Raw genomic sequence first — 72,089 nt, forward strand, 5'->3', positions numbered from 1 at the left:
TGTTTTTGATCATCAAGATTAATTTGAATTTTGATTTCAATCCTAAAAATGGATCTAGGATGTCAAAATCAGCTAGGGGTGCAAGTTTTGCACAAATCCAAGGAGTTCAAAAATTAGGTCAAAAGGGTATAAGGGTCCCAAAAGTGTAGATAGATGTGATCACAAGATCAACCCCTTGTGATGACAAGTATAGAAGAAGTGAGAAAGTGGACATGATCAACAAGGAATGAAAGACATAATTGAGAGAAAGAGTGTAGTTAGCTGACGTGTCCATGAAAGATGAAGAGAGAGATCTCTCCATATGCAAAATGCAAGACTAAGCTATAATGAGCCTATGATGCAAACTATTATGTAAAATGGTTTACTTGCAAGGGATGCAAAACATTTAGACTCTAATTTCATCATTTAGTTTTATTAGGGACATCGAAAGATCATACAATTCTCACTAGTATAACTATGAGGATATGAATATGATATATATTGGATAGGTATGTGGGAATCCAACCTAAGAATCAAAGACATGTAGGTCAAGATGACTAATGAAATTAGATACCTTAAGTTTAATATAGGAAGATTACACCTATATCAAGGCATAAGTTTCAGGATAACCCCCAAGTGTGGGCTTGTGAAAAAATACAAGGATGATACATTGTAGACCCAAAGTGTCAAAAAGGACAAGAAAAAAGGCTCTCAACACCTTAGACTAACAAAGTATACCCACAAGCACAAAATAAGTAAAACAAGCCCCATGCCCCCAATATTCTAGTCCATGACATCATCAAAAGACTATTAGGGAGGGAACACTCAGCAAAGAAATCATCACAGATAACACACAAAGAAGACAAAGTTCATCATGTCTCAACAAGTTTGATTTTTAAGTGTGTGTGTGTGTGTGTGTGTGTGTGTGTGTGTGTGTGTGTGTGTGTGTGTGTGTGTGTGTGTGTGTGTGTGTGTGTGTGTGTCACATGGCCATTTCTTCAAAACTCATACTTGATAGTGAGAAATATCATAGCATGCTAGGTTGTAGGTAAGATATCCAAGAAGTGTTGAGAAACACTCGATGTCAAGGGGGAACTATTGAGAAACACTATTTTAGATGAATTGCCAAAGCAACCCTAACGCACAAGAAGACCATGATAAGCTAAGTAGTCGTGCCCCCAAGATGAGGATGAGAGTTGATTCCAAGCTAGGAAAAGGATCATGAAAATGAATGACCGTGAAGTGGGACTGATAGATATAGGTGTGAGGGTTTTAAATAATGCCTATTTCTGGGTTTTCACCACTCGGCAGATTTTTCAGGACTTTTTTACAAAAAATTTGTATTTTTTAATTTAATTTTTTTTTTTGGTAATACAAAAAAGTGCCTATTGCTAGATTTTCACTAAGATGATCATTTTTTCAGGACATTTTCTATTTTTTAAATTTGTTCTTAAAGGATTTTTTTAGGATCATAAGATATATTCAAATAGCTAAGTCATGAGAGCCTTAAGCATAGAATTTCTTCAGATGTAGAATATTGATAGGCTCGGCGAGTTGTTCCCCTTCAGGAGTAGGAAGTTGATAAGCACCAGATCCAAACGTTATTGTGATGATGTAAGGACCCAACCAGTTATGCTCAAATTTCCCCTTATGTTCCTTGTGTTGTTGGTTCTTAGGGTTCTCTTGAAGGACGAGTTCATCCACTTGGAACTGACGAGGATGGACCTTATTCTTGTAACTATTACATATTATTTTTTGATAGGCCCGCATGTGGTCAAAAGCAGCCTTGTGACACTCACTGAGAGTTTCTAGCTTGTGTATCCCCATAGCTATTAGTGATTAATCTATGTAGAGAGACTCATAAGGTGGGAACCTCAACTTCTAAAGGTAGGTCAACTTCAAAACCATAGACTAATAAAAAAGGTGTATATAGGAGTGGTTATAGTTTTGTTGTAAGCCCATAGTGTTGGATTGATTTACAAGTGCCAATATCTACTTGATTTGTGGAGTGACTTATGAAGGATCTTTAGCATTATTTTGTTAGAGGCCTCAACCTGATCATTTCCTTAAGGATAGTATATAGAGGACCAGTGTTGTTTTATCTTTAATTTCTTGCAAAGTTGCTTGAGGTCTTTATTTGTTAACTACCCTCCATTATCAATGACAATGCAGGATGGGATACCATAGCAACAAATGATATGGTTGAGAATGAACAAGGCAACATGCTTGCATGTAGAAATAGATAAGGGCATAGCTTCATGTGTCCAGTGGATGAGCTTGGATAAATTTTCCCACCAAATCAAAGGCCTATCGCTGAAAATTTCAATACATGATAGAAGGGATAAGCTCACACCTAGGAACATGAATTAGGTTACCATGTAACTAGCATTTCTTGCAAGATTTAGCATATCTGATAGCATTGGCTTGCATAGTTGGCCAATAGTAACCCACCCTAAGAATTTTTTGAGCAAGTGCAAGGTCATTAGAGTGTGCCCCATAGATTTCATCGTGGACTTTGGCCAATGCCTTTGCGGACTCTTCTAACTCTAGATACCTAAGAAGTGTTCCATCTAGACCCTTCCTATACAAATCACCAGAGACAAGGGTATAGTGGGAGGCATTGCGAAGGAGTTGGCATTTTTGGTTACACATGAGGTTTTGAGGAATTATTTGATTGTATAGCTAGTAGAAGATGGTCGAATAGTGAGAGGAGTCATGATCGATAATAGTGTAGATTACATGATTTTTAGGAGAGTTGTATATGAGGTGTCGTAATTCTTCCACCAGGAACTTGAAGTGAGATTCATGTTCTTGCAATTGTAGAATAGATGCTAAAGTAGCCATATCATTTTTAGCTTTATTTTATGCCCTAGGAATTTTCTTGAATGTAACAAATGTGAAATATTTTCTTAGAGCATCAACCAGTTTCTTGTAAGGTATGAACTTGTCATCTTTAGTTTGATAGTGATTATTAACTTGATTAATGACAAGCTAAGAGTCCCCGTGGATGTGTAGTTCTATGATCCTCCATTCTAGAGCCATTTTAATCCCATTGGTTAAAGCCTCATACTCTGTTATATTTTTGGTACATGGAAACAAGAGTTTGTAAGACTTCAAGATTGTATAACCATGAGGTGTGACAAAAACCATTCATGCACCAGCTCCATTCTAGGTGTGTGATCCATCGAAGAACATCTTCAATGTCCTTTCCGTGACATACATGATAGAGGCACTAGGAAAATCAATCTACATTGGAGCATTGTCTTATAATAGAAACTCAACAAATTGGTTAGCTATAGCCTATCCATTAATGGCTTTATGTTCCACATTTCGAGAGAATCATCATCCATTTAGCAAGTTGTTCACTAAGCATAGCTTTACCTAGTAGATATTTAAGAGGATCAATTTTTGCAATAAGATACACTGTGTGGGCAAGCATGTAGTGTCTAAGTTTTTGGGTGGCAAATTACCACTTCAAGAAAAGCCTTTTCAATGTTGTTGTATTTTAATACATAAGCCACAAAGTGTCACTAATGTAGTATATAGCATGTTTCTTTCCATTCTCATCACTTTGTGTTGGTAATGCTCCTAAGGAAGAATATGTAGTTGATATGTATAAAATCAAAGGTTTCCCTTGTATAGGTGGCATCAATATTGGAGGTTTAGCCAAGTATCCTTTTATTTGATCTAAGCTCCTCTGACATTCCTCATTCCAAATACATGTGGACCCTTTGTGCAAGTTTTTGTTGAATGATTGTGCGTTATCAACTACCTATGATATAAATCTCCTAATAGATTGAAGATGTCCTTGAAGACTTCTTAGTTGACTAATTTTCTTAGGAGTAGGCATTTCCATAATGTTTTGCACCTATTTTGGATCAACTTCTATGCCTTTTGCAGTTATGATGTAGCCTAGCAACTTTCTTGATGTGATGTCAAAAAAACACTTCTTAGGATTTAACCTAAGTTGAAACTATTCCATGTCATCCAATATCAAACTCAAGTCATCAAGGTGTATTTCTCTTTTTTGGGATTTAGGTAATCTGCCATCAACATAATCTTCCATATTCTTATTCATCATGTCATGGAAGATAGTAGTCATAGTTCTTTGGTAAGTATCTCCTACATTCTTTAACCTGAATGGCATGATATTCCAACAGAAGGTACCCCATGCACATGTAAAAGTTGTTTTCTCTTGATCTTTAGGGGAAACTTTAATTTTATTGTATCTAGAAAAGCCATCCATTAAAGAGTATATTTCATAACCCGTTGTCATGTCCATTATCATGTCTATGTTAGGAAGTGGAAAATCATCCTCAGGGCATGCTTTCTTCAAATATTTGAAATTTGTGCATACAAGAATGGACTCATCATGTTTTGTGATAGATACAATATTTGAGATCCACTCGACATAGTCAATAGCTTAGATGAGATTTGCACATAACAGTTTTCTAAGCTCAACTTTTACTAGCAATGTCATACGAAGTTGCATCTTTCTCAATTTTTTTATTGACGGGTTTGACATCAAGAGAAATGGATAGGTGATGCATGATAAGATCTTTGTCTAAGCCTGATATATTTGAATATGTCCATGCAAGTTTTATCTTGTTTTCTTTAAAGAACTTTGTGAATTTATCTTTTTCCTCAACTGATAATGATTGAGCAACATGGATGATCTTAGGGGACTCTTTTGTACCAAGATTGATAAGATGTATAGGTTCAATGAGAACTAAAGATCTATCTTGAAAATATCTCGGTTGACTACAAAGAACCTCATCCTAGGGGGCCTCAAGGAGGTTTTCACCCTTGGATATGTCTTTATTTTTACTTTTTTTGAGGTTCAAACACTGCCACGAAGTGGTTTTTGCCATCTAGGCACTTGTTTTTCATTTTTTTTCTTTATTTTGTGACTGAGTTACTTGATGTATATCATCGTCATGTTAATCATTGGTTTACTAGTGGAAGACACCACACATTCAATGGCATTTAGGTATAAAGTGATCTCATAGTTGTTCTGAAAAGATGGTAGCTCTGGTCTTTGATGTTGAACAAACCAATCTATGAGATCAGGGTGTATTAGGGAGAGGGAAGTAGAAGCTTCAAGATTTTTGATGTAGAAGGAATTATCTCTAGTGACACGAGAAGTTGAGCCTATAGGAAAATCTCCAAAGGAATCCAAATTAAGAATAGACCTAGAGGGATCAACGTGATCCACTTCCAAACTCATCTGACCCTAGACTATACTCATCAAATACATTTGGTTGGGTGGCATAGGCATTTATAACATCCATTCCTAACTCACAAGATGTGTCTAAGAGAGATTCCCATTCATATTCATCAAAATTAGTGCTCTAATTTCAAGCTAGTAGTCGAGCAATGTTTTCTCGTATTCTTCCTCAATTAGGATCTTCATTATCATATTTATCAGATTCATGATATCTAGAGGTGGGAGCTTCAGCATCATTATGGGTGACCATAAGATCTTCTCCCCAAAAGAGGGAAGTAGGAGGCATGAAATCCTCTTTTTGTGTAGCGGAGATAGCAATGGGTGGATCATCCTCCTCTGATTTTCTAATCACAGGGGCTCTTATGTCAAACTTCACTAATTTAGACTCTAACTAACAGCCTAGTCTAGCAATATCCTTTTTTTTTGTGTCCCTCAGTATGACTTAAGGGTTCTATAAGATATTTTTGATCACCATTTAGGGAACCTTGGCCATGATAACCCATATTTTTCAAGAATGTGTAGCCTTTTCCAGAGTGCTTGGGAGAAATGGGAGTAGTAATTGTAACCTCCTCAACTTCTTCTTCCCTATAAACCCAATCTGTTATGGCTTGGTCTTCCTTTTCTACTTCTAGAGGAATGGAGGACTGAATAAAGGTCTCGTAGATGGTCATAGCAGAAGCCAAGGCCTTCAATTTCTCAAAAGGTTTCCCATAAGATCTCGGAGAAACTAAAAAAGTAGCAATAGAATCTAGAATGTATTCTCCCATACCAATGCTCATCATTTTCAATTTCTTTTCACATGCCTTGATGGATGGTTTGAGCTCATAAGAAGAGTTATTATGGGGGACTAGTGTTTCAACAGTGGTGAGAATGTTGATGGACATTAAATTGTCCCCTGGAATAATGATCTTGGTACCATTGAATGAGAATTTTATACATTGATGGCACAACTTGCATGTCATGGATCCATGGTTTTTTGAGCATTAGATTATATGCTAGAGGGATTTCTAAGACTTGAAAGACCACATCTTTTTCCACAGGACCCACACAAATAGGCTCCACAATTAGGCCTTTAGAGGGTCATTCAACCTCATCATATGCTTTGATGGTGATTTTTCATCTAGGATCAATAGAAAATTTAGACATGCCTAACTACTAGATGATGTTGAAGGAGATAACATTTAACCCAACACCATTGTCTATCAGGACTTGGCGGATGCGAGTACAAAATATTTGGACTTTGATCTAGAGATCTAGGTTGTGGGGATGACTAAGTGACTTGGTATCTTCTTTAGAGAATGTGAGATAGTGAAGGGAGGAAATATTATTGACCATAGCTTGGAATCGCACATCGTTAGTATTTGTGGGAACATTGGTTGTGCGTAAATCTTTTGCAAGAATCTCCTTGTGCAAAGGAGACAATTCTAACAACTCAAAGATAGAAATTTTGCATAGGGGTTCATTGCAACTGACTAACAAGATCATAACTAGATATAGTTGGAGTAGTTGCTTGTTTGGATGATGAGCCATTCTTAGGGTCATTTGTGACTTTGAGGAAAATCTTGGATTGCCCCCTAGTGACAACATTGAGTGTCTTACCATGTGAAGAGGAAGGTTCTACCACCCCAAGAATTACCTTAGGCCTAGTGTCTCTATAGGTTTGTTGAGCATTGCATGTTTTCAAGACTACCTTAGGATTCTCATCATGTGTATCATAGTTTGGCTCCTTTAAAATTTTGGACCCATCATGCAAATATATTCAACAGGCTCTAACATGTTAATGACACTATCTGCATCAGTGTAAGTGTAGTTGATTTTGGCATCATGGTTTTTCTTGTTAGCATGGGATGATTCCCCTTTTTTGTATTCACAAAATGGTTGTTTAAAGGCTTTATGATCATAATTTTTAACTAGGTCATCTGTAACAACCTTGCCCTCCATTGATGAGGCCTTGAATAACATCCTTAGGCTTGAAACAACTTTTGGTGTTATGTCCCTTACTCCTATGGTAGTTTCAAAATTGATCATCCCTCGACCAAGTAGGCTTGATGGGTGGGTCATAGGGTCGAGAGTTGTCTGGAAGCATAACAAGCTTATTTGCGAGAAAAGTTTGTAGGATCACCTCGTAGGATTCCACCATTGGTGTATATACATGCTTTGGTTTAGAGTACTTCTTGGTTTTGTCAAAGGTTCGAGACTTTGAAGTCTCATTTTGTTTGGCAGCATAGATGGAATTAGAGAGGTTGAAGGTTGATTCCTTGGTCTTAGGAACATCCACTACTCCATTATTCACAACATATTTGTTTTTGTTCCAAGGTTATTTTTGTCTTTGACATTCCCATTGCCATTTTTGTCTTTGTTTAGCACAATGTCAACTTTTTTTAACAACAACATCCTCAATACAGTAAGCACTTTTGATTGTGTCATTGAAGGATGTGAACAATTGTTTCCTAAGGTAATATTATAGTTTAGGTACAAGTGTGTTGAAAAAAATGTTAATTTTCTTGGTCTTAGGCATCTGTTGAGGGTACCTAGAGTGTAAAGATCTCCAACATTGGAGGTACGTAGCAAAAGGCTCACCTTGTTTTTGCTTCATATTGCACAAGTCTAGCATAGTGATAGGATGTTGAATGTTATATGAATATTGTTGAATGAACCATTGTGCAAGTTCATCTAATGACTTGAGGTGAGGTGAGCACTTTGTGAACCATTCCATAGCTTGGCCCCCTCAAGGTCCTAGGAAACAACCTCATAAGATAGGTATCTTTATGCATAAAATTAATGCTAAGAGCATAGAAGTTCCTTACATGATCATGAGGATCATCATTTCCATCATATTTATCATATTTAGGAACCCCTATATCTCTAGGAAATGGGACCATGTAAAGACTTCTATTGAATGGAAAAGCACATATAGATTCTAAAAAAAGAAATCTTAGGTTGTTCTTTAGAAACTCATAGTTGAGCGAGTTGATTTTTAAGTTCTCACATTTCTTCCCTTGAGATTTCAGCTTCGGTAGGTTCTCATTTGTCAATGGTTCTTTGCACATCAAAGTCATGGGGGAGTTTCCATCCCCTAGCTGTCATGTATTTGAAATATTGGTCACCATTAAGGATTTTAGCATTAGCCTTTGAGCAACCTCATCTTGCTGAAATCACATAAGATATTTTCTAGTGACCTCATCATTGACCTCACTTTCATGATGTTATTGTAAGTGTCTACGTGGTGATTGACACACCTCCATGCATATTCTAGGAGTTTTAGGAGATCTGTTGTTTCTACCACTGCCACCAATAGTGTCTCTATCGAAAGGATTATTATAGTAACCATGTATTTTTTCAGTGTTATGTGCATGAGCATTAGTTTCAGCTTGATGATAAGATCTTTCTCTAGTGGTCATGTGTATGGCCTCTTGTAGTCTTTCTTTTTCTAGGTGTGCTTGTTCTTCTAGGAAATATTTTCTCTCTTCAAGATGCATGGTGAGTGATACATTGTCTTCAGCCCTAAGAGTATCATAGTATGTATCAAAAGGGTTCTCAAGACTATAGAGTAGATTATGCCAAGTTTTATCCTCTTCCATCTTATCAGAGGTAGGTTCCTCCTTGTAAGGTTTTCCACGAGGACGCCTAGTTGGAGTTACCAACTGTTCAAAGGTGAATGAAGGATGACTTCCTTGACCAACTTGGAACCTAGTTGCAATGGACATGTAAAGATTTGTCTTTGTCTAATGTGATGTGGTAAAGATTTTTAGATTTGGAGCTTGTATGGTCAAGAATGATCACTTGTCAAAGATAAAATAAGTGAGTGGCTTGTCTAGAGTTCTCAAGAACTTACAACACTAATGACTTGATCCAAGAGGATGAGCAAGAATCTTGATAGCGAGTAGCTACAATAGTGAGGTAACTAGATTTTGACAAGTGACCATTAGTGATATTTTTAGCTTACATATGACAAACTAGACCCATCTTTTCAACTTAGAACAGTACCTAACATGAATATTTTAGACTAAGTTTGGGTGTGATGAAGTGACTACACCCCTAAATCAGCTATGATACAATTTTGACTCAGTTTTGGAAGCAATGGAGATTGAGCAATACTTCTTAAAAGACCAAATGATACAAGATCAGCAATTTTTATCCTATGATAGACTTTTCTATAGTTGGGCAATACTTTTCACTCATGCGATAGTTTTCCTTAAGCTATATGATAGACTTGACAAAGAGCATGTGATAGAGTTTACAAAAGGCATGCAATAATATAGCAGGTGTGAAATATTGCACAATATTTCTTAGAAGGTCATGTGATAAAGGGCCAGTGAACTATGAAAAGTGCAACTTGAAGCTTGAAAAACCTATGTTTTAGTTTGGTTTCTTGAATGTCTCAGACCAAAATGCGGTGCTGATAGTATAGGACTTCAGTTTGTAGTAGAAAACATCATGGTTTGAAAATAGTAAGGGAAATGCACATGCTTCAAATAGTTGGACAAGGGACAAAGCAACATTGCCAACACAAGAAATTGGGATATCAAAAAGAAAATATCCTACGAATGTTAACAAGATGTTTGATGTTAAAGAACGTTTACACATGTCTTTTCACATTCGAAGACACATGCCAAGCAATACTACCTAAATTCATGATTCATAATAACTTGGCCAACTCTTGATGCCCCTTCACCTCACATCAAGAAGTTTCCCACGAGAGATATTGGCTGTGTCATGGAGATGTCATTGGCACAACCAAGGGGACATAAATGGTGAGTGTAAAGTCTTGGGGTGATATGGGTTGTCCACTAGGATTGGTCCTTGCACCAAGATGTTGAGTGGAAAAATAAGGTAGCTTCTATCCTATGGTGTTTAGAAAGGGTTTTTGTTCATAGCAGCCCCCTTGCTCCCAATACAAGACACCTTACCTTGTGGCAAGTAATGGACCTCATGGCCACAAGGGTACCTTAAGCAATCTTGCCTAGAATTTTTCTCATGGTCCCAATCCCACAAGTACTCACACACTAAGCAAAGACAAGCACTATGTCTACTAAGGTTTTATGTCCTTGATAGCCTTGAGTTTATAGTGGATCAGAATAGTTGGGTTGGCTTGTCCCCACTTAGATCATTCCTCTTGATCGTTCAAGAGCAGGCTCACTAAAAGATTCTAAACTACACAAAATGGATCCACTTTTTGAGGTCAAGATTCTTGATTCACTGCAAGAGTGAAGAGCATACTCTCCTATTCCAATTGTTTCCCCCAAACAAACCAAGAAGTTCAATTATGCCACTTATTTTTGAAATCTAAGGGTGGGTCAAGATTTTTGATTCACCTCGAGGATGAAGAGCATACTTTCCTATGACCAAAAGACCCTACTTGCAAGTTTTATGTACCTACAAAAAAATTAACAACTAGTATATTGCTACACACAAAATGAAAGAAATACAAGCACACTTATTTGTTTGGTTTTGTGCTTTTAGGAATCCCTGCAAACAAGAATTGGTATCCTCTTAACATTGAGTCTTTTACATGCATTCTTTTATATAAATTATGCAAGCATTTTTTGAGGTATAACATATCATTGTAGGGTGACCTTGATTATCCAAAATAGATGAATACATAAGGTGTAGATTAGAATATAGGATTATCTTCAATGGAGATAGCATTAAGAAGCTTATTTTATATCATCCAACCCAACCACACAAGGAATCAAGTAAGTCTCTTTAGAAAAACCTAGGTGAAAAATAAAAATAAGAGTGTAATTCTTTGGAAAATATTTTGATGGTTGATATAAGTCCTTTATGCAACTCCAAGGTGATGATCAAGTGTTGTCTCAAGTCCTACAAGGTAAATATGAAATAGAAGAGATGATAATCAATTGTTTGTCATGTTCATCATGTCCACTGCATACACTTTTACCAAAATTTTCTACATCTACATATCCCACAACATCCTACTTATTGTATACATTGTTGGCTCATGAAATCAAGATTTCAAGTTTTAATGATACATCGATGAATGAATCAACAAAGGAGATGGATATCTTACGAAGAGAGAATTTTAACATCAATAGAAATCTTACCTTAAATCAACACCAATCCTTAATTGAGTTATTGTAGTTACATAAACATGCATTTTCTTGGACTATACTACTATGAAAGTTTTAGATATAAAAATATACACACATAGGATCTCCATCAAGGAAGAAAATAGACCACTTAGACAACCCCAAAGGAGAGTTAGCCCTATAATAAGGGAGATAGTCAAGGCACAATTGTGAAAAAAAAATTGATATAGGTTTCATCTATCCAATCTCTGATAGTGAGTGGGTATTGCCTTGTTTATTATTCCTAAAAGCGAATGAAATGGAGAGTTTGTGTAAACTACAAAGAATTGAATTATGAAACTAATAAGGAACATTTTCCATTATCCTTCAGACCAATTTTAGATTTTCTGGTTGAGAATGAATATTTTTCATTTATTAATGGTTTTATTGGGCATTATCAAATTAATGTTGTAGTAGAGGTTCAAGAGATGACCATACTCACATGTTCATGAGGAACCTATACATATATTATCTTTTAGTTTGGCCTATTTAATGCACCAACAACCTTTCAAAGTGTGGTGAATAGTATTTTTATGGACATCTCTCATGGTTGCATGAAAATATTCATTTATGACTTTACCACCTATTTGAACTCCTTTTCAAAAGCACTGGACAATATCAGAAAATTTATACAAACATAAAAGAGTCATAGAGACCATTGATCCCTTAGGACAATAGAAACTCATAAAAGAATCATAGAGACAATTGATCCCTCAAGTGTAACAATTAGAAATAGTATTGCATACTACTATTGTTCAAGGTGAAAACAAAGATGAGAAGAAGAAAGATGATATACATAAACAAACAAATCAGGAGCAAAAAGCTTCAATGCAATGCAAGCTTGCACTAAGTACCATCACAGTTAGTTCTAAAGGTAAGAAGTTGAAGAAGACGAAGACAACAATAATCAATTCCAATCCAGTTACTCTTGATGAGGAAATTGTTCTACCAAATTCGAACCCAAACACATTAGATCCTGATGCTCTAGTTGAATATGGTGAGTTATGCAGTAGAAAGGCAAAGGAAGATCAGTTAAGGAAAGAGTACAAGAAGAATCAAGTTTTATTTTATATTAAAGATATCTTGCTAGATGTTACAGATGTTACACTTGATGAGAAGACTCCTATCTTGGAGCAATTAATACAACTTTTTGATAAAGTAAATAAGCTTGATGTGGATGCACATGAAAAACTAATGGAAAGATCAAAAAAGAAATTTGAAAATAAAGCATTAGAAAAAGATGCACAAACCATTGCAATACAGAAAGTGGAACTTTCCACTTTGGTCATAGAATTGGACACCATTGTTCAAAATGTTCTTACATTATTCAAGAAACTTTGTGATATTCCCTAACTCACCCATGCCAGGACATCAAAGATAAACTGCACAAAGTAGGTGAGGATATGAAATCAAGTGCAAATGCACTGAATGTTGATCCAAGATCTTATATGGTTCATTATTCAAAGGAGAAATTCTTTACTAGAATTCAGGATGGATTACTACATGAAGAAGCCAAAACAAGAGCAGAAATATATAAGATCCAAGATCTATTTCTACTTTATCTTGAGGTCATGCAACATCACATTAAGAAGGACAAAGACTTAGTTGTTGCACCAAGATTATCAATTGTAGATTGTGCACTAAGAAAGTGCACTTCTCTAAAGCATGCTATCCAAGGTATTCCATGAGTTGGAAAGCTTGAATTTCAGTTTAGAGGTCGCTAGTCATGGAGTGGAAGGTATGTGTATTAGCATAGAAAGAGCTCTCAGTTGAGCCTTAGAGATGCAACCCTTGCTAGTAAACCGTAAAATGAGAGATTCTTTAGACAAGAGGAAGAATGTTAGTGTTAAAGAACTCTTGAGTATGCAATGCAAAGATGAATTATGCTATAATGGAATGCAAGAATTCAACTAAGCTAAGAATATAAAAGTGTTACAACCATTTTAATTAAGCTATGTGATCTATGCTATTACAAAGAAAAACTAAGCTACTTGCAAATGAATCTAAGCTAGTATGGGAATAAAAAGAATGAGACAAGAAGCAAGAATTCTCCATAAATGCTCAAGAAATTGTAATTAAACCTATAGCATAACATTAGCTCAAAAATGAGATCCTTAGAAAGGGAGAGAGCTCTCTCTTTTAAAGGTGTATGGACGGTTGAGATCAAGATCAAGAAATGAGGGATCAAGGGTAAGGGTTGACTTTTAGCATGATCCATGTAAGAGATCATGCCAACCACAGAGAGGGAATTGACTTTTCATGTGAGACAAAGCCTTTCTTTTAATTTGTAAATAGGGAAAAAGACTTTATGTGTGCACATTGAGTGGGTTAGAAGAATGGGATCTCGTATTTAATTAAAAGGGGACATGTTATTTTAATCAAATATGAACTTAGGATATTACAGTCAAACTATAGGTTAAAATCAAATAAATTAGTTTTTAGAAATTTGGCCTAGGTAAATAATTAAATAATTTAGCCAAAATGTTGAGAAGGGGGCTAATAGTCTAAATGATTATTTCTAGGTGATTACACAAACCATATGATTGATCTTGTAGCCAAAGTGAAAGTGGAGAAGCAAACCCTGAAGATATTAAAGACAAATTGGGATACCACAATGATGGTCATGATGAAGAACCTCCAAATATTTCTTGACCAACTGGGAGAACGTTTTGTGTAATCATTTTTATTTTTTGAAGTTTTTTGGCATAAGTTTTTAAAAAGGAGTTAAATTTTGTATTGGGATAAAGGAAGCAAGCTTAGGGAAACCAAGAAATAATAAAGGAAGCAAGCTTCAGGAAATTGGTCGAAGGAGGAGATGCATCTACAAAAGAGTCCAAAGTTGGTATATAAGAGGTTCAATGATCATTTTGAAACATTGAACAATGAAAAGGGGGTATCTACTGATAAGGTTAAACTATTAGCCACCAGGGTCGTCATTGCACCAAAAGACTGTCATGTTAATGTCTGATACAATCACTAGACTTATAGAAGACACAAAGTGGTTAAGCCATGTTATGAAACCCATGAGGAATGTTGGCCCACTACCAACAATCCCCCTCCCAGCAACACTCGTTGTGACCTAGATGGATTCAAACATGTGACCAAGCTCTAAAACCACTTGTTATTTGCTACGGATGTCGTTGCATCAAAAGATCAACCTATTAATTTTTGATACAACCACTAGACTTATAAAAGACATAGGAGGTGATTAAGCCATATTGCAAAACCCACAAGAGATGTTGGCCCACTACCTACATAAAAAATAGAACAGGTATAAATTACAGTTCAGCATCAATATTCAAAATGTCAAAAACATCATATTATTCAACACCTACAAAGAGACATGATATACCAAAAAATTAGAACAATTTCAGAATTCAGGTAATTAGCAACAGGTAGAAGTAACACCATATTGCTTCAGAAAATCCAAATTGTCCAACTATGTTGCTATAGGAAGTAAGGTTTGAATCTCATAAACCATTTTCAGAACTAGCATAATAAAAATTTAGAAAACTCTTAGGAAGCTAGCAGCATAAAATCAAGTTGCAAAGCCATACATTAGGAGTAGTAAACAGAGGCATTCATATATATATATATATATATATATTCAAACATTCAAACTTTGAATAATTGCAATACAGTGAGAGTTGCAGATATGTGGTAAGATAAATGATAGTGATTACAGTGATCAAAATCGGTGCCAATACAACAGAAATATTTGATCACTATGCAATTGTCAAGAAAAAGAAGAAGCCTTATCATACAGAAGGATATGAAGATTATATGGTGCAGTAATGATGAAGAAAACAACCAATGCAATCAAATCAAGAGAACTATCATCAAGAACCATTGTGGCATTCAAGGTAGCATCTTCATATATGTTGGAAGAATAGGGTCACAGTAATGCATTAGATTTAGGAAACGATGATATGTGTCAAGAAAAAGGATTGAATTGTTTCTGTCATTCAAATACTTGAGCACATTGATAAAACCCAAAGCAGCCAATATCATGACAGAATCCTTCTTTCAAGAAGGTAAATATAACTCAAAATTGAGCATTAATGTAACAACCCGCAAATGTAAGAACGTATAAAACCCTCAAGGATCTTGAATGCTATGCACAGTTGATATGAAGTTTGCATAAAATCAACTCATACTTTTTGTTTTCTGGAAGTAAATAGAGAAGGTTGTGTTTGTTTTTGTTCTTGATCAAAATGGAATTTATATTTTTAACAAACACGTGACATTTATGGCTACAGCAAGCATGCTTTGTTTTCTTTTGTGAAGAACAAAGGAAAATGAACACAGAGCATAAAATTCAATAATTTCAAGGAAATGCATAAATTGCAGAAAGCCACAGTATTCTTTTTTGTTTTTTCATCAGAGCCTGGGTCTATGGAGTAGCAGCAAATTTCACAATAATTTTTCAATGGAGCACAAAAGCCCTTTTTTATACATCAAATCCTCAAGGTTATGGCTTATAGTTAAAAGAGAAAGAAAGCAATCCTGAAAAGAATGCATAATTGCAGATTGATATGTTGAAAATAATAAATGACATTCAAGAGAGAAATGCACATTTTTCTGAGTCTTTTCCACGATTATCAATAGTGGATCAAAATATAGTGTAGAGAAAAAAAATTCAAAATTGAAACTTATATCGAAGAGGATAGAACTCAAGAGCCATGCCAAATCCATAACACATCAAAGTGGAGAATTTTAAAAGAAGAAGTCTCAAAGAAGAAATTTCCAAGTTCCCATCACTAAGTTTCCACAAACCCTAGGGGTGGCAAAGAGAAGAATCTGAAGTATCATATGAGTAAAATGAGAAGTGATAACATCCAGACCTACTAGGGATTTTTTGGGAGGCAAGCATAAGCATGTAGTTTATATTTAAAAGATGATAAGATGACGGTGTTAGTTTGATTATCAAAAGTCATGGAATATGGAGTTATTTTAAGATTTTTTCGGCATGTGGTCTCATAAGCCGTGGATGTCACTAAAATGCTTTATTCATAAAGACTTATTCACTTGTATTTTTGTGAGATTTCAATTATTAAATATCTATAGTTGGTTATGATGAGATGAGAGTTTTTATATTAATACATATTTTGTTGAAATTTAGTTTCAATTGAACCTAATCAATAAACATTATAATTATTATATGTGCGTACATATACATACGTGTGTGTGTATATACTAAATACGTGTGTGTGTGTATATATTGATGTTTATTGATCAGATCCAATTGAGACTAAATTTCAACAAAATATGTATTAATATAAAAACTCTCATCTCATCGTAACCAACTATAGGTATTTAATAATTAAAATCTCATAAAAATACAAGTCAATAAGTCTTGACTCACCCTTTTAACAATTTTGAATGCATGAATAAAGCATTTTAAAGTATATATATATATATATATATATATGCTTGTATATATGTATTAATGTATCTGAGTATCTATGTGTATATATGTATCTATGTGTGTGTGTGTGTGTGTGTGTAATTACTGATGTGTTCGATCAGAACAGAAACTTCCATAATGTACATGATCATATCAATGATGATATCCACTACCGTTTGGATAGATTAACATCACCGTATAGCAGTGAATGTTCAAGGTTGATGATCAGGCTTGCGTGATATGTATTGTGCCTAAGTAAAGGATGTATCTCATATGGAGTGTCGCCTTGAGTTTATCAAGCATTAATGATAATAAACCAATCTTGTTATGGATAGTCATGTCCACATAGGGACATGACCCTATGTGGCACATGCCTATTAGAGTCATGTCTCTGTGTTGATATGACTCATAACTTAGTATTATATCAATCAAGTTGCTTGAGAAAACATATCAAATAAAATACATATTACTATCTCTTGCATCTGTGATCAAATTGGTCATATTCAAGTCCATTGTTATCAGTGATTCATAAAAAATCATTCAAGCAAGATCGTATGCAGATATTATGATCATTTTATACTTTGATCATAGTATAAGTATTGTGAAGAAGCAATCATAACCTGAAAGTATATCACAGAGATAAAAGTCACTTTCAGTCCTTATATAAGATAGAAAAGAGACATTAACACTATCTTGTATATATTGAAGTAAAATATATCAGAGAATAAAATTGGATCAGTCTACCATAAGATCTCATATCCCTTAACATATTTTATATTTAATAATTAGTTAAGACTTGTTATTTATTAAATATAAATTTGATGTAAAATATCTATATTTTATTATTTTAACTAATTATTATTTCAATATTTGTAATTGAATAATTAATATTTATTAAATAGTAATCTTATTAATAATTAAATATTAATTAGACATTAAAGGCAATAATTAAATAAAAATATATAATCAAATGAATATATTTGTGTGATTCTAAATTGTAAATAATAATAATGGTTATTGAAATTATGAGGCAATTAGCCATTAATTATTTTATACGCAAAAGTGCTACTTAGAGTTTTTTTACATGGGTAGAGGGCATCCCCTTGTGATTTTGAGTTCTATCTATACCTGGAGGAGAGACTTGTGTTTCTTCATACAATGATGGGTAGACAAGGGCCCTATTTTTTAGAGTTTGAAGCAATTCGAGTTTTGGTTAGTACTTCATTTCATATGTACATGTATGCTAGGGGTTTTGACATGATTTTGATACAAATATTTTCAGTTTTGATGCCTTTTATGCACAATTTTTTCTTACCTACTTGGGGTTTCTATCTTTATCATTCTTGGAGAGTGTAGTTCAAACGTAATTTTCTTTTTGCTTGACTTTCCTATTAATTCCAGACTTTTGTAATGATTAGGTGTTGATTCGTTTAGCAATTTTTTTGCATCTGGAAAATTTTGGCTCATTGTTTTGAGCATTGTAGCAAAGTTTCCATCATGGGATTTATAGAGATCCAAGAATTCTTCTCATTTATTGTGTACTAAGCAATATGTTAAGTGTTGTGTTTACACCTTCATTTAAGCAAACTCTTATTTTTAAATGTAGGGTTTGATGCATGTTTATGTAGGCTTTTGATTGTGTCCTCCATTTTTAGGTTAAATTTTGAGAAAACAGTCTTTTTTTCTTTCAAGACATGAAAGTATTGGTACCCTTCATTTGAATTATTTTTGTATAAATATATGTCCAGGATTGTGAGTATTTAGTGTCTTTAGAAGATTTTGGTGAGGTTTATTTTGTTGCAAATCACGTATTACCATTGAAGTATCACAAGTTTCATTATCAATTTCATGCAAGCAAGCCCTATTAACCTTTTTTTCTTATGATCAATTAGTTTGGGTGATATTGATAAGGAACCAACCTTTCAATGTCGAAGATAAACTTTCTCCATAGGTAAATCCACATACTTGAGAGTCTTTCCATGTTTCAGCAAGATAGCTAAATTTCACATTCAAGTATAGGCACAATCTTGATTGACAAAAACATCTACCTTTCTTTCCTAGTTTAGGATTCCTTTTTTGGTGCTGACAATTATCTTGAAAAGATGATCTAACTCTTCTACATTATTATTAACATCTTCATTTTCCTCATGAACGTTCATTGATTTTTCCATCGTTTTTGAATTCTAATCACAGGATTATAACAAGAATAAAAATTATTACTGCTAATTATTAAATGATTATTTTCTTTATTTATAAGCTAAGAAAAAAAAGGAAAAGAAATCATATTAATAGTAACAACAAAATTTCTTTATTGATCTCCATATATGTTGATCAGATCGATTTTTATTTCAATGATTACAATATTTTTCATAAGCGTTCATTTCATGAGTCACTATAGTCGATGATAGGTTCATCACAATCGTCAAAATCATAAGGTATAAGACAACATTTTGAGGTAGGTATTCTACAATCTAAGGGCATGTTAGAGCCCATGCGTTCAACTTAAGGTTCCTTAGTCTTGGCTATCTTAGAATTTTTTATTGGATTCTCAAAGTCTACCTTGTCTGAAGATGTTCATCTACACCTTTTCCTATGAATGCGACGAATATAATGTGCTAAAGTCTCACAATCTCTTAAGGTGTCACTCTAGAAAGATCATATATAGCGCAAACCATCCATACTTGCACTCTAATAGGCTCTTGAACTCTCTTTCAAGGTATGTGGCTGATCCACACCCTACAAATCATCAATGTTTCTTGGTTTACTAAAAATAAAGGGAATGATTGTCCAAGTTTGTTGTAGAACTTGATCAACAACCAAACCTTTATAACACAATTAAAAATAATATTATATAATATACACCTTTTATTACCAAACAAAGAAATTGAAGACAACTAAATTTCAATTACCTGGAAGCATGAAAAGAACTATAGTTAACATTCCATTATAGTTATACTACTTTTTACATGAAGCTAAAAATCAAGCTTCTAGATTACATTCCATGAAACAAATCATTTAAGAAAAAAATATTGCTTTAACATAAATAAACTAAGAAAACTAGCAAGAATAAATATTGCCTCTCCTTTACTAGAGGAGGTGGGCGCTAGTTGTGCTAGGAAATATGCTATTATTGGCACTGTCAAGCATGATTTTGTTACTATTGTCATCGGTTTTGTCCAACTCAATGACTATGTTGTTCCTTCTATGGGCAGCCTAGTTGCTAGTTATGTCCACAACTCTATTGTTGGTTTTGTTGTGGCTAGTTCTCAGCTTGTTTCTATCATGGTGCCTCGGGCTTTGGTTTCTCAAGATTACTAAGATAAGGCTTCTATGGTAAAGGAGGGGTGTATCCCAATTATTGGAAAATGCCATAAGAAGTCTCCTCCTAATTTTGACATGACACTACACTCCCAGAAAAATGGGGGCAACGGAAAATCCTAGTTTTTCCTTGTTTCATGCAGGTTGTGGGTTCCTAGTTTTCACCCATTGGTTAGTTTAAGTTCTTTGTTTATTTTTCTATTCTGTTATTTTCTTTTGGCCTTGAATAGTGTTGTCATTTGCACTATTCCTCTGGTTTGTCTTGGACTGTGACTTGGTGTCAACATTTTATTTTGGGGCTTTTGTTTAATATCTTTATGCTCTAAAGTTGTAAAGGGTTTCTAGTCCCTTCAAAACCTATTTTTAATTTACTTGAAAACATAAATTAAACTATAAGTGTTCATTGTTAGAAATTCATCCATCATGGCAAAAAGGTATCATTGTGGATTTTTACCTCCCAACCACAAATCTTTCAATCATGACTATCACCCACACAACTTCCAATGTAATTAGTCAAACCCTTCCTCTTAGGAACACATGAACATGGTTTCCATTTTCTTGCTATCGAGACTTGGTGTAGAACCCACAACCGTTAAAGACATCATTGCCTACTAGGTGACTTTCCTAACAAGATGTAGCACTACTAGTCCTAACGACTAACATATAGTATCTGTAGCATATTACCACCTTGGCCAAGGTTATGAAAATACAAACACATACTCTATGTAATCAATGTCACCATCAAACCAATTGCATGGACCTCTTGGTTTGATACACTGGATGTCCCTATCCTAATGACATTAGTCTTCATCTCAAGGCAGCATCATCACTAGTTTACCCCTAACAAGTCTTAAGAGGTACAAAAAGTTTGAATCATCACGTCCCACAAACCAGAGTTCTTACTCAGAACTCAATTGAATACCTAAAGGATGATTAAATAGATCATAGTGTCTCAACATAGTTGGATCATTAACAAACTCAAATTATTAAGATTCTAACTTTACTAGTTCTTTCATAACAAAGACATGGATAGACCCTCATTATATCTTTCATTTTATTATAGTTCTCTTCTACTTAATAAACTATTACTATTCCTTTAGTATGTAGGTGTTATGTCACTTGAGATATTATGCTTTGCATGAGGAAATAAACAACTCATTTAAATTAAACTATTAGTATGCAGATATAATCTACTCAAAGGAGGTCCAATGTAGAATAGTTATCAATGCACAATATACAGAACAATATAGCATGGATTCAATTGTACCAACATGACATTCATTACTAGTACCAGAATACCAAAATGACAAGGAAATGTTATTATTTTCTTTAGTGCCAATAACATGAGTACATCATTCATATTCCAAGTTCTTATATAATGGTTGGTTGGTTGGGAAAACCAACGAACTCATCCCCTCGCTTCCTAACTACCCCAACCCAACAAGGCTTAACTAGCTCTAAAAACAACATTATTTTATTATGCACTACATTTATTATCCCCCACCCCCCTTCCTCGCAATTTTTTTTAAAGAGCCTTACAAACGACTACCGAACAAAACAAAAAAGGAAATTAGACTTCAAGAAGAAGGTTGTGAAGACATCCCTGGACTTCGGGTTCCACAGAGGTGTAGAAGATCTCATTTAGATGTCTTTTTTTTGGCATGGACTCCCTACAGAACACACAATGCATCCATCCTTTTTGCCTATGCTGCAACGAATTTTTCTTCAATTCCTTTTCTTGCTGAAGTGTCAAGTATGTACTTCTAAAGGCTACTTCCATTTCCGCAAGTGCATGAATGAGAAGTGATTGTTCCTTGGCTATAGAGGTATGGTGAATTGGTTAATCCACTCTGTAGCTATGTCCTCCTGGTTGTACCAAGCTTGCTAAAGTAACCTCCAATCTATATGGCAGTCCTTCATGAATGTGACCAAGGATTCAACTACTCTAACTATGGCCTCAAGGTTCTAACTCTTAGTTTGTTTTATAATCTCCTTAGTAGTATGTTCCATAACTTGTAATTCTTGGAGAAATTGTTATGCTTTCTCTTCCAATGAGATCGTTTTGGGAGGTCTAACTTCCTCATTTTTTGTTATGTTCTCCCCTTCCACCTCCAAGGGGGTTGGTGAGGGTGGAGGTACCATTCCAACTTCTTCCAGGAGTCTATATGCTTCTTCTAGTACTATGTCCTCTACCAGTATGGCCGCCCCAACTAGTGTATCTTCATTTTCGGCCTCCTCATTTGGTGTGTCCTCATTTCTAGTTTCTTTCGCCATGTGTTTCTCCTTTTGTGCATGCATTCCTCTTGTAGGTTGCACCACCAAAGTAACAGGATGGGTCACTTCCATACCCAATGGTGTTTCCAATCGTACCTTGTGTCCACACTTTTTTTGACACCTAAGATATATTACCTTGGTACCACGTTGTAGGTCTATAAGAACCAAGCTTGCTATGCCTGGTAACGATAGTTTGGTCACTCCCCACTGAGGAATATGTTGTTTTGTGCTTCCCCTTGCACCACGTATTCATGTAGTGGTTGTTGTTTAATCTAATTGTTCTAGCCAACTTCTTCAAGGAGTCTATATGCTTCTTCTAGTACTATGTTCTCTACCAGTATGGCCACCCCAACTGGTGTATCTTCATTTTCAACCTCCTCATCTGGTGTGTCCTCATTTATGGTTTCTTCCATTGTGTGTTTCTCCTTTTGTGCATACATTCCTCCTATAGGTTGCACCACCAAAGTAATAGGGTGGGTCACTTCCATACCCAACAGTGTTTGTAGTCGTACCTTGTATCAACACTTTTTTTGACACCTCGGATCTACCACCTTGGTACCACATTGTAGGTCCGTAGGAACCAAGCTTGCTATGCCTGGTAACGACAATCTAGTCACCCCCCCACTAACGAAGGTGTTGTTTTGTGCTTCCCCTTGCACCACGTATTCCTGTAGTGATTGTTGTTCAATCTAGTTGTTCCAGTCATGCTATCACACAATGCTGACTACTTCACCAATTTGCCCTTCCATGTATTGTGTACTACTGACCGTGCATCCTTTTGTACAGCTTTCAGGTTCTGTATAACCAACTCTGTTCTTTGTACTAGCTTCTCTTCAATCTGTACTAACCTCCTTTGTTGTTATGTCCTTCTAAATCTCAACATACTTGGTAATGGCCCTAGGCAATGGTACCTCCTATACTGGCAGAAAAGTAATGTTTCATAGAGTGCCTTTAAGATGACTTAGGAAAATTTCTCCATCCTGGGAGTTTGAGGATGTATATGTACTAGTCTTATCCTTCTCTGAACTGTCTTCTTTCTCTTCCTCCTCCTAATTGGAGCTCTCAATAGATGCTTCTTGTATAATTTATCTCAGCTTTTTCCTGCTTGGCTCTCCTGCTCCTAGTCTGCCTCCAAAGGTGTCTATGTGAACCCAATATGTCATTGTTGGCTTATAGGGCTCCACCTAGCTTGATGGTACTAATGTTCCTTTGTGCACAGTTGTCACCTATGTATGCACAACTTCTAGGAATAAGGCTACAGTGTGATGCAGCATGTAGAATGCTTTGTGTTTCAACTCCATGAATTCCTGTAATCTCTAAAAAAAACTAAGCCCAGTTGTACATTGTTCCCCTATTCAATCCATCTACTACAGGTTACATCCACAAAGCAATGTCTAGTGTGCAGCTTCCAACAGTATATTTTCTCTTTACTAAGTCTACAATGCATTACCAATCCTCATTAGCTATGAAGATTTTCTTGAGACCTCAACAATTCTTCTTGCTAAGAATGCTTTCTTGTTCCAGTTTTGTCTTCTCCTCCATTGTCATTAAGGTTTTTGTCAACTCTTGTCCTTCTTTAGAAATTCCAAAAACCTTATTTATCTCATTAGCAGAGTAGGAAACTATTAGAGTTTGTCATGAATATTGGATTGCTGATGCATGAGCTTCCTTATCATAGCCAACCACCATAGTTTGCAATGTATCTTCAAACTCCTTCAAATAAAGAATTGGCATAGAAACCATGTTATCTACATGTGCCCTACTCGGTGCCTCTTTCAAAGAATGATTGTCTTATGTATTCTCCCACCAAGTACAACATTCACTTCCCACTACACTTTCAAAAGTGATAGTGGTCGTCGTATTAGCTTTTTCCACAATTTTCCCTTTATTCTTCTTGCTTGCCATCTTCTTTACCTGCAAGACTAAATTTTTCTTCTTAGAATTCATGATTTTCCTTTTGTCAGGGTTCCTAATGCTTGTCCTCACCATCCCATGGTAATGTCGAAATCTCCAGATGGCTTTAATTTTCTCTATATTCCAACAATTTTTCTTCCCCACGTGTCACATGTTTATGTCTTGGTACAGTTACTCCTACTCTTGCCACTTCTTTTCAATGTCAAATCTTTGTCGTATGTAGTGGCTATGGGCTCCTAAGCTTCGTACGTCCTCAACGCTACTCGCCTCCTCCCCTTGGTTCCATACGCAACCTTCCCCTTGGTCTCATATGCTCCATGTGCTTGCACACCACCATATGATATGTATGTATGCAACTTGTTCGTACGATCACCAATCTTTGTAGTGGTTGTACATGGTATCCTTGTCGTGTGTTGTACACGTGAATATGGTTTCCTCCTCATGAAACTTCAAGTTTGTACTTGAATCCCCTTGACTTTATATTGTCTCTCGCACTCTGTGTTCGTACGTTCCCATCCCCTTTGTATCTCTGGACCTCTACTCCCTTTGTCTATATACTACTAGGAGTAATTTGTCTGACTCCCTCCTCTTGGAATTCTCTTTGTACATTGTGATATAAAGGAACAACAGTCTATCCACTTCCTGATTTTTATATTTATGTTTTATTCCACCCCTTTTTTATAGTGTCGTTTATCGGCCCCCTACAGCCTTTGACATCTAAGAAGTGGACAAAAGAATCTCCTCCTCTCTTTGTATAGTTTCCATTTAGAACCATTGACTAAATCTTTTAGCAAGTTATTATCTAGTGTTGATAATTTTATGGCTCCATTGTCTTTTATTTCCACTACCCTATATGGCCCCATCCATCAAACTTTGAGCTTACTGAGCTTTATCTCATTCTTGTCATTATACTTGAGTACCAACTGGCCTAGGCTAAGATTCATCCTCTTGAAATGCTTATCATGCCAGAACTTTTGTCTCCTTTGTGCTACTTCAATCTTCCATTGAGCTAGTGTCTTTTCATCCAACTTTATCAAGGTATTAAGTCTCTCCTTTAGACTCTCTACATCCCCCAACTTGTGTTCAACTGCTATTCTCAAGCTAGGTATTGTGTATTCCATTGGCATTACTGCTTCTTGTCTGTACATTGGATGGAAGAGTTTTTGTCCAGTCATGGCCTTGTAGGTAGTCATGTAGGCCCATAGAACTACAGGAAGCCTTTCCTCCCAATCTCCCTTTTCAACTCCACAAGTTTTTTATTAAATGCTACCAATATTTTGTTTGTGGACTCTACTTGAACATTTGCCCTTGGATACTACGGACTGGAAAAGGAATGAAATTTTATGTACTCACTTGTCATTATTTTGATTGTGTGATTGACAACGTGCACCCCTCTGTCACTCGTCAACTACAGTGGCATATTGAATCTTGTTACTATTGTTCATAGAGAAATTTTGTCGTACTGAGAGTTGTGTTGTCCAAGAGTGCTCATACCTCTGCCCATTTTGAGAGATATTTTGCTGCCACCACTATGTATAGGCATCTATGGTTACTGGTAGTAGGCAAAGGCCCTATGAAGTCCAACCCCCAACATTCAAATAATTCTTGTGGTTGTGATGGAAATAGCGGCATGAAATCTCATTTTTAGGGGTTTGTCTGCCCTTTTGCATGTATCACAGCTCAAGACCCATTCTCAAGCATCTCCATACAGTATAGGCCACCATAGTCCTACCAATAATACATTTTGAGTTGTAGCATCAAGTCCCATATGGCATCTTGCAAGCCCTTCTTGGAGATGATCAATGTTGGGGTACAAAGGAAGTGTCCCATTACAAATAACTAATTATGTGTGCAAATTATAGAAAGAGTTGCACGGTGATACTAAAAGTTGCAATCAAAACTATCATTCCACTTATTTTCCATTAATGTAGTCCATAACACAAATCATGACTCAAACAATGCATAGGCATGCTCTTTTTACAGAGAATATATAAAGTAATGAATACAAAACCCAAGGGAAAATGTTGTGCATGGGTGTAACCTTACAACTACATTTCACAGTCATTCTTTAATGCAATGTAGTAAAACTTCAAGGTTCATAGCTACCATTAATGAATTCCATCCTTTGAAACATGAGTAACAAGGAAATAAGCCACATGCCTACCTAGGTATGCACATTAAGGGATGATACAAGTTATAGACTAATAACCACCACAAAGTCGTACCCACAAATGTGAAAAAAAAATAATAATAATTGTCAAAAAAACATCAATGCTTCCACTGTACACATAAAAAAATGAGCTTCTTAGCTTGGAGTGGCAAGGGTAACTCCTTGTTAAGGTGGCAAGAGGCAGTTACTCTAGCAACCACTACAAGAGCAGCCTCCAAGTAAAGAACATATGCAAATACCATGCATCAAATTACCATGTAATTGGGATTATTTCAAATCATTATGAAATACTACAAAAGATAACAAGATGCAAAACATACAAGAATGAATTAACTAATGGTTATCAAGGCTGTTTATTAAAATTGATGAGGGACCTTTATGTCTAGAGCACTAGCTGGACCAACTAGGCATAAAATTATCACATCCCCAACCTAGGTAACTGACAACAGTTGAGGTTCTAGCTGAGATGTCATTCCTGACTTTCACTGTTTGCTTGTGAGCTCCTACGTTGATGATACTCTTTCCCTGCTCATAGAATGGTTTCTCCTCCTGCATCCACTAACATGGAAGGATTAGATATCCACATCCTTGTAATAATCACATGTTATCAAGATCAATATAAATATGCATCGATATTCCAAAGAGTTCCTATTGCAATTCATATCACATAATTCCTCCTAGAATTATTTCCATTAATAGAACAAGTGATACATATCTATTATCATTACTAAATCAACTTAGCCAAAATTAACTGAAAACCAATAAACCGTCGTTGTCACACTTCAAAGAAAATAGTTATTATAATTATAAAATAAAATGGTTACAAGGAAGGGATGTAACGATATATATAACCCAAGAAAACATTTAGCATTTTCATTGTCCCAGATTCTGTCTAAAGCGGCAGCAGAAACTAGCTGTCAGCCCCTCACACATAAGATTATATAGGAGATAAAACACATCAATAGAAAGCACTGCATGAAGTCTACTTTACCTTAGAAAATAGCTATGATCAGGAACTATGAGGGGAAAGCCTAAAAGCATGTTGAGGTTTCACTCAAATGACATCCAATATAAATCAGAAAACAAGTTATCATGTATTTCTATTCATTTAGATGTTCCATGAGAGGTTAATAAAAATATAATTACAACTGATATGAAGTTCCCATAAAATGCAGTATTATTGAAGATGATTGTGCTTAACTTCTCGTGACTAAGAATATATTTCCTGCAGATTATTCTTTGTGAGAAAAAGTTGTCTATACATGCAGATTACAAAACAACCTAAGACTACTACATATATTGCTTCCCAATGCAGATTGTAAATGCATATGAAACTACTATCAATAAATGGTCATTACAATATACAGCATACCCACAATACTGCATGTAGGCATGCATTTTAAGAGCTGACTAAAAGCATGCTAAAACAAATAGCATCATGTTTGATTCACTGTAATACATCTCATTAGTTAAGATGATATAATCACCTTTTGCCCAAGAAAAAGCAACTCCAATTCTCCAATGTGTCACTTTTTTATAATCCTCGTCTTTACACCACCTGAAAGAATAAAACAATAAATATTCATAAATGTAGAATGTGGCACATAATAAAGTGCTTGAAGAAGAGACAGAAAAACTTAACACAACAGATATAGAAACTCACCTTCCACTTCCTCAAAGAACATTTCTCTAGTTGAATCTGCGGCTACACGGCATTCAAACCTGCAACACTCCACAACATCGGACAGAATCCAATAATGTACCAAATCAAAGGGAAAAAATCCTTCACAAGAGAGTCAAAGGAAATAAAGCAGGATTGGTGACAAACCTGTTGGATAAAACAACTTCAAGTGGACTATCTGTAAGTTTCTTAATTGCTTCAACAAGAACTGCTACAATCTCTGTCTTTCGAGAACTTGCTAGAAGAGTGTCATATTCGGTTGGAACAATAATGGCGAAAAAATTATCGCTTAACTCACTCAGACAGACTTTCTCAACTGTTTTCAAAGCTATTCGACGTTTAAGATTACCCCACTGTGCATCCAAAAGGTAAGCAGCAACATCACTTATCAATAGGACTTGCCGCTTGATCTTACCAGACCCATTAACCTTCAAAATATTGTCTGCAAACAATAGTTTCTTGTCTCCTGTAAAAGGAGATAAAGAGTAGTAATTTATCTAACAGTTATGTTGCATAATGAGGCATTGCGCCACAAAAATATTTAATGTTTAAGAAAGAGATAAAAACAAGACAATCTCAACAAGATATGGTGCTTCTCCCACTGAATATTAAGTTTTTATAAGCCATCCTAGCACTAATACTTCTTTATTGGGTGCCAAAACAATATTTAATTGTAAGGTGAACAATCATAAATTTAAGAATCATTAATTTTCAACTCAATAGACTAAATTAGTGTAAATGTGCTTGGGAAAATATGGCAAACAACAGAATTAAACTGTGACTGATTCTGGTTGACGTTGAATGAGGGAAGAAAATGATCAAACTCTCTTTAAAATACAAACTTTATAGTGCATTAGAAGTGTCATATCATATGGTCCCTCTAACAGATAGCGACTAACAGGAAAAACAGACTGTAGAATAGAAATTACTGCCAGCAGAATTGACAAAAGCAGCTTGTAGGCATTTTCACAGCGTACTCTAATAATAGCTGGGGTAGGTCATCTCCTTACGTCGGAATGTGATTTTCCTTGTTGATGGATCTTTGTATATTCTTGAGGCTGAGGCCGTTGTGCTTATTGAAGACTTAACGCTGGCAGCAGAGAAAAGAAATAAAAGATCATTGCTTTATGCAACTCAATGCTGAATAAAACTCTCTGCTGGAAGTTGCATGTATTCTTGAGGAAGTAAGAGCCCCTCTTAAGATTCCAGGAAATTACCTTTAAAAACTGTGATCATGAATTCTATGCACATGCAAATGAGTTAGTGCAGGCATCAATTAATTCCCAAAAATGGCCTCGTTGGGATCATAACAGAAAAATGTTACGGCTTGCCATCCTCATCAATTCAACATAACAAAGCCATCTAGGGATGGAAAACGAAAAAGGGAAAGAAAGAAAAAGAAAAAGAAAAATATAAACAATTGAACAGATACTTGTAGATTTTTACAGCAAATAGCATTTCTAGTGTGATGGGACATGCCACAACCTAAGACTGTTAAATGATACATCTTTTCACGCCCTTAACTACTGAAATACATTCCACGGTGGTACTTGCAGATGATAGCAAATTTGATAGGACACTTCAGTTGCAAAGCAGTGTCCATTCTGCAAACTGTGTACTTGCAGATGAAAACAAATTTGATTGGACACTTCGGTTGCAAAGCAGTGTCCATTCTGCAAACTGTGTTGTATGGTTTTGGCATTACTGTTCATAAAGTTTGTGGGTGAGAATATTGTTACTATGAAAAGCACAGTGAACAAATCTCTCAGGCATTTTCTTTACTTTGGGGCTATGTCAAAAAAATAGTTGAGGAGAACCTTCCATGTAAAACACTCTGGTATTTCCACTGTGATGAAATGCATAGAGGTAGGTGGAACAGGAAACACTGGACTCAAAAGAACTATAAGGCTTCCATTGAAGCTGACTTTCGGTATAACTTGGAAGCCACAGTGAAGAATGAAGCCCCTTTCTAGCTGGATACTGGAAAGGATATTTGTTGGCAACAATTATATTTCTTTTCAGATGTATCCAAAAGCGGAAGATGAAAATCCTAGTGTGACAGGAGCTAACGATGCTCAAAGAGGAAACAGTCAGTATATGATGGATTGGAAATTAGTAAGCTATGAGATGCCATTATCAGACTTTGTCCACTGAGCCATAGATTTTACAATCGTGCACTAGGATGGTTTTCTGGGAGTTTCAACTACTCTCACATTTCCTATTAAAAAACAGACAAAGGGTAGAAGCCTCCAACAAAACTTAGAATATAAGAGTTTTGTGTCCCCTTGGAGCTTAAGACAAAATGTCCAAGACAGTGTCCCCGGTAGAGGGAAATATCCCCCAACAGCATCCACCTCTGCCGCCTCTGTCGGGGATGCCATCACTTGCCATATAGCACATGCCATTACATCCTGATTGCAAACTTTGACTTTGTTAGTACTTGTTTACCTTTCAAGGGACAATCACATAGATGTTGTATTGCAGATTTTGCCTTGAAGAGATCACTTCACCTCAATTTGTATATTAGCACCACCAGCCGCCACTCTGCCACCATTTCCACACAATCCCCAGATTTAGACCTTTAAGCCCTCCATCCCCAAAACCAGTCCCAACAGCCTTGCATCCCCTATCATAAAACTCCATGGAACTATATTTATAGGAAATGCATGTAACAATTAATCTTCTAGATTTTAGAAACAAGCCAGTATCAATGTCCAATTTGATACAGACAATTGCATGTAGTTCAAGGTGGTAAGTGCAATTATCAATTCCAGCCTCCCTGCTATTCCAAATTCTAACTCATGAATCAATTCTTTGGATGAAAAGTAGGGTGGAATTAAGTCTTAAGTGGCCAAATTGGATTCAAAATAGAGATTGTCTATTTGTCTATTTGATACACAGATAGAATTTGCCTATACATGTTTGCAAGAATTAGATTTATTAAATTAAAATTATAAATGTAAATTCAAAATTGAAAATGTTTGGTAATTTAATTTTTCTTTACTTGAAATCAAGTGTCAGAATGCTTGGCCATGGAAGTTCCAACTATGAGCTTCTTTCTTAAAACTTGTCACAAAGATCATCAATACTTTCACCATTGTTCAGTGTAAAATAAACTCGTTCATTACTACATCATACGAATCAAGATTAAGATCTACAAAATTTTATGCACCCTTTGCTAATTAGTAATTTGAAATCGTTATATGGTGCAAACTTTGGATCTTAGCACTAGAGCATTTTGGGCTTAATGGAAAGGCAAGACGATGTAGCGGGCTTCTGCTTGTCATTGTGTTCCATATCTCGATAATAATATTATGCACTACTTTGAAATGTGTCTTCAACTTGTTCTTTCTCATTTATGATCATTGTTTTTTATAAAGCATTTAATCGATGACACAGTATATAATAATATATCTCCTAAACCAAGCTTATCTGTGTCAATATATTAGGTCATACTCACAATGGAACCAGTAAAAAAGCAAATATTCCACACAATCCCAAGTGTCATCTAAAGATCATATACTGAATATATATTGCCCTCCTATTGTTAAATTGGCTCCAGAGTCCATACACACCAAAATAAACTCATTACCATGCTTAAAAGTGTCTCCCATACCTTCACAAGTCATCTCAAAGCAATCATGTTGGAGGCCAAACCTGCCTCAATAACCTATGAAAATATTAAATTTATAATTAAAATAAGAAAATTTGTAAACATCATTAATTAAAAATAAGTAAATTGCAGTGATTGGTTTCTGGATTCGACTGTGTTTAGGATTTTTACCATCAACGTTTCGAATCACACTACGTAGTCTGATTCGAAACATTGATGGTAAAAATCTTAACACGGTCAAATCCAAAAACCAATCACTGTAATACAATGGATTGTGGAAATTTGATCTCTTTAATAAGTAAATTACTTAAGTGAAACACAACATGACAAATAGTGTTGGGGGCAAACTAGGTCTCAACAACTTATTCAAAAAAAAAAACAATTGAAAATAAATATTATAAACGAAACATTAAATTTTATTTTGCTCCCATTGCCTTGAACATTTTTGGTTTCAAGAATATTCTGAATATACCCTAAAAAATGTGATGACTTATGAACATTCAAATCTCGTCAACCTTAGCACAAAGCTATTTGATTCAATCAATTTTGATGCTGATTGTTTGTAGCATAAGATTGAGGGACTTGATAGCACAAAGTGTCAAAAAATGTGAGAATACTCTTTCAACCAACAAACTAGTCGCTCTACAACATTTTACGTTGTCTATTATGACTTAGAGAACATCGCCCAATTCCTCGACAATTGTCATGAGAATGTCAGCAATGAATTGGTCATCCACCTACTCACAAATCATAATTCTCAAAAACATTGCCCAGTTAGGAGACATTGCAATCATGTTGATTAGGGGCCAAGTTTTGGCATCCTTCCATTCATCAAAAATGAAAAACACGCATCTTGGCCCACATATCTCTGATAGACTTCAATGAATCCTACATGAGTTGCACCATTTTATCAATGAGATGCTATACAACACCTCAGAACCTGAGATCTTGTATCCTTTTTTAGCCTTGTTAAATTTTCTGAGAATTTCTTGCAAATGTGGCGAGGAATTAAGACTGAAAGTCAATCCATTTGCATAAGTACAACTTGCCATGTGTTGATTGACAATCTTTCAACATTCTTTTTGAAATGTCGCTTCCAATAGTCCTATTGTTCTCTTATGTGCAATTAGCTCCTCTGGAGGCATGATTAAGAATTGGTGTCTCTATTACAAGGAGGCTTCATTGCTTCAGATTCTTTCTTGTCAAAGGATGATTTGATCTTTGTTCTGCTACATCATCTACTTGATATTGTTCCCTAATATATTCTATCACTTGAGTTTGTGGCACAAGTGCACAATTCTTTCTAGGGCAAGCTTTAATGCTCATTCCAAGAATACTGCAAAAATGGGCTCACACAACTATATGATCTTGCATATTTTATACCATGCCCATCGCAAATCCAAACATATCCCACACAAGCTAGAGTATGTTGCATCGTTTAAATACTGTAACATCCTTACTAATATCCAATAAGAATAACAGCCAATTTTCCCATTGATTTAATTGTACTAATTAAATAAAAGAATTTACACTTTCTTCTAAACACCAAAATAGAAATAAAACTATTTTATCACCCTTGCATATAAACTACCAAATAATAAATTCAATTGCTCTTTTTCTTTTCATAAAATGAAATGCAATAACAGAAGCAAAAGGTAGAATTTATTGTTTATTTCTTTCCATTCTGGAATCTCTTACAAGCCTTGACATTACTGGGAGAGGGAAAGCGTCATCAGGTGCTTTACCTCCACCATAGAACTACCAGTCCCCTTCACCGTCCTACTGGAAGTGGCCCTACCTTTTACAAGAGTGCAGACCCAGGGCTAGGTTTATTTGCCATCTAACCTGGGTGTTTATAGCCTATGCAACTCTTAGTTAATCACACACTATAGAACCTCCTAACTAGTACAACCATCTAACTAGAATATTTATCCGGTTCATGTGAACTGACGGACACATGCAATGCATTGTGCAACCTTGAATAAGGTTTTAAAGGATGCAAGCATGTTTGCATGCTATTAGTATTCACCTTCCTTACTTGACTTGTACATAAATAACAGAATCAACCAACTCACTAGTCTATCAACAAACTTCAAGGGATTGTGACCTGCTAAAAAGAAACTGCTCAATGTGTACCAACGTAAATGGTCATTAACTACCTTCAAGAAATTGTGACCTGTTAACAAGCAACTCACAATGTCTATTGACATAGACGGCCATTAACGACCTTTGAGGAATTGTTCAAATGTAGGATAATAGCCTACCCTACTTGGTTAATTCTTAGCATAGACAGCTATTTTCCAACTGAATTTAATTTCCCACCTACATGACATCTCATGGGTATTACGAACTAACTGCTGTTTTAAATCAGAAAATATGTTACATTTGATTCATTATATCTGTATTAAACATGATATTTTGGTTATTTAAGCCTTCTCAGTTGGCTGAATGGAGTGATGATCATCTGGTCTGATTCATGAGAACACCATAAAATGGTGTAAGGGACTATTTTGTCAAGTTATTTGACCTGCTTATTTAAAATCAACTTATTCAGAGATTTCATAATGATGTGTAGAAAGCAGATTGCATGGCATGGATTCTCTTTGATTTCTAGTTTCCTTTCATTTGTTTTGTTACAGCTCAATATATATTTCTGAGACTTGAAGTCTCTAAATTATTTGTCAAAATCGAAATAAATAAGCCAATATGAATGATTGTATTAAAAATGCAAAGAGTGTTTGATTCCATGAACATTTCTAAATCACTTTCTTTACAGAAGATAAGCTCAAACAGTTCAATACTTAAAAATGAATTACTCCTCTGATTCAACAACAGAAATGCAATTGGTACTTAATTATGAATGAATCTTTTGAGTGAACAACAAAAATGCAACTTGATACTTGATTAGGATTATGATTATTCAACTATAAATCATCACAATATGACGATTGACATCCCATTTTAAGAATCAAATTATGAATACAAAAGAGAATCGACATGGCTGAATGACCAATGAGGATGATAACAGCAATACAGATTCCTCAAACCAATCCTCCAATAATTCTAATTATTGTGGTATTAATCAATCTCCATGTGATCAGCAGCAGCTCCAGGGTATGATTATGCAAACAGAGATATTCTTGAACAGATTCTTAAGATTTTCACACCATTGCCCCATTGCAAAAGGGGACCACCTCTTTTGCTTCATATTGGTAGGTTTAGGTAGTGAGTAGATTGGCAACAATTTGAGAGCCTCTTGAAATTGGAGGGCTAGAAAATTAGGAAATGGTAAAAATTGGCCAAGTATGAGAGCAAGAGATCAATGGTCAAATGTTGAATTGACATAGTCGATGTCATTGAAGAAACATCAAGGCTCTGTTCAAAAGATTGCTTGGTTAGGTAGGAAAGTTGGTTCACCTTGTCAAAGAGACTAGTGGAATCCACCACCTTAAGTGGCAGTCTACTAGATAAGAAAGTAGAATCCACTTCAGTGGTGAAAATTCAAACATAAACCAATGTATAACTTAGTCTTGCAAAATTGTTTTAAGTTAAATTGTCATAACGGTAAAAGTGAGAATCAAGTTTGCATTTAATGTTATGTCCCCATTTTTGCAAGCATCAGAGTTTGTTGGATAGTGGTTCCCCTTTTGGACCAGATCAGTGTGTATTCTCCATCGGAGCTCAATATGTTCAGGTTCGGCCTTCGTTGGACTCAATTTGGCTCACTATTTATAGTAAGTGACTATTTCAGGAAAGTCAGTGTTACTATTTGTAGCAGTGCATCTGAACAGTTTCAACACACAGTTTGTATTAGATAATGAGGGATTTACAATTTATGGTAAGTCGGTGGTTGATAGAGAGGACCCCTTACTATTGTTAGAAAGGCAATTGGGTGCACAATGGATGCAATGATTAACTCTCAAGTTTAGACTGAATTGAGAAATAATAATTATTTGTGGATTTATGTTATTTTTATTGTTAATAAAGTGATTACTTCATTAATAATTATTTATAAAGTTAAAAAGTCACTTTATGTGCAGTGGGGCCATGACCTCAATTAAATTTCACTTAAAAGTACATTATTAATTGTATAAAATTGAGTGCACAAATTGAAGAGATAATATACAGTTTTTAATAAAATCCCAAAAGTGGATTTAATTGCTATTAAGGAGATTGGGGTTAAAAAACGTCTCAAAAAGCAAATACATTCACTATTGTGATTTTTTACTATGCCTTTGAGGATTTGTGACCAAGGGTTTTAGCCATTTTTATGCTTTAATGAAGAAAAACCCTTCATCGTGATTGCACTCTTAAGGCTGTGAGAAATCAGCTGAACCATTGCCATAGTGTGGGCTTCATCCAGGAGCCCAATCTAAGTATAAAGAGCAAATTTGTGCAACAGTTTGAAGCAAATTTGAAGTCTCATCTATTGCAGACCTGTAGCTTCATTATTGCAGCCATTGTTGATCAAATTTCAAGCTTTTTATCTTGCTGCTACAGTAAAACGTGAACAGTGAGACTCCACAGTACATCAGCTTGATGGGTTTCATTAAAGTGTATTAAATTTATCATATGTTGTTAAAGTTTGAGCGAATTTAAGAAAATCAACAAGGATTTCTGATGCAGGAGCGTCCTGGGTGTAAGGACAATCTTGCATCGCCCAAAAATATTTTTGTTTCTGTCATTTTCAATAAGGGCTATTTCAGCGTAGAGCTACTATTTGTGGAAATTTACTATTTTTAGAATGTTGGTCAAACAAGCTTGGAATGTTCTAATTTCACCGGTGGAGGTTCATCTTAGTTATATCAGCTTGCCACCGGAACTTCATTGTCATGCCATATATATTGCAGAATTTATTGAGGTTTCTGGGTACAAAATTTTTGAGCTCAACTTTGAAGGCCTAAACGGCTCCGGAATGAGGTCGAACCTTGGCTAACTAGAGCTTGCACAAGTCAGGCATTGTAGATCAGGAGCTATCGTTTCCGAAAAAGCAGTTGTAATAGCCAATCAGAGCTGATTTGCAAAAGTTTTGGCCTTCGAAAGTTGAGTACCTAAAATTATAATTTGTAAATGTTTTGAGCTGACCCCTATGTAATAAATATGAAAATAATAGTTATTTGGGGGTTGGTTGGCTTCAAGAATTAGGGCTAAATGTCTAGAACCTTCCCAGGCAGTGGAAATTCAATTGTATAAGTAAGGTCTATAGTGTTGTCTAGGGTAGTTTTGGGTCATAGTTTGTGGCTCTTTCTTGAAGAATATTGTAAAGAAAGTGTCCATGTGGCTTTGCATATTGTATTTCTGAAAATCTGTAATTCCATACTTGTGGAGATAATAAGAAGCCCATTTTCAATTGTTGGAAAATTTCTGTTGTGTGTTTGTGGTATTAAGGGGAGCACCCTTCATCAGTTTCAGACATTTGTTGCAGCAGATCAAGCCCTTTACTAGTCATACTTATTGCTCCCTAACCCAATATTTTGATATCAGAAATAATCTTCATATTCAGGTATGCCCCTTTGTTGTAATAGGCAGCTTACTTTTGTTTATGGAGGATAAAGGAAAGTCCATTGTCTATTTTTCACTTGCAGCTATATTATTCTCAATGTCTTTGGTTATTTCCTTTCTACATTTAGTATTCCTTAGCTTTCTTCATACTTGGCATCAAATTGAAAAACTTCATATAATTATCAAATTTTAAGACAAACATATCATTTGCATTGCAGATCAATGGGTTGAAGTTAGAACCTGTTGGGGTTCTTACATTTAACTTACTAAGCGTGATTTCAGATGACAACTAAGGAAGAGGAAGCCACCACTTTACATGGAAACCTGACAAATAAGAAAGTAGAATCCACCACTTTAAGTGGAAACTTCACAAATAAGAAAGTGGAATCAACCACTTTATGTGGTGACTTGACAAATAGAGAAATAGAACCCACTCTCTTAAGTGGCAATGGAACGAAATCTGTTATGTCCCCTTTTTTGGTACATTAGGAAATCAAGGACATGTTTATGTAACCAAGTCACAAGGTTCGAGTTCGACAACTATGAAATTCGGATAAAATTCGAGACCTCAAAAAAGTCCGAAAAAATTCAACATTAAATTTGCCTATATAAATTAATTTTTAAATACTATAAATAATAAAATTTAAATTCATATAAATATTATATAGAACAATATTGTATTTTAAATCGATAAATTATATCTACTACTATTTATCACATAAAATAGTAATATTATCTAAATACAAAAAACACTATACAAATTATAATAATAACGATGTTGATAACGTAAAAAATTTTAAAAACTAAAATATCACAATATAATAATTTTTTTTTTTTTTGATCGATAATAAGATATTTAATAAATCATAGGAAATTACATAGTTTCATACATTAACCTTTCAAGGTTTACCATTTTCACAATGAGTCTAAACCTTCCTCCCCTACTATCACAAAAGGAAAAACTACACTATAGTCATCTACTTTCATTACAAACTTTTTCATTCAAACATAATATTTGCCTATTATAGACTTTACTCTTAAAGATAAATCTGCTACAGGGAGCCACCTTGTATCCTGCAAAACCCGACCGTTCCAAAATTGATCCTTCGCTCGGTTCGGCCTTCCGTTGTCGCACAACTTGCCACTGGTAACTCCTTCATTCGCTTCCAGCCACTTTCGTTTCCTTGCCTCCAGCTAGGGCCAAACTGAGATTCTAACCCTTTCAACTCCGCACTTTGCTGGCTCTCCTATCCGACCGCCGCTTCCTTGGCACTGTCACATTGAAGGGCTCGTTTCGGTTCTGCGCCTTGCCCTCCATTATTGCATTTTTTAGGGCATTCCATGCTGCGCGGCGCTCATTCACATAAGCCTCTTTCTCCTTAAATCCCCGCGGCCAGTTCACAAAAGGCACGATCCCTTTCTCCCTGCCTTCCTCCTCCTCTGCATAACCCTCCAAGAAATTGAAAGCCCAGCACGGATGTGCCCACTCCAACCAGTCTTCCATGTTTGGGATTAACTCTTCCTCAAACAATTCCTTCATAACCCATTCCACTACCCTTTCATGTTCTCCAACTTCCAAGCCCCAGGCCATTATCATCACAGCTATATCCACTTGCACTTTCCAACGGTGCTCCGAATCCTGAAAAAGGGGTCCCAATGTGTCTTGCAACGCCTCCACCACCGCCGGCGATGCGCACTTCACCATCTTCTTCAGCCTGTGGTCTGCAACTCTCCCATATAATGCCTTCTGCTGTCGCGCCGTCTTGAATGTGAAGGTTGGCTCCATCTCTGCAATTCCTCTTACCTTCTTCAATTGCTATCTCCCTTCAAATTTTCTTCTGAGAAATGACCTTTGTCGTGCCTTTTTTAAAGACATTTCAAATCTTTTGAATCATTATTATTTCCTGCGAGCCTTTCGCTTAAAAGATTTCGCACGCTTCGCAGGATTTATCGGACGGCTGAGACTTCTATTACTTAATTTTCTGACAGTCCGCTATTATTACATTCGATTTAGGATGTTAAAAAGTGTGCCTTTTGAGTTAACTTTTTCAATCCTTAATTTTCCCTCATTCATTGATAGAGCCCATTTTGAAAGCATGTCGGCCTCTTGATTGCCTTCTCTTTTTATGTGTGTTATTTTGAAATCTTCAAAGTTATTCAATTCCTGCTCTATAATATTGATAATAGGTTGTAGATGCCATGCCATTGCGTTCAATTTAGATATTGCCTGCACTGTGATCAAAGAATCACCTTCCAGATGTAATTTTTTAATTCCTTCCTTTCTAGCTATTTGAACTGCAAATAATGTTGCTTGGCATTCTGCTATGTTATTCGTTCCATTTGGGAGTTTTTTCGCTCCTGCTAATAATAGGTGCCCTCTGTCATCTTTAAAAACAACCCCAATTCCTGAATCCCCTGGATTGCCTTTTGCTGCTCCATCAAAATTCACTTTGATCCATCCTTCCTGTGGTGTAACCCATTCTACTGGCTTCTTCTTTGTTTTGCTTCTGCTTGTTACCAAAGCTCCTAAGGGTGATTTAAATCTTATCCCCGGCCATGTATTCTGTATTTGTCTATCCTCTCGGGTGAATGGAATTTTCATAGCTTGTTTCCTTGTGGCTGACACACTGACTGTTTCTTCTATTGCATTAATGATTCTGCTTATGCACCTCCTCAGACTTTCTTTTTCTCCTCTAAAGATTCTCCTATTTCTCTCCTTCCACAATTCCCAGATTATCAGAGATGGTGCTACTATCCAAATACTTGATAGGGTTGATTTCTCAACTATCCTTGGCCATCCATCCAAAGCTTCCTTTAGCGTTTGTGCTCTTGGCCCTTGCCATCTTAGTTTGAATTGAACTGTGTCCCAGCATTTATTAGCATATTGGCATTGAATTAAAAGATGGTCAATGGTTTCCTCTTGTTTCTCACATAGAGGACATCTGGATGGACCATTTATCCCTATCTTTCTTAGTCTTTCAGCTATTAGAATTCTTCCTTTGTATGCTAACCAGGGAAAGGCCCCAGCTTTAGGCATTGTGTCCTTATTCCAACATAAGTCTCTTGAGAGGAAACTTTCCCTTCCTGTCTCGGCTAATAGATTGTAGCCTATTTTAACTGAGTATTTACCTGATACTGAGCCACACCAAATTACTTTGTCCTTCTTCTTTGTTAGCATCACATTCCTGTTCTTAAAGATTTGTTTCATATGCTCTTTCTGTTCCTCTGCCAGTTCCTCCCTCGATACATCCTTCCAACACCACTCCCTTCCTACAGGACCCACCTTCTCAGTCATTTAATCTTTTACTGTATTACCCCATCTTTCTTTAAAAAAGGACTTCAGTTCATTGTCCCTTATATTATCCCCTAGCACTTCCAAACCATTCCACGAATCTTCCCAAAATTTTGCTGACTCCCCATCCCCTATCTGCCACGTTATGTGCTTAATTATCACCTCTCTACAAGACACCATAAAGTTCCATATGGCTGATCCTTTTGGAGGATTTCGGATTGTTAAAATTCTGTTGTTATCCATATTGTCTAAATATTTCCCTTTTAAAATTCTTACCCAATAGAGGTGTGGATTTTCATAGACTGCCCAGACCAGTTTAGCTCCTAGTGCTTTATTCATACAACTCCAATCCCTCAGACCAGCTCCTCCTTTCGCTTTGGGTCTACATATTTTTTCCCAAGCCAACAATGGGATCTTATTCTCTTCATTGGCACCATTCCAAAAAAACTTCCTCATTTTGCTTTCCAAAGTTCTAATAACCTTCTTTGGAATTTCTAGACACATCATTGCAAAAACCGGCATTGCTGTTATCACTACTTGAAGCATAAGTATTCTGCCTGCCAAAGTCAGCCATTTGCCCCTCCATCCTTCCATTTTCTTTTGGCAGTTTTCTATAAGCTTGTCCCATAAGTCTGCCTTATTTCTTCCTGCGAAAAAAGGAATGCCTAGATATTTGTTTGGCATTAACCCCAATTTGATGTCCAAAATGCGACTGATCCTAAATCTCACATTATAGGGAGTATTGAAGAAAAAAATTTCTGACTTTTTCCAATTAATAAACTACCCCGAGACTTTCCCATAGAGCTCTAAAGTATGCTTCATCCCTCTGGCTTCTTCTACACTGGCTTCTCCCCCTAAAAAAGTGTCATCAACAAATTGCATATGTGTGAGGGATTCAACTGTTTCTGTGATTTGAATGCCTTTCCATGCCCCTTGCTCCCTTTGCTTTTGGATCAGCCTTCCTAGCACCTCTGCCATTATTATGAAAAGGAAAGGCAACAGAGGATCTCCTTGCCTTATTCCTTTTTCCTGTTCCAAAAAACCTTGAGGGCTTCCGTTTACCAATACAGAAAACCTGGGTGTTTGAATACAACTTTTCACCCATTGTATCCATTCCTTACTAAACCCAAATCGGCCTAGCACTTCCAGCATAAAGCTTCTATCAACCGCATCATATGCTTTCCTTATGTCTAGTTTTACCATCATGTTTTGAGATTTTGAAGCTCGGATGGTGTGCACAGCTTCATGTGCCACAACTACCCCTTCAAAAATCGAACGCCCTGGGAGAAACCCACTCTGCTCTTTTGAGATAATAGAGTTCAAAACTAGTTTGAGCCGATTTGCCATCACCTTTGATATGAGCTTATATACTGTATTACAAAGTGAAATGGGTCTAAAATCTTCAAAGGTTTGTTGTGTTTCCCTTTTTGGCACCAGTGCTATAAAGGTGTTATTAAAATCTTTAAGAATGAAACCTCCTTTTCTCGACTCCTCCACTACTTCCCACAAGTCTTTCAAGAATATGCAGCTTAATTTCTGAAAAAACAAAGCTGGAAAACCATCCGGTCCTGGGGCTTTGTCCCCTCCTAAACCCTTTAAAGCTTGAGAGACTTCAAATTCTGAAATTGGATCCATTAAAGCCCTGTTTTGTTCCCCAGTTATTACTGTCGGAATAACACTCAGCACCTCTCCCACCTCAGCATTGTCCCTTACTGGTACCTGACCCTTGTTTGAGAAGAAATTTATAGCCTCCTGATTTATTTCTTCACTTTCCGTCTTTAAAATTCCATTCATATCTTTTATTTCAAAGATTTTATTTGTTGCCCGCCTTACTTTTACCGAGTTATGGAAAAAGTTAGTGTTCCTGTCCCCATCTTGTAGCCATGTTTCTATAGATTTCTAACGCCAAAAAATTTCCTCTTTGTATAAGCATTCCTCCAACTCCTTTTTGAGCCCTTTTTCCAGTTTGAAATCCTCCTCAAACATTCCACTTTCTATGACTTTGAGACTTAAAGTCTTTAACTTCTCTTCTATATCCTTTTTCTTATCAAAGATATTACCAAAGTGTTCCCTATTCCAGATTTTTAATTGCTCTTTTAGAAATTGCAACTTTTTAAAGAAAATGAAAGCTTTGTTACCTTTCCTTGTCGGAGCCTTTTTCCACCACTCCGCAATCTGGTCTGAGAAACCCTCTGCCTTCAGCCACATTGCTTCAAATTTAAAGGGACATCTGTCTGGAGTTTTTTCATCCTGAAATCGCAGAAAAATGGGAAAGTGATCTGAACCCTGGTAAGGTAGAATTTCCGCATCACATGACCAATTGGCTTCAGCCCAATTCCCTGCCACTAGAAACCTATCCAACTTTTCTGCTATATGCACAAAACCTTCCCTACGGTTTGTCCATGTGAAGTCACCTTTTTTGAAATTAATATTAACTAATCCATTGTCGTTTACAAAATTGCTGAAATCTTTTTGACTCTCAGAAAGCCATCCTTTGCCACCCTTTTTGTCTTCCGGATTTAGAATAGCATTAAAATCCCCCCCCAAAATTGTTACCTCATTTGGAAACTCCTACACTTTTTCAGCTATTTTTCCCCATAACTCTTTCTTCTCAACATTTTTATTTGGTCCATACACATTTATCACCATAAATGACCAATGTAGATTTTTAACATAGACTTTAGCCCATTGCCAATTTGCGTTTAACTTAGACTCCGAAACTGTGATTGTTTCAGGCTTCCAAAGTATCGCCATACCACCTGAAGCTCCTTGAGCCCCCGACAGCAAACATTCCCATCTTCTAAATTTATTTTTAAAACTAGAGAAATCTTCTTCTTTTATCTTTGTTTCTTGGAGAAAAACTAAATTTGGCTTTGCTTGATCAAGACACCTTTTGATCAAACGAATTTTGTCAGGGGCATTGCAGCCCCTGACATTCCATGATAAGGTTTTCATGGCTCCCGGGAAAAGGCCAAGCCTTTTCCCGATCTCAAGATTTTTGTTTGGCTTGCATCTTTGCCCGCCATTGCCAGCTTAACTTTCACTGGTTTTGGTCCTCGTTTTTTTTGACTCCCAACATTCGGTTTCTGCTTTTTGGAGCTTGTTAGCTCTAAAGATCTATCTTCCTGTATTCCTGGCCTATCTGATAACCCTAGGTCATTTAATAGGTCCTCTTCTAAGGGTAAACCCATTTCCTCCATTCCACTACTACTGTCCAAGGCTTCCTCAGAGGAATCACTTAGATTTCTTTCCGGGGAGACTTCATTGTCTTTAAAAATTGTTTCCCCATTACCTTCTAGATCCTTACTTCTCGGAGTTTCACATTCTCCATTCTCTCCTCCTTCTTGGGATTCCATTTCTTGTTTACTTGATTCTCCTATTCTTGCACTACACCTTCTAAGGTTTATTGGATTGTCATTCATCCCTTGCTGGTCACCATCCGTACCCTGAGAGTTTCTCTGCACCTCCATTTCCCTTTGATCACATTCTGCTTCCCATGGAGTTTCCAATACTCTTTGGGTGGAGTTCTCTGTGGTCCTTTTAAACCCTTCCCCCTCCTCACTTTTCTGCACCTCTCTTCCCTCTGACTGCACTGGATGATCCTGAATTTCTTCCTCAATGTTTGTGGGTGTTAGGTCCTTTGGGTTTTGTGTCTGAGGCTTCTGTCCCTCGCCCGTCTCTAAGAAATCTAGGATTTCGTCATCCTCCAAACCTTTCCTTCTCCTGCTACTGATATTCCAAGATTCCTCTTCTGGGTTTTTTTTTTTTATTTCCTCTCCTTCCCATATCTCTATCTGTTGTTTCCAAACCCCGTATTCCGTGCTTAGGTTTACATAGTCCGGGCATGGATTCCCTTCCTTTAACATGATCAGTAGCCTTGGATGAGAGGATGAGTCCACTTTATTTAGGACCACTTCTGACCTGACAAGTTCTCCTATTGTGTTCCCAATTTCTTCCAGCACCTTTTCTCCCCAGTATTCTACTGGTAAGTTGTGAAGATTGATCCAGGTGGGGAAAGACTTCACCTTCTCTTTGTTTGGATCAAAGTTTGGTGCCCATTCCTTTAAAATAAAACCCTTACCTTCGAGAAGATAGGGGCCCTTTTTCAGAATGTCATCTTTATCTACTCTGCTTGGTGCTATTCCCAGATAGAAACCATTCGCTAGGGTTTTGAATCTACATTCTACCCCCCATAGAGATCGGCTCCCCCGCCTTATAATAGAAACTGACGGCCATGGCCCTAACCACTTAAAGAAAAATGCTTTCTCTTTCATTTCATTAACCGATTCTAACCAGTTTTCATTACTAATACGGATTATGGACATTACCTCATAGGTGGCATTGTCCTCTTTACTTTGAGAGCCCTCCTTCGCTGCTTCTTTCTCCCCCATGGCCATTTCCTCCTGTTGCTTCGGCCTGTAGAACTTATGGGCAATTCTGGAATAGTCAAACTTATCGAAATTTCTGTACCCCCAAGCATTTCTGTTCCCTTTCTTGCTCCTGTCCCAGTTCTTTGCTTCCGCCTGTCTCCTCTGTGGTGGAAAAAACTGACACTCATTTTGGTAGTAGGGTTTTTTATTATGCCCCCCATTCCACCTATACCGGTTCATTGGCCATCGTCTATTGATCTTCTCATCATATGCCCTTCGTTCATGGCGTTTGAACCTAGGGTTCCATTCTGTGAAATGCTGGTGTACTCGCCTGTCTGTTGCAGGTAACCGTTGCCCACAGCGTTCAAAACGCGGTCGCCCCTGCACTCGCTCCCCCATCCTTCACAATCCGTTATATCAAACCCTAATATTACAATATAATAATATTATCTAAGCATATAAAACTATAATATAAATAAAATAATATTTACCACTTATAATTATATTTTAATTCGACTTCAGATATATAGACTTAATAACATTATAAATTAAAGATGTACCCGACTGGCATTACAATTATTGTTATACAAATGATATAAATAATATTAACATACAAAACAATATATAAAAATATATTACAGATTGAAGTAAGATCATTCATGCATCCTATTGAAATCTCCACTTTATCTGATTGTGTTTGAAGCTGATGATGATTAATGTGTTCCGCTTTTTGTCCATGACTTAACGCGAAACCTTTGCGTAATGGCGCTCTAAAAGACAATAAAAACACAGACATAAACCTTTGTGTAAAGCTCTAAGAGATGATAAAAACACAGATGGAAGAAAACACGGATTAATGTCTCTGCGTGTAGGTTAAAAAATGCCAAAAACCCTTGAAGACGTTTTATTGAAGACTGCTTGATATATCCGTACGAATATTAGATGAACTTTAACGAATTTTTTGTGTTGTTTTGAAGTACGCGGAATTTCAAACCTGATGGCTGAAATTCGCCGAACTTTGTGACTTAGTTATGTAATATTAAATCAACTTATGAGAACATAATATAAGTTTATATAAAAGGGGTCAATTTAATATTATAAAGTGGGCCAAAGTGACAAAAGGGAGAATAAGACGAAAAGACTAAAGGCAGTCGAAGAGTCACTGTCGAGCAGTCACTGTCGAGCATTAAAAGAGGGAGTCTCATTCATTTTTAGCATGCTTGGATTACTGTTTGTTTGGAGAACTCTTGGAGAAACATTGGGCGAGTTTACATCTTCCATTTGACCTGAGGACACCAACCTTCAGGCCATCTTTGGGGGATTGGACGTAGCCCCAATTCACCATCCATGGTGGATTCAAATCTGAAATCACACTTGAGACTACATGTGCGCTTTATTATTTATTTCCAATCTGACTGTGTTTCTGTATTTAAAATTGGACTTCATGTTTGTTATTTGATTGCTGATGTATAATGCAATAACATATTTCTGAGAGATTTGTATGGATTTACTGGTTATGATATTGTATTGCTGGAAATCATAATACAGTAGTAATTTTGGAGGTCTTCTATATGAGCATTTGTTATTTAATCTGAAAGTTTATTGCATGAGCCATCTATTTACATTCTGAAAATTACTGTGAAAGCCAAATTGAGGAAATATCCATTAGGCATATTACAGTGGTATCAGGGCATCAAACCTGCCATCCTGTTGCGTACAGTCAAAGGTTTCATCGGAGACAAAGTTACAGATTTACATATGATAATTTCTTTTGTTCACTGGTATTTGTGAAATATTTCTGCTTGAGAAACAAAGATATTATATTCTGAAAAAATACGGCCCATTTATTTCTCAGTGCTACGCGATTATAACACAGCTTTTGTTTGAAGCATATGATATTTGATAGGTCCATTCCAAATCCATGTTGAGCATTGCAAACCATAAATATTATGGATGTCTCAATAAATTATTTTTCGCTAGAGGCTAACAATGGCTTGTGGAAATTTGTCAGAAGTGATATTTCTGGGCAGTGATTTCTGAGGTGTTGTCTAATTCGATTCCTAAAGATAATCGACTCTACACACTTTTTCTTTCTTTTGGTATATGGTTTGCTGGCCTTTTACAAATGCCTATGAATTGATGTCACAAGTGTTTATGAAGAGTGTAGTAACGGGATGAGCTATTAGCAGCATCTGTTCACACGAGACTTTACATCCATTGGTGGGTCTGCAGTATTCATCTAGGCATTTGTTGGAGGCAGGAGTATGGAGTTGAACATGCATTGTCGATACATTTGCATAGACTGTAGCTGTATTTAGCATCTCAAGATTGTAGCACATATTTGATTATGTATTTGTAAAAGTTCTGAAATTAGAATGTTGTCGTGGCCTCCCTACTGTGTCATATCCACCTTGTTTTCCTGAACCAAGGCTTGATAGTGTCATGTACGCACGGAGGAAGGATTATTAGCAGTTTCTGATTAAAGGAAGTGAAGTTTGCATCACTGTGGCTTCCATCCTGTGCCATTGTGGAAGAAACTAAGAAATATACACGCTCATTCGTATGGTTTCTGCGGGATGGAGACGTAGCCCAACCTGTACGCAATTGGCAATGAAAAGGCCCATATTATGGTTGTAGAAGAACTGCTTCTGGCAGACATTAATGGTTCCTGGGTATCGTAAGACGAAACAAACTGAACATAATTGTTTGGGTAATCATTACAAATACACTGACAAATCTCATTGGCTAAACGTCTTCCTGTTACTCCTCACAAAGATGTAAGAGGATTTGTTGGTGAAAATTTTGATTGTTATTCAATATTAAATTCTCTGTTCAAAATTACCTTGTGGTTATTCATCAACAGTGAAGTTTCTCCACACGTCAATCACTTGAAAATTTTATATGCTTGCAGTGCTCATACCCAGAGAGTTAACGTTATACAAAGGTTGTGCACCAACGAACAGTTATTTGAAGAACCGATTTACTAAATGGGGCATATTTGCGTGAAGGAAAATTGTTTGGGGTTCATAGCCAGCTGTTACGGGCGTTACTGAAGTTGGCAAGAAACGGACTCATCCTGACAAACTGTTATTAAGTAAAATCACAGAATTAAATGTTATCAATGAAGGAAAATTATTAATCACAAAATGCTTTAATCGGGAGCTTGTTCGAATACGACATGCAGTTTTGAAGGAAGAGCTCTGTGTGGATTGAATGGATTAAGTCATGTAGCTACTAAGGAAGCAAGGCTATCATTGTTGTGGTCTTCATCATCACTTCTTTATGCGAATGGTTATTGGGGGAACAGGGAATTTGAACAGTGTTTGGTGAAGGCAAGCAGATGTTCACAGCTTTGACAGATGGAAGAAATGATCTATAATAGCTAACAGGCCTGTTGGTCAATCTCAGGGATACCATGAAAGGCTCTATAGTTATAGAAGCAGATTGAAGCTAGAGTATAAGAAGGGACGTGTATGTCTAATATTTATTTATGCATATACCGTGGACGCTAACTGAATACACACTCAATACCAGATTTTGGAAAGGAGGAAATTAACATAAAGGTTTTGTGAAGGGAAAAACTCGAAGACATCTGGTTGGGGAAGAAATTTCCGCCATTAAATAAACATTGAAGTCCAGACAAAATCTCAGGTAAAATCACCTCAAAGTTAGATGCACCTCAAGCCTATCTTCCAACCTCACATGATTCACCATGATTGCAAATTTGAAATTTGTTTAAGTAAATCTGAATAATAATTTTAAAATTCTTGTTCTATCAGTTAGGCTCTGATACCATGTAAATGAAAATGGGATACCTGATAGAACAACTAGATTCAGAAATTGTATGACAAATTGTAGCAGACTGTATTATAATTTCAGAATATATTGCAGAGTATTAATCAAATGAAGAGTGCTTATTCTTACATCAATTTAAATGGATCTTAACCAGAGACGAACCATGGGACATGATGAATGACACATGACATGTAAACCCAATCAACATTGAAATTTCAACTTAGCCCAATATAGAAAGTCGATTTGTTAGATATAGCGGACTTTGATCAAGATATAATAACTTCATGCATCATAGGCCAAGTAAGCACCCACTTGTTCCCAAGCTATATATAAAATAAACCTAACAATACTATTATGAAATTCTCTTGTTAATATCTACAAATTGTGTACCCTTCGGCCTTGCAAGGAGGCCTTCCTTGTGCAAGGGAGGCCATCCTCTGTCCCTTCTCTGCAACGCATAAATTGCATTTCGTTGCTGCTTTTTAAATGGGTGTTTCAATACCAAGCTCAAACCCTTCTTGAAATGGTGATGATGTTCCCAGTATGGTGGAGGCTAAGGCTAAATCCTTTAAGCAGGCACTTGCAAACGAACCCTCTTTCCCAAAAGGCCCTCATTCCGCTCTGCAAAAAGGCAATGCATCCTCGGTCTTGTCTGCAGTCCAAAGTGAAGGTAAGGGCCACTCTTCCCACATCATTGTTAAGCCAAATTTTCAAATGTCCCTTGCAATAGACACAAAAAAGAAGAGAATTAGGAATACTACAATTTTCTTGGTGCTCAAGATGTTTCTATGTTGCCTTTTCCTAATTTCCTCAATAATTGGATGCATAATATCTAGGGTGTTAAACTAGGGTTTTAGTTTTCCTATTTTCACATGATTCAACAAGGGGTTTCCGCAGTGGAACCCCAGTGCTGGGGTATGTCGGGACAGTGAAACGAGTTTCCGGGACGCAAGGAAAATGGGCCTCATTTTCTGGACAGCCAGGGGATGGCGGCAGGGGGAGGACGGGGCAGGGAAGGGTGTTGTATAGAACTTGAAGTTCTAGTTATGAACTGATGTTTCAGTAGAACATACCAAATTAAAATTCTTCAACATAGCAAAATTGCAACATTAGCTACAACCTTGAACATTCAACATAGTAGCATATTACATATCCAATAATAACATTCAAAAATCAAAATTCAAAGAGAAATTCAAGTACCCATCCCAGTGTTGGCATGGTTGTGGAATGGTGGAGGTGGAGGTACTTGGGTACTAAAGTACCCGGTGCGGGGACGTCTCAGGGACGGGTACTTCGAGGTTTAGGAGGGTGTGCAAGTCCCTATGTTACACTGGTTTTCCGTGGTTTTTTTCTCTAATCCTGAAAGCCAAAAGGCAGTTATTGACACACTTCTATAAGGATGGAAAATGTTGTTTTCGTGAGATTTCTTGGACCCCTAAAGCAAACCATGACGAACTTTTGGCACTCTCATACCCTAGGTGATTGACCATTGGCAACATCCACCCTTCACATGGAATCTTTTATCCCAAGCACTGGAAACTATTGGTAAAGTAGTTATAATGGACAAGTCCAATACCTCAATTCCACATACAGATGCTAGGGTTTTAATGTCTTTGCATCTTGGTTTGGAGATATTATTTTTGAGATTGATGGTCAGCAATTCTCTTGCCCCATTGTTTTCCTTGGAGGGATCAATATGTGTTTTTTTGTGTAGGAGGGACAGCCATCTAAGAAACCATTGCCCTCTACTCGTAAACAAATCCAAAAATCTGCCTCATGGAGCTCCTAAGATCTCTACAAAGTACCCTAACTCTAAAACTCTTGTCAAGCCACCTCAACCTTGTAACACTCCCCACGTCCTCTTGATTCTCCTTCTGTTGAAGCCAGGGTCGATATCCCCTCTCTTGTTAAGTCAATGAGGAGACCTTGGGTGAGGACATTAACAATGGGCTCATAAAACTTATCTCGAAGGAAGGGGATAAAACCCTTATAAAGAATTGGAGACCCATTGTTAAATGCTTCCTATAAAATTTTGGCTAAAATGCTTGCAATCAAAATTGAAGAGACTCTTCCCCATGTGATTAATCCAACACAAACTGGATTCGCTAAAGACCGGTACATTCTTGAGAATGTTTTGACTCGCTCGGAGGCCATGGATTGGGCTAAGGAATCAACAGGTTTGTATGTTGCTACTGGATTACGAAAAAGCAAATGATAGAAAAGAATGGAGATTTATTTTTATGATGCTTGAGAGCTTGGGTTCCTTAGTTTTTGTTGCTAAATGGTTTACACACTGATGAATAAGGCTAGGGCCTGCGTGGAAGCCAATGGTGCCAGGTCAGATACTTCGGAAGCCAATGGTGCCTTGTTTGTGCTTGCAGCAGATGCCTTACTTTACCTCCTGAGGGATCAGATTCTATCTTCGAGAATTAGAGAGCTTACTTTACCTAATGGAGATGACCTTTCTAATATACAATTTGCTGATGACACAATTATCATCATTCAAATAGATGAATCAAATGTCTCCAATCTTATCATCAAGCTGAACCTATTTTGTGATGCATCTGGGAGTAAAGTTTCCTTAACTAAAGCAGTTATGCTTGGCTGTGGTGAGCATCCCCCAGCATGGTGTCATAAATATTCATTGGCTTAGGGAGGGCCTTTTTACCAGATCAGTTATCTCGGCATTCCTTTCTCTGTGGAGGCTAATGTGAAGGTTATGTGGGAGTGGGTTAAGAAGCAAATAGATAAGAAGATCAGCAAAATGGAACACTAATTATCTGTCCCTTGCTGGGTTTGCCAAAAAATATTATCTTCCTACACTATCTACGATGCCTCTACCTGGATGTTTAATCAGGCACAATTTTACCACATTCAGAAGCATATTAGAGGATTCATTTGGTCAGATGGGAAGGGCAGTAAGCAGAAACATGTTAACTGGAAATGGTGCACAATGGGGAGAGATGTTGGGGCTTGGGTCTCAAGGACATAAGACTGCAAGGAATTACCCTGGCCATTAAATGGATAGCCAAGGCAACCAAAGGTGAAGAACCTTGGAAAATATTGGTGAGGGACAATATTGCACGAGCTGTTCCTATTAAAGCATCATCATGGAAAAACCTACATACCGGTGATATTTTAGCATGTAGCTATCAATTCAAAGTGTCAAAACCTAATGTATTCAAAGCTATCTAGAAGGGGTGGAAGTCAACCCAGCACTTGATGTCCAACAACAGGCTTATTGATGAGGATGGTTGGTCTGTGGTGAAAGATCAGTGTGGTGGAATCCCAAACACGAAGACAAGCATTTAGCTCTTCTACAGGGTTGCTTAGCTCGGAAATGGGCAGTCAAAGGTATTAGATGCTTTGCAGACATTCTACAAAATAGGAGGTTTCTTAGTTGGCAGAAAATATGGCAAAAATATGATATTCCCCACTCTCAGTGGAGGACTCGCTCTATCCTAAGGAATGCTTGCAGTATTTTGAAACTTCCAAGAGGCTGCAAGGTTGTGAATGACATGCTCACCTTAAATGGCCCAATGGAAGCACCCTTCCTAATACCAAGGCTGAGTACATCTACCGTCTCCTCCCTAACAACAACTGTATCATTGAGCATCTAAATTCCTCCTGGTCTACGGATCTCAATGCCTTCAACTGGAACAAAACCATGTCTGAGTTGTGGAGCAAACCTGTAGAACCCAAAAAGGCCTGCTTCATGTGCAGACTCCTCCTACACAAATTAGTAAATTACCTATAAGGAAACCCTCTAGGGAAATCAATGTTTGTTCATTTTGTAGATGCTGTGAAACCATCCATCACATTTTTTTATTGTCTTTTTACTAAAGAAATCTGGGGGATGTTTGGACTTGTTCCTAATGGTAACTTCATCATTCTGAATGTTCTTAATGGTTTTAGTCTTAACAAAAGCTGCAATTAATTTTTGGTCTTTATTATCTGTTGGGATTGTTTGGTCCATTTGGAATCTTCATAATGATGTGTTTAATAGTAGAATGAGGCACCTTACTGAGACTCTGTGAAGACTCATCTTTCACAAAATCGTTGTGCAGGTTTCAGTTGTCATGAAAGTGGATTAATCCAAGTTCCTTGACCTCCTCCATGGAAGAGCAGTTACGATGTTTAAGTGGGAAGTATCCCACGGGTAAACTTGGACAAAAAATATAGCCAGCAAATCAGCATTTGAGTAAGCACTTAACAATTTTGTTGCAGACCTGAATGATCAGAATCGTCAGGAGAGACATGACAGGGGTATCCCAATTGGAGCAGTCCCTCTTGCTCTCATCCCTCCACGGTCATTCCACAGCACCACAATGGGAATGAGCACGCTTACAGAGCATATTGACACAAAGACAAGATCCTGAAATGGATGGATGAGCAACAAGTTTGGACAGAATGGGTTTCCAGAGACCATAATGAAATTAGAAATATCTGATCATATACTATTTTGCAACTGCATGCAACAGTAAGATGTATTGTTTATTCATAAGCTGTAAGATGCATTGCTACTGTTCGATGATAGTTAGTTTCTAGATATAGCAGAATGTACTCACATTGATATTATAGTCTGAATAAAAATCTCTTGTCAATCGCTCATGATATAGATCATAGGCTGTCTGGCTTGGACCTTGGCAAACACTGAACTCTCTTTAGGATTTAAAGATATTAAACTATGTAACATTTCATCCCGCTTTGCGTTTCTACATATGTCCAGATAGTTTAGACAAAAGTAATCTCAAATTTAACAATTTAACAACCGTATTGATTATGAAGGTAAAGATGTTCGACGCTTAGGTATCCCGATGTTCACTTAAGAAATGATGAATGCAACAAATATCTTCTTTGACTACATCGCCCGATTTAGGTAGCATCTTCAGGTTGGGAATCAGAACCACCACTAGCGGACGCAAGGATGTTAAAAGTAACATAAACGTAGGGGTCACTCCGTGTTGATATTCAGATTTAATGAGTTCTGTTGCATTCAATTTGGCATTGAAGATCTGAAATTTGCAGCCTTGCCGCTTCATCATTGGGATAAAGAAAAGATGAATACCTTGTTTTTGAAGAAGGTTTAATATGTTCTGATTGGATTTTACATTGAGATAATCTCCGTGGTATTGACGATTCAGCGAAACCCTGCGGCGCACCTTGACCGCAGTCCACCCCTCCTCTGTCTCTCCTTCTTTACCCATTCTCCTGCTCCTGCTCCTGCTCCTGCTCCAAAGCGGGTGTTCCTTGAAACAGTCACAAATAACCAAACGAGGGGGAGATACCTTTTTTTAAATGGGGAAATAAATCTTAACCTGTACAGGTATGGGACACAGTCTTCTGACTTTTTATTTGTTCAATTCAATTTTCCCCTTATTCAACGTAAAGATTAGCACCTTCACTTCTGATATCATTTTAGCCGAATAAATGTTTGCAATTGTTTGTGATGTTTGTATCACAATTCAAATCGAAGTATTTTAGTAGCATCACATAATAAATTGAAGTATTTCTCGGAAGTTTAGAAACTATACATCATCTCTTCTCAATTTTCTTTCAACATTTTTTATTACATTTTGAGTTGATGAGAATTAATTTATTAATTATGTAATAAGAATTTTGGTTTCGTATAGACTATTAGTCATATATATATATATAGTAGATAGCTATAGATATTAAATTTGAAAAATTGTAAAATTAGATTCTTTAATATAATATGTCTTTTTTTACTTTAACATTTTATCTTATATATTCTTGTTGAACATATAAACTAAAAAAAGCTTAATTATTTGTTAGTTAAACATTCAAGTAGATATTTTATATTTCATTTACTAATCCATTTGTCGTTTCATCTCATCTAGATCTTCTCTCTATTTAACATCTCCCTAAAAATAACATTAGGTCAACTACTTGTAAGCATAGGAAAATTAGACATAATTCAAAACATGAAATGAGGTGAACAAAGGCAACTACAAAATCTTATCTCTTAAAACAATAAATCATATTCTAACAATGCAAGAATGGAAATACAAAATTGAATGCAAGGCAAATACTGAAATCAATAAACATCATATACAAACAACACCACAAAATATATTAGCTCTCAAATTCAAAACCAATTTGCTTCGAGACGCACGAAGATTCGAAGATTATGCTAATGGCAATGAGGAAGCATGACTCCTTTTATAGATTTCAAGACTTTGATGAACAATTAAAATCAAGACATTGATTGATATTGGATGGACAAGATTCAATAAAGTTTTTATGGTGAGGAAAACATAGTGAAATTTGTTGCTTTATTTGAAATGAGGATGGAATTGAAGACTTAATTAGCAATGAATGATTAAATAATCATTTAACTAAGTGCATGAGGGGATTACTAATAGAAGTTATTTTCTTCAAAAAATTGAATAGTTACCCCCCTCCTCCTTGGCTACGACTTTAGTTGCTTGAGGGTGTCTCATTTTCGAGCTAGTCCCACTATGTTTTATGATGTTTCTATTTTAGGACTTTGGCCCTAGTTTCTTTACTCTAGGCTTATGCCATATGACTATTGGGGAGTGAACTTTCCTCTCATTATTTATTATTAAGTTGTCATTAATGTATTGAAGTTAATTTAATTTTGTCAGAAATTTCATCAAAAAAATTAATACTTAATAGATTAAGAAAACATATTTAATTATAAAATAGTTGAAATTTTTTAATTTTAGGATTTGAACCTTGAAGGTGAGAACAACTATGATAGCCACCTTAATGGCATTACTGAGATGCACACAATTGTTATAGTTTATTATTTGTGAACTTTTGTGTTACTCTTACTAGACTTAGATGATGATCTACTATCCAAAATTTTTTTCAATAATATGTTCATGATCATTATCTTTATGTTAGCTTATTATTGTATCAATGGTATAAAATGGTGCTTTTTATAATGTTTACATGACTATATTTTCAATATTGATGCTTGACTTCCTTTCACTCCAGTTATATGACTATGATTATTTATGAGCTACCAATACTAACCAATCATGTTTTAGTATGGATCATGTCTAATGTATTTGTAGGAGGAGGAGAGACAATCATAGTCACTTCTGCAAGAGATCTATATGATGTTGCACTCCCACTCCTTGTCTTCTATTGTTTGTTTATATATATGTATATGTTTTTTCTTGTCTTAGTGATGCAGAGTTGCAAGTACCGGGTATTGATGCCACCTGACTACATAGATATGAGTGTTCCCATAAATCCTTGAAAAATGTTGATTTGGAGGTAGCACCAAGGTCCCCACAAGTATTCTCTTTGAACACAGGATCTTGTTTAGATGATTTACCCTATCCCAAGTCAGGCAAGATCATGTATGGGTTAAATATGAGTGTCTAGATTGTTATCCTTCAGGGTGTTCAATTGAGTTATAATAATGTGGTAAGTGCACCAAGATGGTGTACAAAAAAGTGAACACCATAGAAAAAAAGTGAAAAGTGCACATAATGTGATCACATTATGTGCACTTTTCATAAATTTCTAATATGGGCTTGGTTCATTATTGAGCCAAGCAAATAGTATTTTTAAAACTTCAAACTAAACATAACACGATCACATTTTTACCAATAAAAAATGTGATTGCATGTTTACTAGTGAAAATAAAATTTTGTTTGCCCATGGGCTAGATTATTTTTCATACCCAAATCCATAGACAAAAGAGGTTAAAGTGTTAAAAAAACCCACAAATGCAATCGAGTTTGGCTCCCTCAATCTCAAAGTCGTCTTGCTTGCTGGCAATCTTTGATGGCACCTCCACGAAAAGGTTAGTTATCTTTGTTTTTATTTTTTATATTGCATGTTGTATTATTTTAGGTTTTTTGTATTGATTTATGTTTTTTTATAATCATTTAATAATTAGATACATCTAGGCCTAGTAAACACAAAGGAAATTGAAGGTCGCCTCATGTCGAAGAAGCAAACATTAACCCTGAACAAACATCTCAAAATGAACCACAAAACCCTCAAGGGGTAGCCCCAAACACATAAAATCCTCAAATGGTTTCTGCTCAACAACCACCACCACATCCAGGGCATCCACGAATCCCATTGGTTCATGTGAATTCTAGTCAAGAAGACCTTGTTAATCATCTCACAAAAAATAGTGCCAAGATAACTAATTTGGTTCGTAGGTTAAGGTCTTCTAGTCTTGGCCACTACTCCACCCTAGTCGATAAATTAGAAAAAATGGCCACTAGTGCCAATAAGGTGACTAGGGAGGTGACTAAATAGGGTTCATGAGGGGATAGATGTCACACATATTATGCAGATGGGTTATCCTATGATCAAGTGAAAGATAAAAATAAATAAAAAAGGTGACATATGTGCTCTTTTCACCAATCCTTATACTAGCCTCATCCTAAAGGAAACCACCCCTCAATTTTATATTCATTGGTGTGGTCATAGGGGGATCAAATCAAATTTTTGGGATAGGTGGTATGTGGTGTTTAACCAACCACCCTGTAATAATAGTGAGGTGTCATTATATTTTTTTAGCAAATTATATTGTGACTTTATCCTTGATGAGAAGTTGAATTACTTTGACTTCTACTAGTTCCTAGATAGAGGGAAGGGATCTACATGGGATAGACCCAGGGCCCGTAGAGTCACCGAACCAAAGAAAAGGAAGTGTCTAGCAAAAAAACATTTTATTCATGTTGTTCTCCCCATAGTCCTAAAGGAGTCTACGAATTTATAAACTCTTCATGTAGTAGCATCATTGACTGATATCATCATTGAGAATGACACACAACTATCCCTAGGAGGGGTTGCATCAGATGCTCCACCATAGTCATCACAACCCATGCCACCTCCAGACCATCATCAAATATTCCATTTGGCTCAGCCCCCAACCCATTCAGGATATGTGCATCAATTTCCATGGTTTGTGCGATGAGCTAGATACTGATGTGGATGAGGATGGATCAACAACCCATTCATTTATACATTGTGGGAGAAGATTTCATGCATCTAGTGCTAAGGACATGACCCTTACTGATGATCTAATGACGGCGGTGTTTTCTGGAGGGGTGACAAAGGTTTGTTTATTTGTGTTTTGACATGTTATTAATTAATTTCACCTAAAATTGATAAAATGAGATATATTTGTATTTAAATAAGAATAGATATTGATACATGAGTTATGCATGTTGCAGGGTGCATTTGGTGATAAGAGCACACCTCGTAGTGTTCATTCAGGTAGACATGCACAAGTAGCTTGAGCACCTGAGGTAAAGAAAAAAATATTCACTAGAATAAAATAATACTTGTTGATTTGAAAATACTAATTCTTGATAAATATGTATATTTAATTCTTGTTTTATAGGGCTTGTATGCGAGTTAGGCATCCCAAATTGATGATGTGGCACTATCAGCCATTGACTTTGGCTTACAAAGTTTTGTGGTATCATATCTTGCACTCATCTTGTTTAAAATCTTAATATAACTCATGTAGTATCATATTTATTTCTCTTATGTTGCTTATGCTTTTGTTAGGATACCCCACATCCCCAAAGTCATTAGGAAAGAGGAAGAAATCATTGAGGACACCCAAACAAAAAAAAAGGTAAATAAGTTCAATTGTACTATATTTGTTAAAATAAATTATGATTGAAGATGATGAAATTTCTAGTCTATATTGATGAATGCACCTGACTTGTTTATTGTAAATGTATGTAGAAAGAAATGGGTTTCATAGAGATGATGAATGCACTAGATGTCGTTGATGTTCAGGAGAGGCAATAGGTAAAATTATCATAATTTATTTCAATTGTATTCTTATTTGTTCAAAAATATTAGAAATTGGGTTCCTTTCTATTTTGTTGTCATATGTTATGACTTTTCACATAGGAAATGGTCATAGTTGCATCATCATTAGTGGTTCCTCCTGATACTAAAGGACCACCACCAGCGGTATGTGTTAGAACTCTATATACCCACTTTAAACGTATGCATTTAAATATCCAATTACACGCATTTACAATTTTAGACTAATTGTCAACACTTGTCTATGTTATTAACTTGTGTCAATTGTCTTTTACATATCACAACCCCTTTGCCACTTTCTTTTGTTAGGAGTCCTACTCATCAAACAAGAGGTCAAAGACAACAGAGGAAGGAGGTATGGATTTCCATTATTGTTTTTTACTTGAAAGTGATTTATTGTGTTTTACCATTTCATTCAAGTATATAACATATGTAGTATTTTAAACCATGCAGGTAAACATCACAACAGTTTCATCAGTTGATGTGCCTCCTACTACCACAATAGTCCCAATTCCATCTTTGGTATGCATTTGTTCGTTATTCCATGTCTCTTATTTTTTAGTATGTCTTAATTATATCTATTTGTGCATTAATTTTATTAACCTGTTATAACCCCCATTATGAATGGTGGATTCTCTTCCCCTCCACTTTTCTACAAGCCCCATTCACTCGGTTTGGAACCCATGAACTTCATCATTAAGCCCTAGTGTAGAAGAATGAGATGAGGTAATAAACAATTCAATAATAAAATTTTAATTATAGTATTTTGATATTTATTTTGGATAACATATCTAACTTAGCATTTGAATTGTTCTTGTGTAGACATAGAGTGAACCACACAATGCTATGGAGAAGCTTCATTTTGATGATCCTACTTCATTATAGATTTTTATAGATGTATGTTATGTAGATACATCTTTGTGGTCATTGAATGACCAAATTTTATACATATTTGACATTTGTAGTGTTTATATTGACCTTCATATAGGTGATGCCACCTTTTGTAACTGTACTTTTGATTTGGCATATATGCTTTATTTAGACATGTACTCTCGATATTTGACCATAGTTAATTGGACATGAAACTTGATATTTGATACTATTTGTTCATTATGAAAATGTGTTTTGTCAATGATTTTTCACAACAAGAGTAGTGGTCAAGTTTACAGATGCCATGTATTGTTTTCAGTTTTAGATTTTCAACATGTTTGTAATAATAATATATATTAAATGTTTAGATGCATAACAGAGAAGAAAAACTTTAAAAATGAACAAGATGAGCTTGCTAATGTTGAATATATGAGCCAATGTCAAGCTACATACCAAATGGATTTGGTCTTACAACTGATCTTGATGACACAAATAAAAAACAAAGACAAAATATTGTGAGAGTTTAACCTTTTTCATTGATTTAATGGTTATATATTGTTATGCTCAATGATGAAGATATATGGTTATAAATTTGGTTGTTGAAGACATAGACCTTGATATGTAGGAAGGCTTTATTGTCACAAATGAGCTTGATAATTTTGAATTGATGAACCAATGTCAGGATATACCAGATGGATTTACTCTTACAACTAATCTTGATGACACAAATCAAAATCAAAGACAAAATATTGTGAGAGTTCTACCATTTTCATTGATTTAATGGTTATATATTGTTATGCTCAGTGTTGAAGATATGTTGTTAAATAAATTTGGTTGTTCAAGATATAGACCTCGATATGTAGAAAGGTTTCACTATCACAAATGAGCTTGATAATGTTGAATTTATGAACTAATGTCAAGATAAACTAGATGCATTTAGTCTTACAACTGATCTCGATGACATAATTCAAAATCAAAGACAAAATGTTATGAGACAATCAATTTGACTATAATGTTAGCTCTAGGTGGGTGGGTGAACCCTAGGGACACCCTTGTTTCAATTGTAGAGTGTCTAGAACTATAGTGACCACCATGCACCAAAGTGTCTCCAAGGTGCACTAAGCACTTTTCAGTTGTCATCTTGTAATGGTCATATCTTGGAGCTCATGAGGGATATTAGATGGGACCATGTTGAGGAACCCTATAGTAACCTATCTTAGTTATGAGAGATTCCAAATGGATTTGATTTGGTACAACATTCTCGCTTGATGCCAAAACTTGCAATGCTACTTAGTGAATTGGAGCAGCATTGTATATCTTTCCAATCATTCATTGTGGCATCGATTTGACTATTTTATAAGCTCAAGATGGGTGGGTGAACCCTAGGGGTACCCTTGTTTTAGCCATAGAGTGTCTAGAACAATCGTGACTACCATGCGTCAAAGTGTCTCCAAGGTGCACTAAGTGCTTTTCAATTGCCATCTTGTAATGGTTATATCTTAGAGCTTGTGAGAGATATAAACAAACTATTAGATGGTCCAAGACCATGTGGATGAACCCTACAACAACCTATCTCAGTTTTGAGAGATTCCAAATGGATTTGATTTGTGACAACATTGTCGCTTGATGCCAAAACTTGCAGTGTTGCTTAGTGAATTGGAGCAACATTGCATGTCTTTCCAATGATTCATCATGGCATCAATTCAACTATTATATTAGCTTTGGATGGGTAGGTGAACCCCAGGTACACCCTTTTTCCAATTGCAAAGTGTTTAGAACAATCACGACCACCATGCATTGAAGTGTCTCCAAGGTACACTAAGCACTTGTCAACTGCCATCTTATAATGGTCATATCTCAAATCTCATTAGAGCTATAGAAAAACTATTAGATGGTACATGGTTGTGCTGACAATTCCTACAGTAACCTATTTTAGTTTTGAGAGATTCGAAATGGATTTGATTTGGCACAACATTCTCACTTGATGTTAAAACTTGTAGTGTTGCTCAGTGAATTGAAGCAACATTGCATATCTTTCCAACTATTCATTGCGACATCGATTCAACTATTGTGTTAGCTCTAAATTAGCATGTGAACCTTAAGGACACCCTTGTTTCAGTCGTAGAGTGTCTAGAATAATCATGAGCACCATGCACCTAAGTGTCTCCAAGGTGCACTAAGAGCTTTTCAACTACCATCTTGTAATTGTCATATCTCATAGCTCATTAGGGCTATAGACTAGTCAGATGGTACAAGACCATGTTGATCAACCTTTCTATTCTCCTCTATGCTTTCATGTGCATGAATGAATGCTATGTGCACAAAAATTAAGATATGTATTGAGTGGTGGGGCAATTTTACTTCATTTTGAGGCTTTAGTGTATAATTTTTAACAAGATCAACAATGAAGACAATTGTGCTGAGGCAAAAATGTCCTTACATATCTTAAATTGCTCATCTAACCATCTAGCTCTATATGTATGGTCTATGTACTCATATACTAGTTTCTCTTGAAATAATTTAATAAAACCAACTGTACATATATAATTTTTCACTAACTCATACCTCTTTAATTTTTTTCCATCTTTAACATCATATGCAACCGACTTGTACTTTCCAACATAAACTATTTTTTTACCAATTTCATGTGTGTTGTCTACATGTTTGCATGTTTGCAACTTTTGTAAACCACCACATTTATCACAAGATCTTTCAAACACATAGCCTTATAATAAATGTTTTCATCATCTCATGTGCATAGTATACTTGTAATAAAATCTCTTAGTCACTTTGGAGGTTCTTTTAGACCACATTGCTACAAAACATCATTAGTGTGAAAATTACAACATATAGAATGATAAATATCAAAATTCATGGGAAATTTAACATGGACCCTACACCAACATGTGGTGAGTGTATGATTAATCTTAACATAAAATGGTTTTGTCATCTCAAAAACCTTTGGTTGATTTTAATTTGAGGAAGAAAACTTTTATAAAATTGTGTTTGAGTCATATCTAAAAAGTGTTTTGGATGTGGGTCACGTTTTGTACTCCCAATTCACCTTTGGACAACATCTTTTTGGTTTGGTGAAACCCTTTTGCCATCAAACCAAAAAAATGTAGTTAATATTCTTAGAGCATCAATAACAAACTTGTCCTTACGTGGGAATCTACCTAAGAATGACCAAAGATGATCATTAATGTTAGGACCCTCAATTTTATCTCACCTCTCCAAGGCTTTGTGTAATGGTGTTCTACTTATCTTTAATGTCTTGCTTGTTCTACTTATCATATGGGATTTTTTCATTTCCTTTACCATTATGGTTGATGTGAGGACACATTGACTTACATTAGCATCTTTAGTACATGATTTGGAACCAATGGCTTGATATGAGTTTAAAGGTTTCTCATAATGCTTCTTTCACTACTATTTTTAGATCTCTAAATTTCAGATTTTAATCATTTCAACAACTACTTGACATCTTCCACTTACATTTAATTTTTCAAAATAGTTATTCTATATCTTTTAACAATTCTTCTACAATTTTATTCTGACATCTTATCATGCTTTGGCCTCAAAATATTTTCATCAATGTCAATTAGAAACTTTGAGTTTCTACAAATTATTCTAAGAGTTGTAGACAATGGTGCATTACATACATTAGGTGCAATAGGTGATTTAGGTGCATTGCCATCATTAAGTGAATTACATGCATTACATGAATTAGGTGCATAAGGTGAATATGGTTCATTATGTGAATTATGTGCAAGAGGTGAAATAGGTGTGTGCTCTTGAATTTCAATTAGTGTGTGCTCTTGAATTTCAATTGGTGTGTGCTCTTGAATCTCATTCACTACATTAAGTGTATTAATTTTAATTGGTGTGTGCTCTTGAAATTCATTTGATACATTTAGATGCATTCATCATTTCAATATTAATTGGTGCATTCTCATGAGTCACATCGTGTATGTTTGATACTCTAGCTTAACGCAATCTCCTCATATGATCCCTTTGTTTTTCCTTCATTGTGTCTGGTCCCTCAATTGATCTTCTCTTGTTCTTTCCCACTATTGATAACCTACAAAATAATAACAAAATTACAACATTTTTTTATAATACCAACTAAAATTAGTATAACAGCATGAACATAAAATCAATAAACAACTCAATTCAATCATTTTCTATAAAGGTGAAGTTACAATGATTATAAAAACCTAAACAAGACACCCAAAAACATAAAAGTTTAGAAGACATAAAAAAGTGTGTACATGTGGCAAAACATCCAATGACACAACAATAGGACCTTGCAGCAACTTCCAATGGCTATTTAAGGTCATTAAGAAGTTAATATTTGCATAATGTGAAAAAATCAATCACGTTATAAAGAGTTAACTCATTGTAACTAGTTCTCCATAACCCTATTAGGTTATGCAGAACCAGAAGCAATGAAAAATATTGAGAGTGAGAGAGAGATTGAGAGAGCTCTAGATGGGGAGAGAGAGGGGGGGGGATAGGTTTGGTTGGGGAGTGAGAGGAAGAGAGAGGTGGTGTGTGTGTGTGTGTGTGTGTGTGTGTGTGTGTGTGTGTGTGTGTGTGTGTGTGAGAGAGAGAGAGAGAGAGAGAGAGAGAAGGGGAAATGATGAGGAGAGAGAAATAGTGAGAAGGAGCGATGGAGAGAAGGGTATAGGATGAAAGACATGATATCATGGAGATATAGAGGGAATGAGTAAAAGAGAGTGATGGAGAGAGAGAGAGAGAGAGAGAGAGAGAGAGAGAGAGAGAGAGAGAGAGAGAGAGAGAGAGAGAGAAGGTAAGGAAGGAGAAAGCAAAACTGTCGATAGATGATATAAACATATTTTTATATGTATATATCTAGAGACATATTACATTTATATTTATATAAGTATATTTATATATATTTAAAGATAAATGAAATATAAATATGCCAGTGTATATATAATGTTAATGAGAAGTGGCAATTGACTTTAGTTTTATACGCATATAACATGATCACGTTATGGATAGTATAAGAATTGAGTTTTACTATTGATAACATGATCATGTTATTTAAATAGTAAATCACAATCATGTTTAGGCTTGGTAATAGGCTTGTTAACCTACCCAAAGGCTTGGGTTGATGTTTTCCCTCCATTTTTGTTTCTTTAGATATTTTTTCATCTTCTAAGATCAATTCTCATCTTTGACTTCATCAGGTTTGCAAATGGTGAACTATGTCTCTCTAAAATTACCACCATAATCTCACACTTAATCTTACCTTTCTAACCATATCATTTTTTTTTAAAAATTGTACAACATTGGCATTTTGAAGTTAATTTTTCTATATCACTATCTTCGCAGTCCTCTGAAATATGTCTACCATGTTTTTAATAACTTTTGATCTACTCAACCAAATGGAAAATAAATTATATATTATTGTTGTAAACTTGATTCTATACACCCAAAAATAAAACTTTTGATTTTAGATTATTTTGATGGAAGTTATGCCCAACGCACAAATATGTACCATAATTTCAAGATAGGGACACTTCAAAAAAATCATTAAAAAAATACTACTCATCAAAAAATTATGAAAAAGTACATAACTTCTAGATCTCACTTTGACCTATCATCCTACCAAAGGGTTTTTCAAAATACTAAATATAACTATATGTTTTGTTGAGTGCACAGAAATAATTGTGTTGTATTTTTTAGCCAAAAATAGGAACATTTTTTTGTGCACATGAAGTTTGACTTTCTTAATCTTATACATTTTTAAAAAATCTTAGTAGTTTAGAAAATAGATTTAGAGTATTGCAATTTTTGTGTTTTACACATTTTCTCATTCAGAGTGCATGATCCTCAAATGGGTCTTCCAAGATTAGGTTTATCTAATTTTAGAAAAAGGTGTCCAATTATACCCCCCTTTTTGCACACCATCTGTTGATTGATGGAGGAATAAACAAGATACTGAGAGGGGCGGGGTGGGGGGGGGGGTGTGAATCAGAATCTAAAACACTTTCTTACTTTTCACCAATTCATTCACACCTATCAATAATTTGTGCATGTAAAATTGTTGCAACATATAAATCTGATCAATCACATGCATGAAAGTAAAACACATAATACAATATTTGTTACCCAAAAACCCTCTAAGCTGAAGGTAAAATTGGGGTGGGGTGGGGATGACAACCACAAATCTTCACTACTTTAGTAATAAAGTTAACCAATTAAGGTTACAATGTTTGAGAATAAAATATGATCTACCCTATGAGGAGTCTACCCTGTTAAAGGCTTAAGAGACTACTAGGTCTCACCTTGTTAGAGGATTTAATACGTATGATAAAGTAAGGACTTTGTTAGCATATTTGCAAAGATCACAGTGGGACCTTGCAACAACTTGCAATAGCTATTTAAGGTTGTTAAGAAGTTAATATTTGCATAATGTGAAAAATTCAAACTGTGTTATAAAGAGTTAACTCATTGCAACTAGTTCTCCATAACCCCATTAGGTTATACAGAACCAGAAGCAATGAAAAGCATTGAGAGTGAGAGAGTGTGAGAGAGCTCCATATGGAGAGAGAGAGGGGGGGGGGGGGGGATAGGTTAGGTTGGGGAGAGAGAGGAAGAGAGAGGTGATGTGTGTGTGTGTGTGTGTGTGTGTGTGTGTGTGTGAGAGAGAGAGAGAGAGAGAGAGAGAGAGAGGCAGTGGTGGAGACAAGGGTATAGGAAGAAAGAGGGGATATCATGGAGAGACTGAGTGAGTGAGTGAAAGAGAGTGACAGAGAGAAGGGGATAGAAAGAGAGAGTAGAGAGAGAGAGAGGGGGGGTAAGGAAGGAGAAAGCAAAAATGTAGATAGATGATATAAACACAATTTTATATGTATATATCTAGAGACATATTACATTTATATATATATATATATATATATATATATATATATATATATAATGTTAATGAGAAGTGACAATTGACTTTAGTTTTATACACATATAACATGATCACGTTATGGATAGTATGAGAAATGAGTTTTACTATTCATAATGTGATCATGTTATTTAAATAGTAAACCACAATCATGTTTAGGCTTGGTAATAGGCTCGTTAACATACCCAAAGGCTTGGATTGATATTTTCCCTCCATTTTTGTTTCTTTAGATATTTTTTCATCTTCTAAGATCAATTCTCATCTTTGACTTCATCAGGTTTGCAAATGGTGAACTGGACATCTCTAAAATTACCACCATAAGCTCACACGTTATCTTACCTTTCTAACCATATAAATTTTTAAATTTTTATACAACATTAGCATTTTGAAGTTAATTTTTCTATATCAACGTCTTCACAATCCCTTGAAATATATGTCTACCTTGTTTTTAATAACTTTTGATTTACTTAACCAAATGGAAAATCAATTATATATTATTATTGTAAACTTGATTCTATACACCCAAAAAACAAAACTTTTGATTTTAGATTATTTTGATGCAAGTTATGCCCAATGCACAAATATGTACCATAATTTTAGGATAGGGTCATTTCAAAAAAAAATTTAAAAAAACTACTCATCATAAAATTATGAAAAAGTACACAACTTCTAGATCTCACTCTGACCTATCATCCTACCAAAGGGTTTTTCAAAATACTAAATATAACTATATGTTTCATTGAGTGCACAGAAACAATTATGTTGTATTTTTTAGCCAAAAATAGGAATAGTTTTTTGTGCATGTGGGGTTTGACCCTCTTAATCTTATACATTTAAAAAAATCTTAGTAGTTTAGAAACTAGATTTAGAGTACTACAGTTTTGTGTTTTACACATTTTCTCATTTAGAGTGCATGATCTTCAAATGGGTCTTCTAAGATTAGGTTTACTGATTTCAAAAAAAGGTGTCCACTTATACCCCTCTTTTTGCACACCATTTTTTGATTGATGGAAGAATAAACAAGATAAACTAGATACTGAGAGGGGGAGGGGGGGTGTTGAATCATAATCTATAACACTTTCTTACTTTTCACCAATTCATTCACACCTATCAATAATTTGTGCATGTAAAACTGTTGTAACATATAAATTTGATCAATCACATGCATGAAAGTAAAACACATGACACAATATTTGTTACCCAAAAACCCTCCAAGGTGAAGGTAAAACTAGGGCGGGGATGACACCCACAAATCTTCACTACTATAGTAATAAAGTTAACCAGTTAAGGTTACAATGTTTGACTATAAAATATGATCTACCTTTTGAGGAGTCTACTATGTTAAAGGCTTAAGAGACTGTGAGGTCTCATCTTGTTAGAGGATTTAACACTTACAATAAAGTAAGGACTCCATTAGGAGATTTACAAAGATTTGTTAAGATCACTCTATTAAGAGATTTACCCTAGTTCAAGTCAGTTAAAACTGATTCAATACCTAACTCTTGGTTTTCTCTACAAGCTGATTTCAAGTCTTCTCCTTGCTAATTGATCCTCTCCTCTAATCTAATATGATTTTCTTTCCCTTTCACTTCACTTTTGTGACTAGGTCACTTCTTCTAATAGATGATAATATAACCCTTTATCGACTTCTGATATATTCTCAAATCTTCTCTTGCATAACACTTGTAGTTTGCATGCACACACTTCTATTTCCTTGCTCTTATTTCACATACTTATGATCTAGGTTAAGGTCATCGCTATATAAATAATTTCATAAAGAGTTTTCTAGATGATTCCACAATAGCCTCTTCATCTTGATTTTCAAACACACAACCTAGGGATCTATTATCCATGTCATGTAAATGTTCTTAAACAACCTTGAAAAAATTTAAATATTCCTTCCAAATCGGCCTGATAATCATTTTGCCTCAAACTCTATTCCATTCCCAACTTTTATGTAAACTCTGCATTGCTCAATCTTTACTACTTCTTGATGCTCGACATTATTGTTGCTCGTTCTATATCACCCTTCTGATGTTTGACATGTGTTTGCTTGACACACACTATTTAACTTGATACTTGTATACTTGAAATTTTCTTAGTTGCTAATGAGCTCAACTCATATATAAAATACTCTGTGACCAAAAACTTACTCGGATCCTATAGAGCTCAGTACATACTCACTTATGTACATGACTCAACCTATGTAGAGTAGCTCAGTCACAGTGATGACCAATTGACTCTACCTTGTAAATGACTAAGTGGTTGACACTAATACACAACAATGGTTAGAGATACCAACACCATCTTGTTGTACTTATCCAATGGTCTTAATTATTTTGTGACAGCTATACTTTTCTATCATGATCCTTCTTGTGTTTGTAATAAAGGTTCATGTGGTAGTAATAGGATATGGTTAATATGTATATTAATTATTTTGTAAAACATTCTATATAAAAAAAATGATTAAATAACTATTATTACTTCCTATTATGGGTAGGTAAACTTATGGAATTATTTAGCTCAATAAATAACTAATAAAAAAATTGAATAACCATCAACATTTAAGATTTTTGTGGTTTTTTATTTTTTTAAAGTTTTAATTTTAAGTACATTTACTAAAATGAAAAAGGCTTATTTATTAAAAATATTATTGGGTGAGCTAAAAAATAGCAAGGAGAAAATTGTTTTTTCCAAACCAAAATTGAAGAAAATTCAAAAGTGGAAAGTTTCTAAAATGTCCATGACCTCCATGTTTGTGGCTTTTTATCTGTGTTTTTGGGAGATTTTTTTTTGACATACCAAAAAACTTCCTTCTCTGTGGTAGGATAAGTCTATTGAGATCTCTATATTTTCCACTATAATACTTCTATTTATTTTGCAGAGGGTTTCTCAATAATATTTTATAGTTTTATTCAAATTGTTATATTTACATTGTTCTATCATTTGATCTTCCAAAAAAATAGATTTGATGTACAATGCAACTAGCCTTGGCTACAAATTCACCAGAAAAAAGGAGAGGAGATGGAGAAGGAAGATGTTGTTGAGGCATAGATAAAACAAACTATTTTAGGTAGCTTATTCCTACCACATCCAACATAACCTATTCATGGAATGAATGCCTTAGACTAGAGGGACTTTATTAGGTAGGCAATTATGGCCTCCCACGATCCATAATGTGCGAGGTCACAAGTGAAATGATAGGTCACATATTGTTGTTGTAATTGTGGAGAAGGCATCCCACCCTACAATATTGGACCTCATTGCCCATGAAGCAATTTTGATGCCTATTTTATCTTCTCTATCCCAAAGCCTATTCCAGTTCCATGTATAGTTCCAGATCCAGTCTTAGCAACACAAGATCCAGTTCCATTTTATTGGGGCAATAGAAAAGTCAAAAGTAGGAGAGGTATAGGTAACAACAAGAAAAAAATATTGTCAAAGCATCATACTTGATTTTAGTAGAAACACCATTAACATCAACAAATGGAGATCGAGAGACAGTTTAAGGTTAATTTCATGCCATGGAAATTAATCAGTTGATCCCTATTTTGAAGAGTAGGGAATTTGGATCTACATATGGAACCTATGGATATGTTGCCTCCTAATTGGTTGGTGAGATCTATGGGGGCATTGGGTAAACCTCATTAATTAGCTTTTAGTCAAAAAAATATCAAAGCAAAAATCAGAAAAGAAAATTAGTGAATTTATTTGTTAGGGTTTTTATTTTGTGAAATTTTAAACAAGGGAAATGACATCACCAAATTTTATTGTTAGGGTTAAGAGATGGTCTCTTAGGCCAATAATCCTGATATAAAGTATTAAATAAATGTACTAGGGCCATTTATTAAAAACAAAGTGGACATTATTTCACACACCATAGGGAGATTTTGGGTCTTTTAATTGAGTGTAGCACACCACACATCGTGGCTCTACTTTACAATTTGAATACAAAAATATCACAACAACAACAACACACCTATTGATATATTATTTATACTTCACTCTAATACTAGTATTGCAATCTAAAGACATGATCCATTATCTTATTCTAGAAAGCAAGTTCCATAACCCATGATGATCACGTCCACCATAGTTGTTGCACTCTATAAAAACTTCAACATGAGAATTAGGGTGTTAATGATGTTAAGGTCATCATGAAACACCCCAATTATCAACAAACTAATACAATTATATATATACATACATACATACATATAGACACACACACACACAGACACACACACACACACACACACATATATATACATCTATATAAATAAATAAATAAATAAATATATAAATATATATATATATATATATATATATATATATATATGTATATATATATATATATATATCTATATATATATGTATGTATATATATATATATGTATATATATATACATATATATATACATGTATATATATATGTATACATGTATATATACATATGTATACATGTATATATATGTATATATATATATACATATATGTATATATACATGTATATATATATATACATGTATATACATGTATATATATATATACATATACATGTATACATATGTATATATACATGTATACATATATATATACATGTATACATACATATATATACATGTATACATATATATATACATATGTATACATGTATATGTATATATATATACATGTATATATATACATATACATGTATACATATGTATATATATGTATGTATACATGTATATATATATACATGTATATATATACATATACATGTATACATATGTATACATATATATATATATACATATTATATATATATACATATGTATATATATATACATATGTATATATATATACATATGTATATATATATGTATATGTATATATGTATGTATATATATATGTATGTATGTATCTATATATATGTATATATGTATATATATATATATATGTATGTATGTATGTATGTATGTATGTATGTATGTATGTATGTATGGAGTTTCTCATCCACATCTCTCTCTTTGGGAAAATTAATACACCTGCTCCATCTTGCACACATGACATATGCAACAAAATCTACTATTTTAGAACTAATAAATAAGAATAAGAAATGATCAATGTGACCAATGTTTAGATTTCCTAGGATCAAACTAAGCTTGTTCTATGTCTTTGTGATGTCCATTACAATACCTTCTAGAATATTGCCCACATAATTTCCAAGGGATATAGATGTCATGTAGGTACTTCCCAAGCTTTTAAGCCTATTTGGTGCTTGCCCATTAAAAAACTCAAGTTGACCCACATACATGAACACCTCTGAGGCATCAATGAGGCCATATTGAGGAATTTACTAAAATATGCTCAAAGAATTGGGGCTATTTGGGTGGCTAACATACTTCATTTTGTATATCTCAACTACACCAACTTCCAACATAGCAATCTTTCCATTTATTAGCTCCCCACACATTATTTTAAGCTCTCTCAAACCCTTTGGGTTGCCTGTAATTTTGTAAGCAAGAGTGACCAAGAGCCCTCATGCATCTATGTTCATTGTAGCTCCCTACTCTACAATCAAGGATTCCATTTGAGTGGACACCATAAAGTAGATGATTGTGTATAGCTATATGGGCAACATATGCATGATGCACTTGACCTCCTCCACTTGAGTTACTAGATTACATTATCAATCAAAGGAGAATATCAGTCAAAATTAGAAGCAATGAACAATATAGTACCCCCTTCCACTGACATGTTATTTGAATGATGCATACCTATCTCATGATCCTTTCTTCATGACCTTCTCTAAGCTTCCTATCCTATCAAGAAATGTGTCAATCTTACCTATAAAATTTCATTTCTACTCTT

The 72,089-nt window shown here is 35.5% G+C and overlaps 1 protein-coding gene across 1 annotated transcript; it reads right to left on the reverse strand.

Annotated features, from left to right (window-relative positions):
* Window positions 1-26,442: 26,442 nt before the first annotated feature.
* On the reverse strand, window positions 26,443-54,009 carry LOC149548195 (myosin heavy chain-like protein). The gene is made up of 5 exons (XM_089792240.1): window positions 53,700-54,009; window positions 28,207-28,525; window positions 28,042-28,100; window positions 27,866-27,936; window positions 26,443-26,927 (listed from the first exon to the last, which is right to left on the reverse strand). The coding sequence occupies exons 1-4, from the start codon at window positions 53,836-53,838 to the stop codon at window positions 27,905-27,907; spliced, it is 549 nt and encodes a 182-aa protein (XP_089648366.1). The 5' UTR covers window positions 53,839-54,009; the 3' UTR covers window positions 26,443-26,927; window positions 27,866-27,904.
* Between the last annotated feature and the right edge of the window lie 18,080 nt (window positions 54,010-72,089).

Source organism: Cupressus sempervirens, chromosome 7, assembly GCF_028749045.1.
Source record: "Cupressus sempervirens isolate cs-2001-9-10 chromosome 7, ASM2874904v1, whole genome shotgun sequence".
In the NCBI taxonomy this organism is placed as follows: Eukaryota; Viridiplantae; Streptophyta; class Pinopsida; order Cupressales; family Cupressaceae; genus Cupressus; species Cupressus sempervirens.

Coding starts and splice junctions, on each gene's coding strand:
- LOC149548195 (XM_089792240.1), bottom strand. CDS start 53,838: ATGGGTAAAGAAGGAGAGACAGAGGAGGGGTGGACTGCGGTCAAGGTG. Junction 28,526..53,699: donor AAACCTTCTTCAAAAACAAG/GTATTCATCTTT, acceptor CTCCTTTTACAG/GAGACAAGAAACTATTGTTT. Junction 27,937..28,041: donor GTTCTTTGAGGAAGTGGAAG/GTGAGTTTCTAT, acceptor TTATTCTTTCAG/GTGGTGTAAAGACGAGGATT.